This window comes from Hyla sarda, chromosome 8, assembly GCF_029499605.1.
Source record: "Hyla sarda isolate aHylSar1 chromosome 8, aHylSar1.hap1, whole genome shotgun sequence".
NCBI lineage: Eukaryota > Metazoa > Chordata > Amphibia > Anura > Hylidae > Hyla > Hyla sarda.
In genome coordinates this window covers 181842829-181914917 of record NC_079196.1, presented here as the reverse complement: position 1 = coordinate 181914917, position 72089 = coordinate 181842829, and the positions used below count along the sequence as shown (strand labels likewise).

The following is a 72089-nucleotide window of genomic DNA, read 5'->3' as shown; positions in this document are numbered from 1 at the left end:
AAATCTGTAAAGCGGCTACCTGGTCATTGCCACACCCTTTTTTTCGTCACTACAGTGATTTTTCTTCTGGACGTAAGGTCCTTTAGGCGGGGGTCCCACCATAATTCTGGTACTCTGATATTCTCTCTGGTGGTGCTGTCGTGATGGGGTGGAAAGATGGTAATTACTCATCGTAATTCTGTTTCCTCGTAGTCACGACAGCACCACGGCTTTCCCACCTCTTTTGTTTCTGTGCACTGGGTTCTTCTTTGCACGGGTGAGAGAATAAAACGAATTGTGGGTGTATATACATTGTTGTATTTTATGTAGAGCGAAATAAGTCATTTTCTTCTACCATTATTCAATTTTGTAGATTTACCTTATAACTACATAGTGTCATTTATTTTAGTAGTTCAGTTTATTTGTAGGAAGTCAATTTATTTTGTAGGCTCTTATTGGGTCTCTGTAATTCAGGCTTTGTAGGTTGTGCTTCCTTTTATGCTCTAGGTTTCCTGTCCCTGGGGGAGGAGTCCATCTCTCTGGTTGTGCTGTTGTGACTACAAGGAAACAGAATTACCGGGGAGTAATTACCGGCTATTTTTTAAATCAACTTGTGCCAGAAAGTTAAACAGATTTGTATATTACTTCTATTAAAATGTTAATCCTTCCAGTTCTTATCAGCTGCTGTATGCTCCAGAGGAAGTAGTGTAGATCTTTTCTGTCTGACCACAGTGCTCTCTGCTGCTACCTATGTCTGTGTCAGGAACTGTCCGGAGCAGGAGAGGTTTGCTATGGGGAGTTGCTCCTAGTCTGGACAGTTCCTGACACGGACAGAGGTGTCAGCAGAGAGCACTGTGGTCAGACTGAAAAGAACAACTCAACCTAAGCTGGAGCATACAGCAGCTGATAAGTACTGGAAGGATTAAGATTTTTTAATAGAAGTAATTTACAAATCTAGAAGAAGAATTGGTATTGTGCAGCTCACAAAAATGTATTAGTCGAGGCTAAATGGAAAAAGTACTTACACCTAAAAAAAAGTACAAGGAGTTAAAAACTATAAAAAAAGAGAAGGTAACCATAAGCCTCTAGACTAATACCATAAATGGTACATGATGAATGAATTTAATAGAACTGTGCTTCACTTTTGATAATGAGAAATGTTATTTCTAAAATATTATGAACAAAATGAATTAATAACAACCTCCTTACACAGGGCTCTTGTGGGGAGGTGATATAAAATATAAGATAAACAGAATAATAAACAGTAATATTTAAAAATACAGATAAAACCGCTATAATCCGCGAGTCCGACATTTGTTACACCGGCATAGTTTGCTTCTTGTGCTGCATTAGTTATAGTCCGTATCAATGTATAATATAGAGTTCAAACAATATTGGAGGACACCATTTATAGTTACCAGCTCCTGCAGGGAGATGATTCGTGGTGTGATGCCGTGTTACTGGACGTCCGGGAGGTAGATGGTATATACCATAGGGGCTGTGTTACAGTGCTGGAGTGCAGACATGTCTAGATGAGCGAAATAACCGCACAATAATCGCTCGACTATCGCAGTCCAGCAACCACAGCTTCATCACCGTAAAGGACAGAAATAATTTGATGCTATACCTTCAAGGGCTGCAATTCTGCATATACCTTCAAGTGCTGCAAACCCTGCAAATTCAGTTCCCCATTTGCCGAATCTTACTTACTTACCTGACTGACGTCAGGCGCCGAGGGGCTCTCCACGAGGCTGCTTTCCGTCATCGGAGCAGGTGCATCTATCTCTGAGACAAGCGACTTTCCATCAGCCTGTGGCAGTCGCTGCAGTGCACGCCAACACTGTAACACAGCCCCTATGGTATATACCATCTACCTCCCGGACGTCCAGTAACACGGCATCACACCACGAATCATCTCCCTGCAGGAGCTGGTAACTATAAATGGTGTCCTCCAATATTGTTTGAACTCTATATTATACATTGATACGGACTATAACTAATGCAGCACAAGAAGCAAACTATGTCGGTGTAACAAATGTCGGACTCGCGGATTATAGCGGTTTTATCTGTATCTCTGTATTTTTAATATTACTGTTTATTATTCTGTTTATCTTATATTTTATATCACCTCCCCACAAGAGCCCTGTGTAAGGAGGTTGTTATTAATTATTTTTGTTCATAATATTTTAGAAATAAAATTTCTCATTATCAAGTGAAGCACAGTCCTATTAAATTCATTCATCATGTACCATTTATGGTATTAGTCTAGAGGCTTATGGTTACCTTCTCTTTTTTATCATTTACAAATCTGTTTAACTTTCTAGAACCAATTGATTTGGAAAAAATTATAATAATAATAATCCTCCCCTGTACCCCTTTAATCCATCTTGCCAGTGAATCTTTTGTTGCATACTAGATACATTTTCTGCTTTTCAGAATGATGTAACGATAGCTCTTTACATCCAGTACATTCTCTGTTAATAACCTCTGAAGTCATATTAGGATGGAAAGTGGGTAATGTTCTCAACCAAATGCAATCTGAAATGATCTTCAGATCCAGAGCTTTTGAGGAGAGAACCTGTAGTTCCAAGTTACTGCCATAAAAAAATTAACACTTTATATGATGATCATTTTATATCCACTGACTCCTGAGATTCATATGGTGCAGATTCCTTTATCAATTAGAAACATTTCCTGACCTGTCAATTGCTTCTTGTGGCCATGATGTCCCACTGTGGACACCCCATCTGTGGACTAGAAGCCTGAAATACTTGTGGTTTAGAGACCATTCTCCAGGTTTTAATAGTATTCTCTATCTTCCTATCAGCAGCACAATAGCCCTGTGAACAACAAGACCATTGGAATCATTTAAATGATCAATCAGTCATAAAAATGCCCCCCTTCCCCCTAGGAATATAAACCCCCAGGTACCAGCTTACCACTGAGTTTTCTTTGTCTTGTGAGAAGGATCAACATGTATTCTTTTTCTGCAGGTTCATGGGGTTATGCAGACCAGATTGTGGAGTCCTCCCAGGCTTTTTGGCCCAAGGAATAGCTTCTGTGCAGTCAGAGGTCCCATAATGACTTAATAAATCTCCATCTTGACAGCTTTTTTTTTTTCGGGGAGAAACACCTTTAGTTGCAGTGTATCGATGATCAACCCTAAAAACTGGATTCTGGTTGTAGGAATCAGTTCTGACTTCTGTGGGTTGATAAAATATCCCCTTCTGAATCAGACCCATAGCTATCTGAAAATGTGCTTGTAGCATAGGATATGACTTGTCCTTGTATGGTATCACTTTTACAACTTGAAGCCTTAAAAAGGCACTCTGGTGAAAAACAAGTGGAAAACAAATGTTTCCAAGTCAACTAGTGCCAGAAAGTTAAACAGATTTGTACATTTTTTTTCTGTTTAAAAATCTTAATCCTTCCAGTACTTACCAGCTGCTGTATGCTCCAGAGGAAGTTGTGTAGTTCTTTCCAGTCTGACCACAGTGCTCTCTGCTGACACTTCTGCCCATGTCAGGAACTGTCCAGAGCAAGACAAGTTTGCTATGGGGATTTGCTACTACTACTCTGGACAGTTCCTGACGTGGACAGAGGTGGCAGCAGAGAGCACTGTGGTCAGACTGGAAAGAACTACACAACTTCCTCTGGAGCATACAGCAGCAAAGTACTGGAAGGTGTCATGAACCGAGACGTGCGGGTGGTAGGGTTATCTATAAAATCACTATTTGTCTACACTAGACAAAAAATAATGATTAAAAAAATTCCTCTTACCCCATCTAATTGAACAGGTATCGCTGCCACCACCTGTCAATTTCAAGCCGACAGGAAGCTATCGATCCAATCTGGATATGCTACTAGTCCCAAATATAGTCTACTATCCCCAGTAGTATATAAAAACAGGAAAAAGATTAATTCAAATCTATACTGTAGCCGAACAGGTACGTAAATTTAAGACTAAATCTTAGCTCTTTTCAAGGACAATGTACATCCGTTTTACCAGACATAAGACGGTACTTAATAAATTAATGATTTATTATGAAAGAAAAATATTCACAGTACATGTAAAAATAGATGTTAACAAGACAAAGTTTCACCATACAGAAAATAAAATAAATGTGAAAAACATAGAATCCTTACTTACAAAAAGTTACAGAGAGTTCTATCCCATGGGGTCTGCTAGGAAATGGCGTCTGGCATCCAAAATTAGATCTTGTCCCCCATGCAAGTGCCCCTTAGTCCCCCCAGGTCTGTAGATTTATACCCGGCTATGGACAGGTGATCCCTCTATGTTCAGCCCCAGGGCGGGACAAGGAGGAGAGATAGATAGAGCCCACTTGCACATGATCGCTTTATGCCCAAAGAATATGAGATGTCCTCTATCTTCTATCATGGGTCAGGAAACCACATAATTTTCTTATATTTCGGTTCTCCATCAAATCCTCTTTCTAGGTGACCTCCTTATTGTGTATGATTTACCCAGTGCATACAGTTCGGGCAGGGATCAATACACAAGGGTCATGTGAGGACTCATTTTAAAGGTAGTATGATAGAGAATCTAACCGTATAATCTAGGGGCTGCATACATACTACCCTGACCCCCATATTTCATATTTGGAAGTTATGGCATTTACAGGGGGGTACGTCCCAAACATTTCTTTTGATCTACTTGGAGTCTATTTGCCTGGTGAAGGCGTCAAATTTACCATCTAGGCAAGCAGTGTCCAGTAATTAGCACAGTTATGTTAATTGCCCCCAAATGGCCTGGAAGTTATAGCTTAGACGGTCGTCTCCTGGCAGGGTGACCAAACAGGAGGGATTCTTTGAAATGTTAAACTAACAGAGATGAGGATAATGGGATTAAAAAGTGTGCATACTGATGGGCATTTGGCAGGACATATATTACAAGTAATGAATGACAAGCAGTCACAATGCAACATGGATACATATTTTAGCCATTGTATATGACAGAAGGATTAAGATTTTTAAATAGAAAATGCATTTGTCAAATTCAGAGATGCCATGATGTCCCCAGTCTGAATGATAGTCAGGGTTAACCTTATACACTGCTCAAAAAAACACTAAGATAACACATCCTAGATCTGAATGAATGAACCAATCGTATGAAATACTTTAGTCTTTACATAGTTGAATGTGCTGACAACAAAATCACACAAAAATTATCAATGGAAATCAAATTTATCAACCCATGGAGGTCTGGATATGGAGTCACACTCAAAATCAAAGTGGAAAACCACATTACAGGCTGATTCAACTTTGATGTAATGTCCTTAAAAAAAGTCAAAATTAGGCTCAGTAGTGTGTGTGGCCTTCACATGCCTGTATGACCACCCTACAATGCCTGGGCATGCTCCTGATGAGGTGGCGTATGGTCTCCTGAGTGATGTCTTCCCAGACCTGGACTAAAGCATCCGCCAACTCCTGGACAGTCTGTGGTGCAACGTGGCATTGGTGGATGGAGCGAGACAGGATGTACCAGATGTGCTCAATCGGATTCAGGTCTGGGAAATGGGCGGGCCAGTCCATAGCATCAATGCCTTTCTCTTGCATGAACTGCTGACACACTCCAGCTAAATGTGGTCTAGCATTGTCTTGCATTAGGAGGAACCCAGGGCCAACCGCACCAGCATATGGTCTCAGGAGGTCTGAGGATCTCATCTCGGTACCTAATGGCAGTCAGGCTACCTTTGGCAAGCACATGGAGCGCTGTGTGGCCCCCCAAAGAAATGCCATTGTACACCATTACTGACCCACTGCCAAACCGGTCATGCTGGAGGATGTTGCAGGCAGCTGAACGTTCTCCATGGGGTCTTCAGACTCTGTCACAGTGTGAACCTGCTTTCATCTGTGAAGAGCACAGGGTGCCAGTGGCGAATTTGCCGATCTTGATGTTCTCTGGCAAATGCCAAACGTCCTGCACGGTGTTCGGCTGTAAGCACAACCCCCACCTGTTGACGTCGGCCCTCATACCACCCTCATGGATTCAGTTTTTGACCACTTGAGTGGACACACTCACATTGGTGGCCTGCTGGAGTTCATTTTGCAGGGCTCTGGCAGTTCTTCTCCTTGAACAAAGGCGGAGGTAGCGGTCCTGCTGCTGGGCTGTTGACCTCCTACCGCCACATCTCCTGATGTACAGGCCTGTCTTCTGGTAGCGCCTCCATGCTCTGGACACTACGCTGACAGACACATAATACCTTCTTGCCACAGCTCGCATTGATGTGCCATCCTGGATGAGCTGCGCTACCTGAGCCGCTTGTGTGGGTTGTAAACTCCGTCTCATGCTACCACTAGAGTGAAAGCACTGCCAGCATTCAACTGCAGAACCACGTGTCTTGCTAATTGCCTATAATTTCCACCCGTTTGTTCCATTTGCACAACAGCATGTGAAATTGATTGTCAATCAGTATTGCTTCCTGAGTGGACAGTGTGATTTCACAGAAGTGTGATTGACTTTGAGTTTCATTGTGTTGTTTGTGTTCCCTTTATTTAACTTTATTTTTATTTTTTACCAGTGTAGTATCCATCTTAATTTTTTTTTTAATTATTATTATTTTTTATTACAGATTTAAATTTAAAGGGGAACTCCAGTGGGAAAAATGTTTTCAAATCAACTGGTGCAAGAAAGTTAAACAGATATGTAAATCTTTAAACATACAAATTTTTATACAAAAAGTAGTGAAATAAAACAAAACCTGTATAAGTTTTATATCGTTCTAATCATAGGGACCTACAGAATAAAGATATGGTTTCATTTTTACCGAAAAGTGCACTGCGTAGAAAAGGAAGCCCCTAAAATTAGCTAAATTGCTTCTTTTTTATTTTATTTTTATTTTTTTATTTCTTCACACAAATATATATATTTTTATTTCACTGTAGATTTAGTGGTAAAATGAAAGGTGTCAATACAAAGTACAGTTGTTGGCGTAAAAAATAAGCCTCATGGGTCTGTAGGTGGAAAATGTAAAGCTTTATGGCTTTTAGAAGACCAAGAGAAAAAAAACTCATGTCCTTAAGGGGTTAATAGTATCCCTGGCATACAATGTACAAATTTTAAGTAAGAAACAAAAACGTTAGAAAATTACCCAAAAATATTTCCTGCTACAAAAATATTACACCACTTGTATAAGGAGATTTTTTTTTTTTGTACTTACCGTAAAATCTCTTTCTCGTAGCCTTCATTGGGGGACACAGAGACCATGGGTGTATGCTCTTGCCACTAGGAGGCGCTGACACTAGGAAAAAAAAAGTCTGCTCCTCCCTGGCAGGATGTACCCACCCACTGGGACCCGATGGGCCGAACCAACCTGGAAGGAGGTAGGAAACAACTCCAAGAAGCACAGAACCAGACAATTGGGAACAGAAAAGGAAAAGGGAACCACAAGAGAACCCCATACAGAGGACCAACCGAAACCAGAGAACCTGGCGAGAAAACGCCAGGGAGAGCCAAAGGCGAGTCAGTCAAGATGAAGACCAGAAACTTCTGAAAAAAAGAGACTGGAACTGTCTCCGGGTGGCATGGTGCAGAAGATCCGAACCAAAAAGCTTTAGGTGCAAAAAAACCCTGTCCCAGGGGCACAGCTTGAGCACACAGGGAGAAGAGCGGACTCTGAGAGGACACCACACAGGCTGAACAGTGGGTAGAACCACAGCCATGCTGCAGCCGAAAAATGACCCGACAGGAACAACCCAGTAGACAGGCTTGCTGTCCAACCTGGAGTAAATGGAAAGTAAGGAGTAACCCCGAAGCACGGAACGGCGACATGGAACTGGAGACTCTTGAGTCACCGGGAGGTGCCCCACCAGTAGGGGGAGCAAACCCAACAACCGCAAAACTCTCCGGGAGACATACTGCTATGTTGGGACAAGAAGAAGAAGAGTGGTACAGAAAGACCATCTCACAAAGGGATCTCGTAGAAGCCTGGGCAGGGGCACTACACGTGCCCGAGACTGCGATCCTCGCAAAGTACCAGGAGGACCGATCCAGAAAATAAGGTACACCACAGCAGTCTATAAGAGAGCCCAAAACAAGGATTAATTGGTCTTGGACCTAGCAGTCGGAGCGAACCAGAGCACTCCCAGCAATGTCTTGTCAAGATGGGAAGGGAGGGAAAATCAAAAGGGAACCCAGCTGTGACTCCCAGCAGTGAGGTACTGGAAAACCCAGCTATGCAGGCTGCAGCTAAGGGATGGGAGAACGACTGCGTCGAAAACCATGCAGACAACAGTCTGGCTGAACGAGTACACCTCCAGGTGCTGGCGAAAAAGGAACAACAGTCATAACGCCGATCATTGGGCCCCCTTGGTCGCAGGTGGGAGGCCTAGGAGCCATGGATAGAATCCTCGCCACCCTGGGAGATCGGGGGAGGCTGAGGAGCCATGCATAGTATCCCGTCGCCCTGTATAGGGTCTATAGGACACGTCAGGGCACTTCTTCTGACACCGCACACTGGTAGTGAGGTACCGGAACTCCAGCCGTAGAGACATCAGACATGTGAGAAATGACAGGTGGCGAAGGAACCACGCAGACCACTGTCTGGCTCACTGGTATGGGTCCATAGTATGCAACAGGTCACTCCGTCGGACACCTCCACTGGCCGAGGGGTACCGGAATGTCAACCGCGGATGCGGCAGATATGAGATCGGTGACTTGTGGATGAGGGAATCATAGTGTATGCAAATGCCAAGAACTGTCCCCTGATGGATGACCATGGGAGGAAGAACTCAGAAAAGGCCCTGGGTGTCCGCCAGTAATGCAAAAGCCCTGTAAGGGCATCAGACCGGAGACATGCCCCGAAACAGAGGGACTAGGACAGCTGTGGGCACAGTAAACCTGGCATGGTACGCAGCATAAGGGAAAATCAGGCACGGAATGTAACCCCGGAATCTCCAGGGATTGCGCAATGGCCTGCCACCGTGGTTCACATATGCTCCCTCACAGAGTGAGAACTAGCAGAATTAGTTATGGCAGAGGCATAGGGAAAAAAACATTGTGCCAATAGCGCTATCTGGAAAAAAAAAAGGCGGACTCCATGTACAGTACCATAAAAGGAGCCAGCAGATATTCATCTGATAAAAACAGATATTATGGGCAAAAACTGTAATAGCTATAAGCTGCCACAAAGGGAGCCACAAAAAACACAATATCATTAACAGTCGCTAGAGGGCGTTTTCCAGTCAAAGACCAGGGGAACACAATTTATTTATTTATTTTTTAATTCTCAGCATTAACCCCTGAGCCCAAGCCTGGACGCGCTACGGGGGAAGGAGAGGGGCACAAATTGCGCCGATCCTTGCCCGTCAGGACGGGAGAAGAGAGGAACTGCAAGTGTCCTGTGAGACACCCTAGGAAAAGGGCCCACCCTCCAGGAAAGTGATTATCGTCACTGCTGGAGCGGAGGGGGTCACAGCTGGGGAAAGGATCCGCAGGCTGCGACAAGCACCACCGACACTGGCCGGTGCCTAAGGAGTAAATCGCACGCCCTGGCAAGTTTCCGCACAGCTGCACTAAGCCAGCAGCTGTGTACAGCCAGCGGTGACTGTGAGCGTAGGGAGCTGCAAACTAAACTGGAGCTGTGATGCAATGCGCTGTAGGAGCGCTTGCCACTCCGAAGGCGGGGGGTGGGTATGTTCACAGCGGTGCCCGGCTAGACAAGCTCCCACTGAGCTGGAGGAGAAATGGCCCTGAACCAGGGAGTCAGAGGAGGGAGACAGCCTCTGACATCCCTGGTAGCGTGAACAACTACTGCAGAGCCCTAAGCCTGGAAGGCTCGGAAGGAGGGGTGGAGCTAAGCTCCATTTATGAGAGGCGTGCAAAAAGATGCTGGGCTCTTCTTGTCCAGCACTCCCAAGAAAGCACCAGAGGGGGGAGAGAGTCTTCCCTTAGTTAGTCTCCAAAATCCTGCATGGGGAGAAGGGGGGCAGAGCTATTACTGGCCAGCAAGTGCCGAAGTAGATCCGTCCAGCTGAAGTAAAGAAAATCAGCGGCCACAGAAAGTACAAGGAGCCGCTGTAAAAGCCGGTGGCTGCCCTGAGACAGAAATAGCTGCTGTAACTGTGAGTCCACTGGCGGTTGGAGGGGGAGGGGATGATATAGTCACCCACGTCTTCATATACTCACCCGTGGTCTTCTTATACTCGCCCAGACGGCTTCAACCAGCTTATGGCCACGCTGCATCATACTGGGCTAAGTTGGTGGGGCAAGCAGGGGCAGTGGAGGAACCGGACTCGGTACAACCTCCAGGCACTGGCCGTTGGCAAGAAGGGGTTAACAGTACATACTCTGTCTGTACCCCTTTGTCGCATATGGGGGAACAGGTACTGCCATGCTCCTGAACCCCCACCTGTAAATAAGAAACAAAAGGGAGGAAAAAGGCTAACTAAACAGTCCTTACTAGAAAATAATAAATAAAAAAAAGACAAGGTCTGGGGAGCTCCCAGACCTGTATCTTGCCTCCTACTGACACTAGCTAAGACTGATTACCTCACTTCCAGTGGACGGGTATATCCTGCCAGGGAGGAGCCGACCTTTTTTTTTCCCATAGTATCAGCGCCTCCTAGTGGCAAGAGCATATACCCAAATACTGAGCCGCAGGATGGAATAAAAAATACTACATTACATCTGACAGGATTAGAATGAAAATTACTACATTACATTAATACATGATTAGCACCATAAAATTGCACTTGGCCCTAGAAATAATTGAAAAACTATGTATTGCACTAACCCATATAATTACAGAATAGTTCTCATGCACAAAAATGCCAGCATAGTGCTCTAGATATGGTACATCTCAAAATTTTATGTCACAACTGTCAGTGGCTAAAACCATATTAAAGTGCTGCTGCCTACAGTTGTACATATACTATAATTATATCTACCCAGCATCTGGTGCCTTGATCTATATGAATAGCTATAGCAATAATACTACACAAGTGTGAGCCAAAGGAATACAATAATACTATAAAGTAATGTCACCTAAGACGTAGTCCTCAGCGTCCTCCTGTGAGGTGTGGGAACTTATACACTAACAGCATATAAAATGCATATAATATATCTATATGTATGTGGTGGATAACAAACCATGCATAGCGGCATGCTGAAAAATAAAGCAGGAAATAAAAGAGAAGCTCAATCTCCGTAATCCATAGGTCAGCGCCATATGAGGTAGCGTTACCTGACAGAGCAGCTACAAGTAGAAGGGAAACCCCAATCTATCACCAATGCTGCAGTAACCCCCAACTGAACTGAAGCACACCATGGTCCTCTCCATGCCAATGTAATGAAGAAAACTTTGGCATTACTCCGGCTTAAGTTTGCCCACAGAGACGCCAAATGGTGCACCCAGTGATGGAGGCTTCTTGAAGTGTATGGGTCCTGATGACATCAGCTTGGCCAAATCCCAGGAGCATTGTACACGACAAGCACAGACGCAGTCGAGCCAGGCAGACCGGGTACTCCATCTAATCAGCTGTGCTTGTATCAGTGGTTCAGATAACAGACATGCTCTGACCAAATGGAACCTCAGCACACTGTGAGAGTGAGGGGAATCCTAATAATTTGTAGGGCTCCCAACATGCAAACCGAGAAAAAAAAAAAAACTTTTAGTTGCTCATAGCCTCTTATGCTGGGTCACTCACTCATTGGTCTTTGGTTAACTATACTAATTGCTTTGCTTATTGCTAGACAAATCCTCATCTGTCTGGCGATACTGGTTTCAGGAATGATGCAATGAACTCACATCGGATACGATTTTTTGAGCTTAACTAAAGAATGGCATCACTTAACAGCATGCAGATACTAATTCTTCCCAGAAAGGAGGCACGCCCTTGATTGGCACTGAACTGGACTGACATTATCTCTTAAAGGGTTATTCCAACCCCTGAACAAATTCTTTAAGAAAGTCACTGCTCTAAAAAAAAAAATTATTACCTGCCCTGATCTCTGCTACTGCTCTAATGGCTCATTTGACCTAATAAGACCAACTTATTCATCTGGCTAGACTTCAGCAACCAGGAACTTAAACAGCTGAGACTCATATGTTGGTTGGTTGGTGTCAGTACACATTATGTGCAGTCTTGATGTTTTTTTAATTTTTATTTAAAGTGCATTAAAAGTAATGCTATGAGGAGAAAGTGATTTGACCTATAATCACAATTAAGGTATTTTATGAACATTTGAAGTCTTTAGGCTTTAGTCACATTGAATTTCTACAGCTCTTTTTACAATTTTTTTTCAGCCTTTTGGATGTTTCTGCTATGATATTCCAAAATCGATATTAGGAAAATCACAGCCAAAATATAAAAAAAACATAACAAGAAATGCAATAGGTGAACACAGCCTAAGGAGAGGTGTATGTCTATTATGTATATAGATATACAGTATATATTTATACAGTGGATTTAAAATAATCTACACATCCTTATGAAATGCCAGATTCTTGTAATCTAATTGTTATTTCTGGCTTACATTTTCTTTCTCCTCACCTTCTAAGACCTATAACTTTTTCCACCAACAAAGTGGTATTAGAGCTAATTTTTTGTGGGACAAGTTGAACTTTTCATTGCCTCACCTTATTTTATCGCATAATGTATTACGAAGCCAGAAGAAAACTATTTCACAAGACCTTGCAACTGATATACTAACTTTATTCTTGGGTCAGTATGACTCCAATGATACCAAAATTGGATAAGTTTTGTTTTGTTTTATGGTTCAAAAAATTTAAAACTTAAAAAAAAAGGGAAAATAAAAACTGTTTATTGCAATATTCTGACCCTTAAAAGTTTTTTTTATATTTCCACCTACAGAGCTGTTTTTTGTTTCATGAGCTGTAGTTTTTAACAGCACTTCTTTTGTGTAGTTTAGCCCCCTTGGGAACTTGTTATAGGCCATTGGTCAATGGCTTACATAGATCAATGTAATCAGCTCTCTATTGCTGCCGAAGGCAAGTGTCATGTCGGAAAGGGAATGGTGAGGGCCACTGTCCTTGCATGCTACCATTTTCTTCCTAGACAGCGGATCCACAACTGGGCACCGATCCACAACTGGGCTAAAGTGCATCACAAGTTAAAACAACTAACAAAACACAGTACAGATGACAGGGCCCAATGGGTTAACCAAAACACAAACCAAGGGGCACAATACAGCAAGTAGACAAAGCGGAATCAAACAGGGTGGAGTCAAAACCAGAAAGTTATGCTATACCAAAACACTAAGCAAAAGAGAAGTCAAATGCAAGCAAGGGTCAGACGAGACGAACAATAAAGCACAGAACAGCAGGCAAAAGACTGGTTAATAAATAGGCAGGAGGTTAAAGGAAACTGTCAGCCTGTTCACCCACAATACCCAATACACTGGGTTATAGAGTGGGTGAACCGGAGTCCAATGTCCTGAGATATGTCCCACAGAAGATTCTCTATTCATTGTCTGTGACTCTACAGTGTTAACTTCCTAGTTATGTGGAGTCACAGACAATTAATATGTAAATTGAGCAGGCAAAGCCCCGCCCCCTGTACGCAATTCACTGAATTCAGCAGAGAATCTTCTGGTGAACATATCTCAGGACCTATTGCACATATTTAAGTGACCCACTTGTTGGACTCCTGCTCACCCACACTATAACTCAGTGTATTGGGTTTAGTATGGGTGAACAGGCTGACAGTTTCCTTTTAAAGGTGTAGTCAATTTAACGTCTTATGGACTCAGGGCGTACCTGTACGCCCTGAGCCCGGTCCCGGTGTTTAAAATGGGGTCACGCCGTGACCCCGCATCACACCCGGTCGGTCCCGGCTGCCATTCATAGCCAGGACCCTAGGCTAACAGCGTGCGGCACTGATCATTGTGCCACGTGCTATTAACCCTTCAGACGCGGCGATCAAAGTTGACCGCCGTGTCTGAAAGTGAAAGTGAACGCTTCCTGGCAGCTCAGTCGGGCTTATCGGGACATCGCGATAAAATCGCGATGTTCCGATCAACTAGAACGCAAGCGGAGGTCTCCTTACCTGTCTCCGCTGCGTCCGATCGGGGTTTGATTGCTCCAAGCCTGAGTTACAGGCTCGAGCAATCGAGCCCCTATCTCGCTGATCCATGCAAACCTATGGCTTTTCAGGGATCAGCATAAGAGATCAGTGTGTGCAGTGCTATAGGTCCCTATGGGAGCTATAGCACTGCAAAAAAAAAGTGGAAAAAAAGTTAACAAAGGTAATTTAACCCCTTCCCTAATAAAAGTTTGAATCACCCCCCTTTTCCCATAAATAAACCTGTGTAAATAAAATTAAACATATGTGCTATTGCCGCGTGCGTAAATGTCCGAACTATAAAAATATATCGTTAATTAAATCGCACGGTCAATGGCGTACGCGCAAAAAAATTCAATAGTCCAAAATTGCGTATTTTTGGTCACTTTTTATATCATGAAGAAATTAATAAAAAGCGATCAAAAAGTCAGATCAATACAAAAATGATACCGATAAAAACTTCAGAACACGGCGCAAAAAATTAGTCCTCATACCGGCCCATACGCAGAAAAATAAAAAAAGTTATATGGGTTAGAATGAGAATTTTTGACATATACATTTTCCTGCATGTAGTTATGATTTTTTTCTGAAGTAAGACAATATCCAACCTATACAAGTAGGGCATCATTTTAACCGTATGGACTTACAGAATAAAGATAAGGTGTTATTTTTACCAAAAATTGCACTGCGTAGAAACGGAAGCCCCCAAAATTTACAAAATGAAATTTTTTCTAAAATTTTGTCGCACAATGAATTTGTTTTCCGTTTTGCCGTGGATTTTTGGGTAAAATGACGTCACTGCAAAGTAGAATTGGTGGCGCAAAAAATAAGCCATCATATGGAATTTTATGTGCAAAATTGAAAGCGTTATGATTTTTAGAAGGTGATGAGGAAAAAATGGAAGTGGAAAAACACTTAAGTCCTTAAGGGGTTAAAGGTGTAGTCAATTTAAAGATGGAATTTTTTTTTTCTTCAAATCAACTGGTGCCAGAAAGTTAAACAGATTTGCAAATTATGGTATCCGTGAAGAGAAATGAAAATATCGGCACTCACCAGTGTGGCTGCAGGGTCTTCTTTATTGAGACATACTCACATGCGGGGTACAGAAGAGAGGGGAGTGGGGGGACAAGTGGTGGCACTCCCCTCTCTTCTGTACCCCGCATGTGAGTATGTCTCAATAAAGAAGACCCTGCAGCCACACTGGTGAGTGCCGATATTTTCATTTCTCTTCACGGATACCATGAACTTTGCTTGTATTATCTGAGCACCACCAGAGGCATTACAGCTACACCAACTCCCACCTGCCATTCCTAATCCAGCACACTCACGCAGTGCCGCACTACCTCCTTTGTGAAAAGATTTGCAAATTACTTCTATTTAAAAATCGTAATCCTTCCAGTACTTATCAGCTGCTGTATGCTCCACAGTAAGTTGAGTACTGTATGAAGGAAAAAAGACAGACAAAGTTGCACAGCAATGTGCCGTTATTCTGGTGGGATGGAGGAGCAATGAGAGTGAGAGTGCAACTGAGAGTGCAACACCTTTAATAGCTTCTCGCCCGTTATCAGGGTAGTTAGCCGGGGTGCAGCCAGGCGCTCTCCCGTCCGGAGTACGTCTCTGGTCGGTCTGGTAGAATGCACAAAGATCCACAGCTGTGGATAAAAAAGGCTCCAATCGGCGCTTCTCCCGAGGTTTCCAGGAATATCAATTGTAGCAGAGTACTCGAATAATCGAGTGGTGAAAAGACAATAAGATGTATTCACATAAAAAGTGCTAGGACTACGCGTTTCGAGGGGAGAGACCCCCTCTTCGTCAGGTCCAGTGATAGGTCAGTACATCACAGCGTCATATTTATATCTAAAAAGACTGCGTACGTGGGGCGTACGACCCAGAGACATCACTACCGCCTTAATCAACACCGTTGTAATATTAAAAAACGATTTATGAAACATAGCCTGTCAAGACACATCGCCCTAGTCCATCCAAACGAAAATATAAACCATATTATATCCATTTTACATATTGATTTTATTCCTCCATGTACTAACAATCACAACAGGTTTGAAAAACTATGCAAAAAGGAGATGTTTTGGATATATACCCTTCACTCATTAACACCTCATGGCTTAAACGAAGCCACTGAATTAATCTATTAATGTCAATCTAACACCCCCCCCTCCCCATTTTTGTTGAAATAAAAAAAAAAAATATATATATATATATATATATATATATATATATATATGTATATATACTTTTAACTATTCAAGTTTTAACCCCTTCAGGACCAAGCCCATTTTGGCCTTAAGGACCGGAGTGTTTTTTGCACATCTGACCACTGTCACTTTAAACATTAATAACTCTGGAATGCTTTTAGTTATCATTCTGATTCCGAGATTGTTTTTTCGTGACATATTCTACTTTAACATAGTGGTAAATTTTTGTCGATACTTGCATCCTTTCTTGGTGAAAAATCCGTAAATTTGATGAAAAATTAGAAAATTTTGCATTTTTCTAACTTTGAAGCTCTCTGCTTGTAAGGAAAATGTATATTACAAATTAAAAAATTTTTTATTCACATATACAATATGTCTACTTTATATTTGCATCATAAAAGTGACGAGTTTTTACTTTTGGAAGACACCAGAGGGCTTCAAAGTTCAGCAGCAATTTTCCAATTTTTCACAAAATTTTCAAACTCACTATTTTTCAGGGACCAGTTCAGGTTTGAAGTGGATTTGAAGGGTCTTCATATTAGAAATACCCCACAAAAGACCCCATTATAAAAACTGCACCCCCCAAAGTATTCAAAATGACATTCAGTCATCATTTTAACCCTTTAGGTGTTTCACAGGAATAGAAGCAAAGTGAAAGAGAAAATTCACAATCTTCATTTTTTACACTCGCATGTTCTTGTAGACCCAATTTTTGAATTTTTACAAGGGGTAAAAGGAGAAAATGTATACTTATATTTGTAGCCCAATTTCTCTCGAGTAAGCACATACCTCATATGTCTATGTTCAGCGGGCGCAGTAGAGGGCTCAGAAGGGAAAGAGCGACAAGGGGATTTTGGAGAGTACGTTTTTCTGAAATGGTTTTTGGGGGGCATGTTGCATTTAGGAAGCCCCTATGGTGCCAGAACAGCAAAAACCCCTCACATGGCATACCATTTTGGAAACTAGACCCCTTGAGGAACATAACAAGGAATAAAGTGAGCCTTAATACCCCACAGGTGTTTCACGACTTTGGCATATGTAAAAAAAAAAATTTTTTTTTTCACTAAAATGTGTGTTTCCCCCCAAATTTCACATTTTTGCAAGGGTTAATAGCAGGAAATACTCCCCAATATTTGTAACCCCTTCTCTTCTGAGTATGAAGGTACCCCATAAGTGGACCTGAAGTGCACTATGGGCGAATTACAATGCTCAGAAGAGAAGGAGTCATATTTGGCTTTTTGAGAGCAAATTTTGCTCGGGGGGCATATCGCATTTAGGAAGCCCCTATGGTGCCAGAACAGCAAAAAAAAAACACATGGCATACCATTTTGGAAACGAGACCCCTTGAGGAACGTAACAAGGGATACAGTGAGCATTTGCCCCCCACTGGTGTCTGACAGATCTTTGGAACAGTGGGCTGTACAAGTTTTCATTTTCACGGACCACTGTTCCAAAGATCCGTCAGACACCAGTGGGGTGTAAATTCTCACTGCACTGTGAGGGGTGTCGTTTCCGAAATGGGGTCACATGTGGGGTTTTGTTTTTTTTGCGTTTGTCAAAACCGCTGTAACAATCAGCCACCCCTGTGCAAATCACCTCAAATGTACATGGCGCACTCTCCCTTCTGGGCCTTGTTGTGCGCCCCCAGAGCACTTTGCGTCCACATATGGGGTATCTCTGTAGTCGGGAGAAATTGCGTTACAAATTTTGGGGGGCTTTTTTCCCTTTTACCTCTTGTGAAAATGTAAAGTATAGGGCAACATCAGCATGTTAGTGTAAAAAATTTAATTTTTTTACACTAACATTCTGGTGTAGACCCCAACATTTCCTTTTCATGAAGGGTTAAAGAAGAAAAAGCCCCCCAAACCTTGTAACGCAATTTCTCCCGAGTACGGCGATACCCCATATGTCGCCCTAAACTGTTGCCTTGAAATACGACAGGGCTCCAAAGTGAGAGCACCATGCGCATTTGAGGCCTAAATTAGGGATTTGCATAGGGGTGGACATAGGGGTATTCTACGCCAGTGATTCCCAAAAAGGGTGCCTCCAGCTGTTGCAAAACTCCCAGCATGCGTGGACAGTCAACGGCTGTCCGGCAATACTGGGAGTTGTTGTTTTTCAACAGCTGGAGGCTCTGCTTTGGAAACAGTGGTGTACCGGACATTCTTATTGGGGGAGGGGGGCTGTGAAGGGGTATGTGTATATGTAGTGTTTTCAACTTTTTATTTTATTTTGTGGTAGTGTAGTGTAGTGTTTTTAGGGTACAGTCACATGGGAGGGGATTACAGCGAGTTTCCCAGCGCAAAATTTGCTGCATCTCAAGATGCGAGAAACCCACTGTAAAAGCCTCGCCCATGTGAATGTACCCTGTACATTCACGGGGGGGGGGGGGGGGTGCACCAGCTGTTGCAAAACCACAACTCCCAGCATGCGTGGTCTGTTAGTGCATGCTTGGAGTTATAGTTTTGCAACAGCTGGAGGCACACAGGTTAGGAAACACGGAGTTAGAAACAGACAATGTTTCCCAACCAGTGTGTCTCCAGTTGTTGCAAAACTACAACTCCCAGCATGCCCAGACAGCTAAAGGGCATGCTGGGAGTTGTAGTTCGGCAACATCTGAAGGGCCAGATGTTGCTGAACTAAAACTCCCAGCATGCCTGGACAGTCAGTGCATACTGGGAGTTGTAGTTTTGCAACAGCTGGAAGAGCACAGATTGGAGACCATTATACAATGGTCTCCAAACTGGGGCCCTCCAGATGTTGCAAAACTACAACTCCCAGCATGCATGGTCTGTTAGTGCATGCTGGGAGTTATAGTTTTGCAACAGCTGGAGGCACACAGGTTAGGAAACACTGAGTTAGAAACAGACAATGTTTCCCAACCAGTGTGTCTCCAGCTGTTGCAAAACTACAACTCCCAGCATGCCCAGACAGCTGAAGGGCATGCTGGGAGTTGTAGTTCGGCAACATCTGAAGGGCCAGATGTTGCTGAACTAAAACTCCCAGCATGCCTGGACAGTCAGTGCATGCTGGGAGTTGTAGTTTTGCAACAGCTGGAAGAGCACAGATTGGAGACCATTATACAATGGTCTCCAAACGGGGGCCCTCCAGATGTTGCAAAACTACAACTCCCAGCATGCCCAGACAGCCAAAGGCTGTCTAGGCATGCTGGGAGTTGTAGTTTTCAGACTCCTAGAAGCAGCAGTGAAGATCTTCACTGCTGCCTCTGAGGACCACATACTTACCCGTCGCTGCTCGTCCACGTGGCCGGTCCCGCGCTGCTCCTCGGTCCCGCCGCTGGATCAGGTAAGTCCGCTGGTCCCCACGTGTTCCCCCCGAATGCCGCAGGTCCCCGCGAGCCCCTGCAGCCTTCGTCCCCCGTTCTGCCCGACTTCCAGGGGCGGGCAGTGCGGGGGATCTGAACTTTCACCCCAGATCACTGTGATTGGTCCACAGGGACCAATCACAGTGATCGCTGACCAGGACCATCAATGGATGGTCCTGGGGGTGAAGCAGAAGTTGTCCCCTGCTGGAAACAGCGGGACTTCTGCCAGTTAACCCGTGCGATGCTGCGCATCGCCTGGTTAACTGAATGTCATTTATAAACGCCGGGATGCGCGAACGCACTGCACAACCCGGCGTTTATATATGCCATTCTGCGGGAAGGGGTTAATTTGTTTATCTATTAATATTACTTTCACTATCTGTTCTCTAAATATTATTTTTATATTATTACCATCTTAAATATTATATTATTACCATCTCGACCCAGGGGAGTACCGCTGCGTCTTACTTCCCGGCCCGGTGCCCTAGTGAAGTGAACCCTTACGAGTGCACACCAAACAGCGATGCTTCACATTAGGTAACATTGAAACAGGTGCAGCAGATAACACACTATTACAGACACTTTTCTGTCTTTTATATGAATATTTTAAGGATTGCTCGAAATTATGTATTATTTATATATTATCTATGTTTGTATGTATCGGACGGAGAATTATTATATATTTTTGTAAATTGTGATACTTAATTATACCGCTACTTTTCGCGGTCTTTTTAGATATAAATATGACGCTGTGATGTACTGACCTATCACTGGACCTGACGAAGAGGGGGGTCACTCCCCTCAAAACACGTAGTCCTAGTGCTTTTTATGTGAATACATTTTATTGTCTCTTCACCACTTGATTATTCGAGTACTCTTTGCTACAATTGATATTCCTGGAAACCTCGGGAGAAGCGCCGATTGGAGCCTTTTTTATCCACAGCTGTGGATCTTTGTGCATTCCACAGTAAGTTGAGTTCTTTCCAGTCTGACCACAGTGCTCTCTGCTGACACCTCTGTCTGTGTCAGGAACTGTCTAAAGTAGGAGCAATTCCCCATAGCAAACCTCTCATGTTCTGGACAGTTCCTGACATGGACAGAGGTGTCAGCAGAGAGCACTGTGGTCAGTCTGGAAAGAACTCAACTTCCTCTGAAGCATACAGCAGCTGATAAGTACTGGAAGGGTTAATATTTTTTAATAGAAGTAATTTACAAACCTGTTTAACAATCTGGAGCCAGTTGACTTGAAAAAAAGAAAAAAATGGTTTTCCACTGGAGTACCCCTTTAAAGACAGGTATAAGGCAAAGCAGACAGAATGCTAGAGACACAGGTTGGAGCTGTAATCACATGCAATTGACAGAAGCTGACTAAATCCTTATAAAGACCAGCCCAGGAGGGTGCAGTCACTAAAGCCGGAGCAGATTTGCCCTGCACCTTCAGCTTCTGAGTGGACAGAGTGCAGCACTAGAAACCTGGCCAGGTGTGATCTATACAGCAGGCTTTAACCACTTAAGGACCCAGGGCGTACCGGTAGTAGTGCTGGGTGGTATACCCAGTATGAACCGGATACCGTTTTTTTTTTTTTTTCTCCCACGGTATGGATTTTTGGCCATACCGCTATACCGGTCGGGCCCCTCCCCCACCCTCCGGATGAATTGTAGAGCCCAGCTTGGCGCCCTCACTTGTCCCGGTGTGCTTCTCTGGCCCGATTCCGAGAGCAGAATCGGGCCACAGAAGCTAATCCATTTACTGTATCCCCGCTAATCCATTACACCTGTCAGCCAGTGTCCCCGCGAGCACGATCAATCCCCACCGCTAGTGGGATCCAGGTGGTAATACCGTGATACCGCGATAATAAAAAAAAAATACCGTGATATTAATTTTAGGCCATACCGCCCAGCACTAACCGGTAGGCCCATGCGAATTCCGGTCCTCGCCACTCGCCGGGTCCTCGTCATTCAGCAGGCATCCCGTGACAATGCCTGGGGGGTCCTGAGACCGCCTGGGGGGTAAATTCAGACCGGCAACCTGCGGCGATACCGGGTCATTCAGGCCTCTGGTGACCCAGAAAATAAGGGAGATCGTGGCTGTCCAAGACACCCCCGATCCCCCTGAAGGGATAGGAGTGAGGTGGCCTCCCCGCCTACCCCTGCTATTGGTCAGTCAGAAGCGACTGACCAATAGCAGATCGGGGGGGGGGGGTTAATGTTCGGCTGGGCGTGCTGGGATTTGTAGTTTTGCAACATCTGGAGGGCCACAGCTTGGAGATCACTGTGCGGTAGTCTCTAAACTGTGGCCCTCTAAACTCCCAGCATGCACGAACAGTAAATGGCTGTCTCGGCATGCTGGGAGTTGTAGTTGCGTGTCTATACTGCGTGGCTACACTACACCTACACAAAATAAAGAGTAAAACACTTCTTATACACAAACTGACCCCCCTAACCCCCCCCCCCCTCCCCCCAATAAAAATGAAAAATGTCTCCAACGGCAGTGTTTCCAAAAGGGATCCTCAGCTGTTGCAAAACAACAACTCCCAGCATTTCCGAACACCCACTGACTGTCCAGGCATGCTGGGAGTTTAGCAACAGCTGGAGGCACCCTGTTTGGGAGTCACTGGCATAGAATATTTTTAGTAGCTGAGGCAAACCCAAATTTAGGCCTCAAATGAGCATGGTGCTCTCTCACTTCGAAGCCCTGTCATATTTCAAGGAAACAGTTTATGGCCACATATGGGGTATTTCCGTACTCGGGAGAAATTGCGTTACAAATTTTGGGGGGCTTTTTCTCCTTTTACCCCTTATAAAAAGGAAAAGTTGGGGTTTATACCAGCCTGTAAGTGTAAAAAAAAGTAAAAATTGTGTTGCCCCACACTTTTTATTTTCACAAGAGGTAAAAGGAAAAAATTTGTAACGCAATTTCTCCTGAGTACGGAAATACCCCATATGTGGACGTAAAATGCTCTGCGGGCGCACAACAGGGCTCCGGAGTGAGAGCGCACATTTGAGAGCGTACATTTGAGGCTTAAATTGGTGATTTGCACATGGGTGGCTGATTTTACAGTGGTTCTGACATAAATGCAAAAAAAAAATACCCACATGTGACCCCATTTTGGAAACTACACCCCTTACGGAACGTAACAAGGGGTATATAGTGAGCCTTAACACCCCATAGGTGGTTGAGGAATGTTCGTTAAAGTTGGATGGGAAAATGAAAAAAAAAAATATTTTCACTAAACTGCTGGTGTTACCCTAAATTTTTCATTTTCACAAGGGAAATTAGGAAAAAAGCCCCCCAAAATTTGTAACCCCATTTCTTCTGAGTAAGAACATACCCCATATGTGGATGTAAAGTGCTCTGCTGGCGCACTACAATGCTCAGAAGAGAAGGAGCACCATTGGGCTTTTGAAGAGAAAATTTGTCTGGAATTGAAGGCCACGTGTGTTTACAAAGCCCCCATGGTGCCAGAACAGTGCACATGTGACCCCATTTTGGAAACTACACCCCTCACGTAATGTAATAAGGGGTGCAGTGAGCATTTACGCCCCACAGGTGTCTGACAGATTTTTGTAACAGTGGTGAGTGAAAATGAAAAAAATTATTTTTCATTTGCACAGCCCACTGTTCCAAAGATCTGTCAAACGCCAGTGGGGTGTAAATGCTCACTGCACCCCTTGTTAAATTCTGTGAGGGGTGTAGTTTCCAAAATGGGGTCAGATGTGGGGGGGGTCTACTGTTCTGGCACCACAGGGGGCTTTGTAAACGCACATGGCCCCCAACTTCCATTCCAAACAAATTCTCTCTACAACAGCTCAATGGCGATCCTTCTCTTCAGAGCATTGTAGTTCGCCCGCAGAGCACTTTACATCCACATATGGGGTATTTCCATACATACGTTTTGGGAGGCTTTTTCTCCTATTACCCCTTGTAAAAATGTAAAATTTGGGCAAAAAAACTGCATTTTTGTGCAATTTTTTTTTTCGATTGATACATCCGAAAAGTCGTTAAACACCTTTAGGGTGTTAAGGCTCACTGTACCCCTTGTTACGTACCTTGAGGGGTGTAGTTTCCAAAATAGTATGCCATGTGCTTGTTTTTTTGTTTTTGCTGTTATGGTACCATAGGGGCTTCCTAAATGTAAAAAAATTTAAATCATAAAATCATTTTGAATACTTTGAGGGGTGCAGTTTCTATAATGGGGTAATTTATGGGGTATTTCTATGGCCCTTAAAATCCACTTCAAATCTGAACTGGTCCCTGAAAAACTATGATTTTGAATATTTGGTGAAAAATTAGAAAATTGCTGCGGAATTTGAAGTCCTCTGATGTCTTTCAAAAGTAAAAACATGTCAACTTTATGATGCCAACAAAAAGTAGACATATTTTATATGTGAATCATTAAATCATTTATTTGGAATGTCTATTTTCCTTACAAGCAGAGAGCTTCAAAGTTAGAAAAATGTTCACATTTTTCATGAAATTTTTTAATTTTTCACCAAGAAAGGATGCAAGTATCAACGAAAATGTACCACTAACATAAAGTTGAATGTCACAAAAAAAACTATCTCGGAATCAGAATGATTGTGACAGTGGTCAGATGTGCAAAAAATGCTCTGGTCCTTAAAGGGGTATTCCCATGGAAAACTTTTTTTTTTTTAAATCAACTGGTGCCAGAAAGTTAAACAGATTACTTCTATTAAAAAATCTTAATTGTTCCAGCACTTTTTAGGGGTTATATACTACAAAGGAAATGCTTATCTTTTTAGATTTCTCTGATGTCATGACCACAGTGCTCTCTTCTGACCTCTGCTGTCCATTTTAGGAACTGTCCAGAGCAGCATATGTTTGCTATGGGGATTTTCTCCTGCTCTGGACAGTTCCTAAAATGGATAGCAGGGGTCAGCAGAGAGCACTGTGGTCATGACATCAGAGAAATCTAAAAAGATAAGCATTTCCTCTGTAGGACTCTGTACACCGAGGACGAGCAGGGCTCTGTGCACCGAGGACGAGCAGGGATCTGTGCAGTGAGGCTCTGACTTGCTACGGACTCACACATGAGGATGATTGACAAGCCAGGAGCCTGCACAGATCCCTACTTGTCCTGTCCTCACTTCCTGTATTTGGACTTCTCACAGACAATAGCTGCAGGGACAGCATTTTTTCACCAATAAATAAACACATTTTTTAGCCAATGTATATTACAAATATACATATAATGGTATTATCTACATTATATAAAAAGTTTTTGTTGACTACAGGTACACTTTAACATGGTAGTATAAGTATGATGGATGCCAAAAAGGGAGCTGTCATAACTAGATGGCAGAGGTATCGTGAAGTATACCGCCACTAAACACCACATAAATGTTATGTGAATAGAGCCTGTTACTCCCTACACAATTTTGCCTGGTATACACATTCAGTACTAACTTGTACTTCTTAGCACTTAGCACATTTTGGCTTACTCAAGTTCATTTTGGCAAAATGTAGTCTTGCTTTTTTATGTCTCTGTGTCAGCAGTGGGGTCCTCCTGGGTCTTCTGCCATAGCGTTTCATTTCATTTAAATGTTGATGGATAGTTTGTGCTGACACTGATGCTCCCTGAGCCTGCAGGACAGCTTGAATATCTTTGGAACTTGTTTGGGGCTACTTATCCACCATCCGGACTATCCTACATTGACACCTTTCATCAATTTTTCTCTTCCATCTACGCCTAGGGAGATTAGCTACAGTGCCATGGGTTGCAAACTTCTTGATAATGTTGCACACTATGGACAAAGGAAAATCTTGATCTCTGGAGATGGACTTGTAACCTTGAGAATGTTGATATTTTTCCACAATTTTGGCTCTCAAGTCATCAGACAGTTCTTTTCTCCTCTTCCTGTTGTCCATGCTTTGTGTGGCACACACAATGCAAAGACTAAGTGAACTTCTCTCCTTTTTATCTGCTTTCAGGTGTGATTTTTATATAGCCCACACCTGTTACTTGCCCCAGGTGAGTTTAAAGGAGCATCACATGCTTGAAACAATATTATTTTTCCACAATTTTGAAAGGGTGCCAATAATTTTGTCCAGCCCATTTTTGGAGTTTGGTGACATTATGTCCAATTTGCTTTTTTTCCTCCCTTTTTTGGTTTAGTTCCAATGCACACAAAGGGAATAAACATGTGTATAGCAAAACATGTGTTACTGCAATCCTTTTCTGTGAGAAATACTTCATTTTTTAAAGAAAAATTTCAGGGGTGCCAACATTTACGGCCATGACTGTATACATCTTTATTGGGACATATAGGAACGAATACAGTGTGTTTACAGCATGCTGTTTTGTGCTGAACAAAGCCACAGATGCTGCAACCTCACTGATTGTATAATAGACTGCTGTGAAACGAGATGTTCTGCAACAGATCTGAGCAGGGAACCATCAGGAGAGCTGTGGGGGGGAGGTATGAAGGATGGGAGGACTGGGATGAAAAGCTGAGGGAAAGCAAGGCATTTTGGGAATTGTAGTGCTGCTCAACCAGGAGGAATAGGAATAGGACTAGTGATTAGCGGCATTGCCTATATTCGAATTCACAATATTTTGCAAATATATAGACGAATATTCGTCCTATATTCGCAAATATCGTGTATTCGTTATATTTGCATATTCGCAAATTCGAGGAAGAAAACTGTGAGGGGATGGGCAACTATTGGTTGCTAGGGATGTTGTTGATAACCTCTGACAAGTGTATTTGCATCATTCTAATTGGCCCACAAGTGAAAAGAAGGAATATGCGAATATTCGCATATGCGGAAAAAAGTGAGTATTTGTAATTTCGAATATATAGCGAATATATTCACAATATTCACGAATTTGCAATATTCGCAATAAAAATTTGAAATGCGAATATTTGCGCCCAACACTAAATAAGATCCCCCCCCCCCCAAAGAATCGAATTTTTAGTGGTTTCATAACTGGGGCAGACAGATAAGTCATGGTGGGTTTAAGGGTATGTTCACACTACAGATAATGAACGGAATCTCCGCTCGCAGAAATCCGCGAGCGGAGATTCCATTCTGGCGGCCGCCGCAATATTTCGGTGGTAGGACCGCGCGGTACTGTGCCGTCACCATTGATGGCTATGCAGTGTTCGCGGACTTCCGCGCAAAAAATGAACATGTTCTTTCTTTGCGCAGAACAATTTCAGTGGCGGAATTGTCCACCGCTGAAATTCTGCAGTGTGAACAGGTCTTGCGGAAACCCATTCACACTGATGTTTATGTTCACAGCACGTAATTCTGTTAGCGGCATTCGGCGGGAATTACGTAGTGTGAACATACCCTATTAGGTACAGACACTGGTCAGGTAGGGACAGAATCGATTATGTCCCAGAGTTATCAAACTGTGTGAGAGAAAAAATGGAGTGACTTTCCCACATCAGCCAATCGCAGCTCAGATTTCACTGTTTTGAAATCTGTGATTGGTTGCTGTGGGAAAATCTCTCCATTTTTTTTTCTCTCACACAGTTTGATAAATCTGGGCCTATATGACTCCATAAAATATTGTGTGGATTTATTGCAATCTAATTTATTTTAAAATATAGGGCATACATCAGTGTTTCCCAACCAGGGTGCCTCCAGGTGTTGCAAAACTACAACTCCCAGCATGCCCTGACAGCCTTTGTATATAAGTAGAGACAAAAAAAAAAAAGACAACCTGGAGGCAGCGCCTCGTGTATTACCCTTGGTTGATGAGGAATCCACTAAACTTACTGGGTAAGTACACCCGGGCTTTAGTTAAGATGGCTGCTCACCTTAGAATGGAGAGAATGTGCATATCACCCCTCATCCGGGGTATCAAGTGGTTAGGATAAGCTGCCAAGTCTGATGGTCACAGGAGGACGTGAATCTTCCTGTAGGAACTAAAGCAATTATATAGAAGAAGACCACTAGAATCCAGGAGCTGCTTTATCCAAAAGGATCATCTGCTAACTTGTATGCTATAATATAAATAAAAGTATCTGGTTAACAATACCTACCTGCATCCTTGCATCTTTGGATAAAGCAGCGCCTGGATTCTAGTGGTCTTCTTCTATATAATTGCTTCTGACAGCCTTTGGGCATGCGGGGAGTTGTAGATTTGCAACAGCTGGAGGCACACTGGTGTAACATGATGTGTATGCTGAATAGGCTAGAACAGTGTTTCCCAACCAGTGTGCCTCCAGCTGTTGCAAATCTACAACTCCTAGCATGCCCAAAGTCTGTCAGGGCATGCTGGGAGTTGTATTTTTGCAACAGCTGGAGCCACACTGGTTTGTAAACACTAGCATACACACACACAACAGGGACTACAACTCCCAGCATGTGTCATTCAGGAGTCCCCCCTCCCCCTTCACATATAGAGATCATTCCCAGTATGAGATTTATTCCCCTGCAGTCCATACATCCCCAGCCCGTGCACCTTCTCATCCTCCCCTTCATATAACACTTATCTTCTCTGTGTTCTTTCTCCTGTGCAGACCTGCGTCCTTAGAATACAGAGCAGGGGGAGGGGAGGTGAGGAGCTGTGTACTCAGCTGGATGAGATGAAGGGGCGTGGCTTATTTCTCATGCAGACAGAGAGAGAGAGAGAGAGAGAGAGAGAGAAGAAAAAAAAGAAGCTGTGACATCTTGTCCACAACAGACTGTGAACTGTGGACAACAGTAAAAGAAAACACTCTGAACTACAGAACTTCCTGCCCAACAAACAGAAAAAGACATACATGCTGCCAAAACATCTCACACGTGTACAAAGAAGATGTCACATAGTCAAAAAATTTTACCACTGGAGTACCCCTTTAACCCCTTAACCCCTTAAGGACCGGGGTTTTTTCCGTTTTTGCATTTTTGTTTTTTGCTCCTTGCCTTTAAAAAATCATAACTCTTTCAATTTTAAAAATCCATATGATGGCTTATTTTTTGCACCACCAATTCTACTTTGTAATTACGTCAGTCATTTTGGCCAAAAGTCTACGGTGAAACGGTTAAAAAAAATCATTGTGCGACAAAATTGAAAAAAATCCTGCAGTTTTGTAACTTTTGGGGGCTTCCGTTTCTACGTAGTTCATTTTTCGGTAAAAATGACACCTTATCTTTATTCTGTAGGTCCATACGATTAAAATGATACCCTACTTATATAGGTTTGGTTTTGTAGTACTTCTGGAAAAAATCATAACTACATGCAGGAAAATTAATACGTTTAAAATTGTCATCTTCTGACCCCTATAACTTTTTTATTTTTATATTTTTGTATGGGGCGGTATGAGGGCTCATCTTTTGCGCCGTGATCTGAAGTTTGTAACGGTACCATTTTTGCATTAATAGGACTTATTGATCGCACTATTGAAAATGCACTATTTTGGACTTTGGAATTTTTTTGCGTGTACGCCATTGCCCGTGCGGTTTAATAACAATATATTTTTATAATTCGGACATTTTGTCGATACTTGCATCAGTTCTTGGTGAAAAATTCCAAAATTTGATGAAAAAATGTAAAATTTAGCATTTTTCTAACTTTGAAGCTCTCTGCTTGTAAGGAAAATAAACATTCTAAATAAATAATATTTTGATTCACATATTTGAAGGGCCTTCATATTAGAAATACCCCACAAATGACCCCATTAGAAAAACGGCACCCCTCAAAGTATTCAAAATGACATTCAGTAAGTGTGTTAACCATTTAGGTATTTCACAGGAATAGCAGCAAAGTGAAGGAGAAAAGGATTTTGGAGAGTGAGTTTTTCTGAAATGGTTTTTGGAGGTGCATGTCACATTTAGGAAGCCCCTATGGTGCCAGAACAGCAAAAAAAAAAAACACCTGGCATACTATTTTGGAAATTACACAGCTGAAGGAATGTAACGAGGGGTACAGGGAGCCTTAACACCTTACAGGTATTTCACGACTTTTTGTTAAAGTCGGATGTGTAAATGAAAAAAAAAAATGTTTTTCACTAAAATGCAGGTTTTTCCCCAAATTTTAAATTTTTACAAGGAGTAATAGGAGAAAATTACCCCCAAAATTTGTAACCCCATTTCTTCTGAGTATGGAAATACCCCATGTGTGGATGTCAAGTGCCCTGCGGTCGAACTACAATGCTCAGAAGAGAAGGAGCGCCATTAAGCTTTTGAAAAGGGAATTTGTTTGGAATGGAAGTCAGGGGCCATGTGCGTTTACAAAGCCCCCCGTGGTGCCAGAACAGTGGACCCCCCCACATGTGACCCCATTTTGGAAACTACACCCCTCACAGAATTTAATAAGGGGTGCAGTGAGCATTTACACCCCACTGACAGATCTTTGGAACAGTGGGCTGTGCAGCAGAAAAATTACAATTTTCATTTTCACGGACCACTGTTCCAAAAATCTGTCAGACCCCTGTGGGGCATAAATGCTCACTGTACCCCTTATTACATTACGTGAGGGGTGTTGTTTCCAAAATAGGGTCACATGTGGGTATTTATTTTTTTGCATTTATGTCAGAACCGCTGTAAAATCAGCCACCCCTGTGCAAATCACCAATTTAGGCCTCAAATGTACATAGTGCGCTCTCACTCCTGAGCCTTGTTGTGCCCGCCGAGCATTTTGCGCCCACATATGGGGTATTTTCGTAGTCAGGAGAAATTGTGTTACAAATTTTTTTATTTTTTTTCCCTTTTACCTCTTGTGAAAATAAAAACACCAGCATTTGGTCGCCTGTTCATAAAAGGGACACTGCGGAGTTGGAAAGGGTGCAGAGACGCGCGACTAAACTAATATGGGGCATGGAACATCTTAGCTATGAGGAACGATTAAAGGAGTTACAATTGTTTAGTCTTGAGAAGAGACGTTTAAGGGGGGATATGATAAATGTATATAAGTATATAAATGGCCCATACAAAAAATATGGATAAAAACTGTTCCAGGTTAAACCCCCCCAAAGGACGAGGGGGCACTCCCTCCGTCTGGAGAAGAAAAGGTTTAGTCTAAAGGGGCGACACGCCTTCTTTACCGTGAGGACTGTGAATTTATGGAACGGTCTACCTCAGGAACTGGTCACAGCAGGAACAATTAACAGCTTTAAAACAGGGTTAGATACATTCCTGGAACAAAATAACATTAATGCTTATGCAGAATTATAAAACTACATCCCTTTCCCTTATCTCCTTACACCCTTCCCTTCAATTCCCTGGTTGGACTTGATGGACGTATGTCTTTTTTCAACCATACTAACTATGTAACTATGTAATTTATTTATTTGTTTACACTAACAGGCTGGTGTAGACCCCAACTTTTCTTTTTCATAAGGGGTAAAAGGAGAAAAAGCCCCCCAAAATTTGAAGTGCAATTTCTCCTGAGTACAGAAATACCCCATATGTGGCCCTACCATACCTCCAGCTGTTTCAAAACTATAACTCCCTGCATGCTGGGAGTTGTACTTTTGCAACAGCTGGAGGCACACTGGTTGGAAAACCTTCAGTTAGGTTCTGTTACCTAACTCAGTATTTACCAACCAGTGTGCCTCCAGCTGTTGCAAAACTACAACTCCCAGCATGTACTGATCGCCGAAGGGCATGCTGGGAGATGTAGTTATGCAACAGCTGGAGGTACACAACTACAACTCCCAGCATGCCGAGACAGCTGTTTGCTATTAGGGTATGCAGGGATTAGCAGTTTTGCAACATCTGGAGGACTACAATTTAGAGATCTCCAAACTGTAGACCTCCAGCTGTTGCAAAACTACAAATCCCAGCATGCCCTGACAGCAAACTGCTGTTTGGGCATGCTGGGAGTTGCAGTTTTGCAACATCTGGAGGGCCACAGTTAGAGATCACTGCCAGTGATCTCCAAACTGGGGCCCTCCAGCTGTTGCAAAACTACAAATCCCTGCATGCCTTAACAGCTGTCTGGGCATGCTGGGAGTTGTAGCTTTGCAACATCTGGAGGGTTACAGTTTAGAGACCACTGTATAGTGGTCTGAAACTGTACCCTCCAGATGTTGCTAGCAACTTACCGGCTTCCGTCGGATCCACGACATCGCCGGACTACGATCTTCTCCACCGATGGTCGCCCGCAGCCTCGCCCGCGGGGTAAGTGGACGTCGGTGGCGGTCCTCTGTCGGTTCCCCGTTCTGCCCCGCCTATTGTGGGTGGGCAGAACGGGGAAACCGAAAGTAAAGCCCCCTGCCCCCGATCTGCTATTGGTGGTCGCGTCTAGACCACCAATAGCAGGGATAGGAGGGGTGGCACCCCTGCCCCCTCACTCCTATGCCTTCAGGGGGATCGTGGGTGTCTTGGACAACCGCGATCCCTGTTATATTCCGGGTCACCATAGACCCGTATGACCCGGAATAGCCGCAAATCGCAAGTGTGAATTCAACATGGGGGGGTCTGATAACCCCCCTGGGCATTTGCGCGGGGTGCCTGCTGATAGATATCAGCAGTCACCCCCGTCCGGTCCCCGCCCGGCGCGCGGCAGGGATTGAAATTCCCACGGGCGTACAGGTACGCCCTTGGTCCTTAAGTACCAGGGAGCAAAGGTGTACCTGTATGCCCTTGGTCCTTAAGGGGTTAAGGACGCAGGGCATACCTGTACACCCTGCGCCCGGTCCTGGTGTTTAAAATGGGGGCACACCATGACCCTGCATCACACTGGCGTCGGTCCCGGCTGCTATTGATAGCTGCATCGAAAACAAAGTAAAAGCTTCCCGGCAGCTCAGTCGGGCTGATCGGGACTATCGCGATAAAATCAGCTAGGACACGACCGGAGGTCCCCTTACCTTTCTCCGTCGTGTCCGATCGGCGTTTGATTGCTCCAAGCCTGAGCTACAGGCTTGAGCAATCGACCCCTATTACGCTGATCCATGCAAAGCTATGTCTTTGCAGGGATCAGGGTAAAAGATCAGTGTGTGCAGTGTTATATGGGAGCTATAACACTGCAAAAAAAAAGTGGAAAAAAAAGTTAATATAGGGCATTTAACCCCTTCCCTAATAAAAGTTTGAATCACCCCCCTTTTCCCATAAAAAAAAAACTGTAAATAAAAATAAACATATGTGGTATCGCATGCGTCAATGTCTGAACTATAAAAATATATAATTAATTAAACCGCACGGTCAATGGCGTACACACAAAAAATTCCAAAGTCCAAAATAGTGCATTTTTTGTCACTTTTTCTATCATAAAAAAATGAATAAAAAGCAATCAAAAAGTCCGATCAATGTAAAAATGGCACCGATAAAAACTTCAGAACACGGCGCAAAAAATGAGCCCTCGAACCAGCCCGTACGCGGAAAAATAAAAAAAGTTATAGGGGTCAGAAGATGACAATTTTATCCCCTTAAGGACCCAGGGTTTTTCTGTTTTTGCACTTTTGTTTTTTCCTCATTACCTTTAAAAAATCATAACTCTTTTTTGCACCTAAAAATCCATATGATGGCTTATTTTTTGCGCCACCAATTATACTTTGTAATGACGTCATCATTTTACCCAAAAATTTACGGTGAAACGGAAAAAAAATCATTGTGAGACAAAATTGAAAAAAAAAAACCCATTTTTTTTTACTTTTGGGGGCTTCCGTTTCTACGCAGTACATTCTTCTGTAAGAATGACACCTCTTTATTTTGTAAGTCTATACGATTAAAATGATACCCTACTTATATAGATTTGATTTTGTCATACTTCTGGAAAAAATCATAACTACATGCAGGAAAATTTATACGTTTAACCCCTTAAGGACCGGTGTTTTTTCCGTTTTGCATTTTCGTTTTTTGCTCCTTGCCTTTAAAAAATCATAACTCTTTCAATTTTGCACCTAAAAATCCATATGATGGCTTATTTTTTGCGCCACCAATTCTACTTTGTAATGACGTCAGTCATTTTGCCCAAAAATCTACGGTGAAACAGAAAAAAAAATCATTGTGCGACAAAATTGAAAAAAAAAACCCTGTTTTGTAAATTTTGGGGGCTTCCGTTTCCACGTAGTACATTTTTCGGTAAAAATGACACCTTATCTTTATTCTGTAGGTCCATACGATTAAAATGATACCCTACTTATATAGGTTTGTGTTACGCCTAGCGCTCCGGGTCCCCGCTCCTCCCCGGAGCGCTCACGGCGTCTTTCTCCCTGCAGCTCCCCGGTCAGCGCTGACCGGGAGCGCTGCTCTGCCATGGCCGTTGGGGATGCGATTCGCACAGCGGGACGCGCCCGCTCGCGAATCGCATCCCAGGTCACTTACCCGTTCCCGTCTCCTGCAGTCATGTGCTGGCGCGCGCGGCTCCGCTCTCTAGGGCGCGCGCGCGCCAGCTCCCTGAGACTTAAAGGGCCAGTGCACCAATGATTGGTGCCTGGCCCAATTAGCTTAATTGGTTCCCACCTGTTCCCTGGCTATATCTAGTCTCCTCCCTTGCACTCCCTTGCCGGATCTTGTTGCCTTAGTGCCAGTGAAAGCGTTCCTTGTGTGTTTAATAGCCTGTGTACCAGTACCTTTGCTATCTCCCCTGACTACGAACCTTGCCGCCTGCCCCCGACCTTCTGCTACGTCCGACCTTGCTACTGCCTACTCCCTTGTACCTCGCCTTTCTTCAGTATCTTCAGCAGCCAGAGAGGTGAGCCGTTGCTAGTGGATACGACCTGGTCACTACCGCCGCAGCAAGACCATCCCGCTTTGCGGCGGGCTCTGGTGAAAACCTGTAGTGGCTTAGAACCGGTCCACTAGCGCGGTCCTCGCCAATCCCTCTCTGGCACAGAGGATCCACCTCCTGCCAGCCGGCATCGTGACAGTAGATCCGGCCATGGATCCCGCTGAAGTTCCTCTGCCAGCTGCCGCCGACCTCCCTACATTGGTCGCCCGACAAGAGCACCAGCTGTCGTACTTGACCACCATGCTACAGCAACTCCAGTCACAGCAACAGCAGCAACAGTCACAGCTACAGCAAGTCCAGTCTCAGCTACAGCAGCAACAACCATCTCCTCCGCCAGCTCCTGCACCCCTTCCGCAGCGACTGGCCACTCCTAGCCTCCGCCTGTCTTTGCCAGACAAATTTAATGGGGACTCTAAGTTTTGCCGTGGCTTCCTTTCGCAATGTTCTCTGCACTTGGAGATGATGTCGGACCTGTTTCCTACTGAAAGGTCTAAGGTGGCTTTCGTAGTCAGCCTTCTCTCTGGAAAAGCCCTGTCATGGGCCACACCGCTCTGGGACCGCAATGACCCCGTCACTGCCTCTGTTCACTCCTTCTTCTCGGAAATTCGAAATGTCTTTGAGGAACCTGCCCGAGCCTCTTCTGCTGAGACTGCCCTGCTGAACCTGGTCCAGGGTAATTCCTCCGTTGGCGAGTACGCCATACAATTCCGTACTCTTGCTTCTGAACTATCCTGGAATAATGAGGCTCTCTGCGCGACCTTTAAAAAAGGCCTATCCAGCAACATTAAAGATGTTCTGGCCGCACGAGAGACTCCTGCTAGCCTGCATGAACTCATTCATCTAGCCACTCGCATTGACATGCGTTTTTCTGAGAGGCATCAAGAGCTCCGCCAGGAAAAAGACTTAGATCTCTGGCCACCTCTCCCACAGTCTCCACTGCAATCTGCGCCTAGGCCTCCCGCCGAGGAGGCCATGCAAGTGGATCGGTCTCGCCTGACCCTGGAAGAGAGGAATCGCCGTAAGGAAGAGAATCTTTGTCTGTACTGTGCCAGTACTGAACATTTTCTGGTGGATTGCCCAATCCGTCCTCCACGTCTGGGAAACGCACGCTCGCACTCTGCTCTCGTGGGTGTGGCGTCTCTTGATGCCAAGTCGGCTTCTCCACGTCTCACGGTACCTGTTCGGATTTCCACTTCAGCCAGCTCTCCCCTCTCAGCCGTGGCCTGCCTGGACTCTGGAGCTTCTGGGAATTTTATTCGGGACTCCTTTGTGAATAAATTCCGTATTCCGGTGACCCGTCTTGTCAAGCCACTCCGCATTTCCGCGGTCAACGGAGCCAGGTTGGACTGTACCATACGTTTCCGCACGGAGCCCCTTCTTATGAGCATCGGATCTCATCACGAGAGGATTGAACTTTTGGTCCTCCCCAATTGCACCTCGGAGATTCTCCTTGGACTTCCCTGGCTTCAACTTCATTCCCCAACCCTGGATTGGTCCACTGGGGAGATCAAGAGTTGGGGGTCCTCTTGTTCCAAGAACTGTCTAAAACCGGTTCCCAGTAACCCTTGCCGTAACTCTGTGGTTCCTCCTGTATCCGGTCCCCCTAAGGTCATTAAGGACTCTGCCTGCCACAGGAAATGCCCTTCCCCCCCTCCCAGTTCCATCAGGCAAGCTTCTGTGTCCCCTCATGGCCCTCGTCCTGGTGTCACACTGCCCCGTGCCAGGTCTCGCCCTCTGCCCTCTCTCCCCATTCCTACTCCTGCGGTTCTGCCTGCCGTTGAGGAATCCCTCCATCCTTTCCCGGTGTCCTCATCCCAGGGGAGGCAGTTACCCGATAAAGAGAAGGGGAGACCTAAGGGGGGGGGTACTGTTACGCCTAGCGCTCCGGGTCCCCGCTCCTCCCCGGAGCGCTCACGGCGTCTTTCTCCCTGCAGCTCCCCGGTCAGCGCTGACCGGGAGCGCTGCTCTGCCATGGCCGTTGGGGATGCGATTCGCACAGCGGGACGCGCCCGCTCGCGAATCGCATCCCAGGTCACTTACCCGTTCCCGTCTCCTGCAGTCATGTGCTGGCGCGCGCGGCTCCGCTCTCTAGGGCGCGCGCGCGCCAGCTCCCTGAGACTTAAAGGGCCAGTGCACCAATGATTGGTGCCTGGCCCAATTAGCTTAATTGGTTCCCACCTGTTCCCTGGCTATATCTAGTCTCCTCCCTTGCACTCCCTTGCCGGATCTTGTTGCCTTAGTGCCAGTGAAAGCGTTCCTTGTGTGTTTAATAGCCTGTGTACCAGTACCTTTGCTATCTCCCCTGACTACGAACCTTGCCGCCTGCCCCCGACCTTCTGCTACGTCCGACCTTGCTACTGCCTACTCCCTTGTACCTCGCCTTTCTTCAGTATCTTCAGCAGCCAGAGAGGTGAGCCGTTGCTAGTGGATACGACCTGGTCACTACCGCCGCAGCAAGACCATCCCGCTTTGCGGCGGGCTCTGGTGAAAACCTGTAGTGGCTTAGAACCGGTCCACTAGCGCGGTCCTCGCCAATCCCTCTCTGGCACAGAGGATCCACCTCCTGCCAGCCGGCATCGTGACAGTTTGATTTTGTCGGACTTCTGGAAAAAATCATAACTACATGCAGGAAAATGTATACGTTTAAAATTGTCATCTTCTGACCCCTATAACTTTTTTATTTTTCCGTGTATGGGGCGGTATGAGGGCTCATTTTTTGCGCCGTGATCTGAAGTTTTTAACGGTACCATTTTTGCATTGATAGGACAATAAGATCAATAAGATCATTTTTAAATGATATAAAAAGTGACCAAAAATGCACTATTTTGGACTTTGGAATTTTTTTGCGCGCACGCCATTGACCGAGCGGTTTAATTAATGATATATTTTTATAATTCGGACATTTCCGCGGCTATCCCGAACAGCCCTGACTGAGCTAGCCGGCCACTTTCACTTTCACTTTTAGCCGTGCGGCTCAGCTCTGAGCGCGCGGCTAAAGGGTTAATAGCGCGCGGCGGGTCCCGGCTTCACTATGACGCCGGGCCCGCCGTGATATGACGCGGGGTTACTGTGTAACCCGCGTTATATCGGGAGAGCAGGACCAAGGACGTACCGGTATGTCCTTGGTCCTTAAGGGGTTAAAATTGTCATCTTCTGACCCCTATAACTTTTTTATTTTTCCGCGTATGGGGCGGTATGAGGGCTAATTTTTTTGCGCCGTGATCTGAAGTTTTTAGCGGTACCATTTTTGCATTGATAGGACTTATTAAATAAAAATGCACTATTTTGGACTTTGGAATTTTTTTGCGCATATGCCATTGACCATGCGGTTGAATTAACGATATATTTCATAATTCGGACATTTCCACACGCGGCGATACCAGGATATGTTTATTTTTATTACACAGGTTTTTTTTTTTTCATGGGAAAAGGGGGGTGATTCAAACTTTTATTAGAAACGGTGTTAAATGATCTTTATTCCCTTCTTTTTTTTTTTTCACTTTTTTTGCAGTGTTATAGCTCTGCACACACTGATCTTTTACATTGATCACTGGTTAGACTGGTTGATTACATTGATCAGAGGTTAGACTGGTGGTGGGGTCCTGTACTGAGCTTTGCTCCAGGACCCCCTTTATGTTTGACAGCCTGGAGCTTAGGGTTTTTTCCTAGCCTCTTTTTTTCTCTTTTGGGCAGACGTTTTTCTGCCTATCTTATTCCGGTTCTGAGCGCCGCATTTCTTCTGTGACGGCCTCCGTCACTATCAGCGGGGTGCTTGACTTAATAACGCCGTCTCTCCTTCCCCTGGGCGCATTTCCTGCACGCGTCGCTCAGGGAGGAGGCGGGTCGGAGGTGATGTCTGGTGTCACCTCTGTCTGTGAAAGGAATTTCCCCCTTCCTCTGTGCGCGCTCTGCTCATGGAGGGGGCGGGTCGGAGGTGGCGTCTGACGTCACCTCCGGCCCTTTTGTCTCTTATTCTTATTTTAAAAGTACTGCCTTAAAATATTTGAAATTTTTTAATGTGGAGTTTTAACCCCTTCATGTCTACTGGGGCTAGTAAGCCTCTTTTATTATTTTATCTTGGCATTAGAAATTTATATTGAATCCTCCCACATTGGGAGGGACTTATGTCCCAATTAGTTCTGAGCCCTATATAAACCCGCTCAGAAGGCCCAGGTGGCCTCCTGGAGCGGTAGTGCTTGCTTGTTTTCAACAGCCTACTATATCTTTAGAATTACTATAAAGCTTTGCGGCTTCTTAGCTTGGTACCTGCAATTTCTTTTGCTGCTTTCTTGTCCTTTCCTTCTGATTAAAGCTTTGTGTTACTGGATTAACATAGTTTCTCCTCTTTTCCCTTCCCATTTTTTTACTTACAGAGCATGTCGTCGGCTGACGGTTCCCGGGAGGTTTCTTCAAAGAAAACATCCTCCAAGAGGAAGCACTTGCAGTGCTACGACTGTCAGACCTTGCTAAAGGACAACTATCAGTTTTCTCGCTGACCCAGCAAGAACCCATTATCCAGGACATGGTGGTCTGGGTCAAAGATTTTGTGTCCTCCAACATGAACATCATGGGAGCTTCAATTGACGAATTAAAGCAGATGATGTCCGCGAAGCGATCAAGACTATCTTCGCCTCCAAGATCAATAGAAGTGTCTGGGGATGCAGCCCGTGATGACTCCCAGTCCTCTTCATCTGAGGAAGAAGACAAGTTCCAGTACTTCTTCTTCAGAAGAAAACATAGCGGCTGCTAAGGTCTATCAGGTCGGGGGACCGTGATACCAAAGGGGGTGAAGCCTCTACATCCGCATTTAAGGGGCCTAGGGCCTTTAAAGCGGATGAGTCCCTGCTGTCTTTAATAAAGACAGAATGGAAAAAGCCAGAGAAGGGTCCCATGCTTACCAATCGCTTTAACCCCTTAAGGACGCAGGACGTACTCAAACGGACCCTTTTCCGAGTCCTTAAGGACTCAGGACGTTTGAGTACGTCCTGTCAAATCCCGGCCCCCCGCCGCTAGCTGGAGGGGAACCGGTGCCCGATGCCTGCTGAAATCATTCAGCAGGCATCGGGGCATATCGCCCAGGGGGGTCATTATGCCCCGCCCATGTCGGCGATGCCCGCAGATCGCTGGACAATTCAGTCCAGCGATCTGCGGCAGATTCCGGGTCAATCGGCTCTCCAGTGACCCGATGACCCGGAATTACGGCCCCGAACAGCCAGAGCCTGCAGGGGTGAGGTGGCACTGGTGCCACCTCACGATCGCCCTGATTCGTCGGCCGGATTACCGGCCGACCAATCAGGGCGCCTGCTGCGGGTGTCACTCCCGCAACCCGCTCCGCCCCTCTTCCGGAGGACGTGAGCGGGTGCGGGACATGCACCCCAGGTGCTGGGGACCCCGATCCCCGGCGTCAATGTTGGGATCGGGCCCCAGGAGCGACGGCCGCGGCGGCGACGACGAGGGACGGACCTGTGCGGCGAGCATCGTTGGAGGTGAGTGACAGCCTCCTGCTGTTGCTTAGCAACAGCTCCCAGCATGCAAAAAGGGCATGCTGGGAGCTGTAGTTATGCAACAGCAGGAGGCAGACCACCACAACTCCCAGCATGCCCTTATGGGCATGCTGGGACTTGTAGTTTTGCAACAGCTGGAGGCACATTTTTTCTATGGAAAAGTGTACCTTCAGCTGTTGTGTAACTACAACTCCCAGCTTGCACAAACAGCTAAAGTGCATGCTGGGAGTTGTAGTAGTGCATCTGCTGGTTGCATAACTACAACTCCCAGCATGCCCGTTGGCTGTCGGTGACTGCTGGGAGTTGTAGTTTTGCAACAGCTAAAGGCACACTGAGTTATGTAGCAAACCAGTGTGTCTCCAGCTGTTGCATAACTACAGTCCCCAGCATCCCCAGCCAAAGTAGTATGCCTCCAGCTGTTGCATAACTACAAGACCCAGCATGCCCTTCCGCTGTCCGTACATGCTGGGGGTTGTAGCTTTTGCAACAGCTGAAGGCACACTGGTTGCAAAACACTGAGTTTGTTACCAAACTCGGTGTTTCACAACCAGTGTGCCTCCAGCTGTTGCAAAACTACAACTCCCAGCATGCACTGATAGACCGTACATGCTGGGAGTTGTAGTTTTGCAACAGCTGGATGTTATTTCCCCCCCCCCCAAATTTGAACGTACAGGGTACACTCACATGGGCGGAGGATTACAGCAAGTATCCGGCTGCAAGTTTGAGCTGCGGCAAATTTTCTGCCGCAGCTCAAACTGCCAGCGAGAAACTACTGTGAACCCCCGCCCGTGCGACTGTACCCTAAAAACACTACACTAACACACAATAAAAATTAAAAAACACTAAGTATACACATACCCCTATACAACCCCCCTCCCCTCCCCAATAAAAATGAAAAACGTCTGGTACGCCACTGTTTCCAAAACGGAGCCTCCAACGGTTGCAAAACTACAACTCCCAGAATGCACTGATAGACCGTACATGCTGGGAGTTGTAGTTTTGCAACAGCTGGATGTTCCCCCCCCCCCACCCAATGTGAACGTACAGGGTACACTCACATGGGCGGAGGATTACAGTAAGTATCCGGCTGCAAGTTTGAGCTGCGGCAAATTTTCTGCCGCAGCTCAAACTGCCAGCGAGAAACTACTGTGAACCCCCGCCCGTGTGACTGTACCCTAAAAACACTACACTACACTAACACACAATAAAATAAAAAGTAAAAAACACTACATATACACATACCCCTACACAGCCCCCCTCCCCAATAAAAATGAAAAACGTCTGGTACGCCACTGTTTCCAAAACGGAGCCTCCAGCTGTTGCAAAACAACTACTCCCAGTATTGCCAGATAGCCACTGACTGTCTAGGCATGCTGGGAGTTTTACAACAGCTGGAGGCACCCTGTTTGGGAATCACTGGCGTAGAATACCCCTATGTCCACCCCTATGCAAGTCCCTAATTTAGGCCTCAAATGCGCATGGCGCTCTCACTTTGGAGCCCTGTCGTATTTCAAGGCAACAGTTTAGGGTCACATATGGGGTATCGCCGTACTCGGGAGAAATTGTGTTACAAATTTTGGGGGGTATTTTCTGCTTTTACCCTTTTTAAAAATGTAAAATTTTTGGGAAAAGAGGCATTTTAGGTAAAAAAAAAAAATTTTTTTTACATATGCAAAAGTCGTGAAACACCTGTGGGGTATTAAGGTCCACTTAACCCCTTGTTACGTTCCCCGAGGGGTCTAGTTTCCAAAATGTGATGCCATGTGTTTTTTTTTTTTTTGCTGTCCTGGCACCATAGGGGCTTCCTAAATGCGGCATGCCCCCAGAGCAAAATTTGCTTTCAAAAAGCCAAATGTGACTCCTTATCTTCTGAGACCTGTAGTGCGCCAGCAGAGCACTTTTCACCCCCATATGGGGCGTTTTCTGAATCGGGAGAAATTGGGCTTCAAATTTTGGGGGGTATTTTCTGCTTTAACCCTTTGTAAAAATGTAAATTTTTTGGGAAACCAAGCATTTTAGGGAAATTTTTTTTTTTTTTTACATATGCAAAAGTCGTGAATCACCTGTGTGTGGGGTATTAAGGTTTACTTTACCCCTTGTTATGTTCCCCAAGGGGTCTAGTTTCCAAAACGGTATGCCATGTGGGGTTTTTTGCTGTCCTGGCACCATAGGGGCTTCCTAAATGCGGCATGCCCCCAGAGCAAAATTTCCTTCAAAAAAGCCAAATGTGACTCCTTCTCTTCTGAGACCTGTAGTGCGCCAGCAGAGCACTTTTCACCCCCATATGGGGTGTTTTCTGAATCGGGAGAAATTGGGCTTCAAATTTTGGGGGGTATTTTCTGCTTTAACCCTTTGTAAAAATGTTAATTTTTTGGAAAACCAAGCATTTTAGGGAAATTTTTTTTTTTTTTTACATATGCAAAAGTCGTGAATCACCTGTGTGTGGGGTATTAAGGTTTACTTTACCCCTTGTTATGTTCCCTGAGGGGTCTAGTTTCCAAAATGGTATGCCATGTGGGTTTTTTTTTTGCTGTTCTGGCACCATAGGGGCTTCCTAAATGTGACATGCCCCCCAAAAACCATTTGTCGCTCCTTCCCTTCTGAGCCCTCTACTGCGCCCGCCGAACAATTACTCGAGAAAAATTGGGTTTCAAATACAAGTAAAAATTTTCTCCTTTTTACCCCTAGCAAAAATTCAAAAATTGGGTCTACAAAAACATGCGAGTGTAAAAAATGAAGATTGTGAATTTTCTCCTTCACTTTGCTGCTATTCCTGTGAAACACCTAAAGGGTTAAAACGCTGACTGAATGTCATTTTGAATACTTTGGGGGGTGCAGTTTTTATAATGGGGTCTTTTATGGGGTATTTCTAATATGAAGACCCTTCAAATCCACTTCAAACCTGAACTGGTCCCTGAAAAAAAGCGAGTTTCAAAATTTTGTGAAAAATTGGAAAATTGCTGCTGAACTTTGAAGCCCTCTGGTGTCTTCCAAAAGTAAAAACTCATAAATTTTATGATGCAAACATAAAGTAGACATATTGCATATGTGAATAAAAAAAAATTATTTTGAATATCCATTTTCCTTACAAGCAGAGAGCTTCAAAGTTAGAAAAATGCAACATTTTCAAATTTTTCATCAAATTTTGGGATTTTTCACCAAGAAAGGATGCAAGTTGCCACAAAATTTTACCACTATGTTAAAGTAGAATATGTCACGAAAAAACAATCTCGGAATCAGATTGATAACTAAAAGCATTCCAGAGTTATTAATGTTTAAAGTGACAGTGGTCTGAATTGCAAAAAATGGGTCCTTAAGGTGAAAAAGGGCTCAGTCCTTAAGGGGTTAAGAGCATATTCCCTATGCAGGAAGACCAGGTATCTTCCTGGGGACCTGTGCCCAAGGTGGATCTGGCCATCTCCAAATTATCCAAACGGACCTTGGTACCCTCTGATGATGGCTCTAGCCTCCAGGATGCCTTGGACCATAAGGCCGATTGCGCCTTACGGCGCTCTTACTCCTCCGCCTCAGCGTCCGCCCCTGGCGATAGCCTCTTCTGAGGTGGCTAAGTTTCTGAGAAATAGGTTTTCTCAGATTCAGTCTGACCTAGACCAGGGGGTCTCTAGGCCTCTAGCCATCGACTTTCTCTGTGATGCCGCCCCTCAACAGCTTAAGTTGGTCTCTAAAACTATGGCCCTTTCCTCTGCGGTAGACGCTCCAGGGGTGGAGGATCCTTGGCGCCCTGACTACAGGCCTCCTCGAGGGTCTTGGATTCCAGCCAGTGCTCCCATTCTTTCCCCACTTCCCTTCCCGTCTCTTCCTGTAGGTGGTCGTCTCCACCATTTCTTAGATGCGTGGAGGACCCATATCCAAGATCCCTGGGTCCTTCGAATTATTTCGGAAGGGTACAAGATGGAACTGAAGGATACTCCTCCAGACAAATTTGTAAGAACCAGACTTCTACCTTCCAGCAAACAAAAGATTTTGGAAACCTATATTCTGGAATATCTCCAGAAGGGTGCCTTTGAGGAAGTTCCCTCTCAAGAGCAAGGGGCGGACATCTATTCTCCAGTGTTACTGGTTCCCAAAGCCACAGGAGATTTGAGGATGATCATAGACTTAGGCTAAGTTTCCACTTGGTTTTTTTTCTGGCAGTTTTTGGAAAACTGCCACTGCAGTTTTTGAGCCAAAGCCAGAAGTGTATTCAAAAGGAATAGGACACATAAAGGAAGAACTTATACTTATCCTCCCTTATGGATCCACTTCAGACTTTGGCTCAAAAACTGCAGTGGCAGTATTCCAAAAACTGGCAGAAAAAAAACCAAGTGGAAACTTAGCCTTAATGTTCTTCAACCAGTCTATCAGATGAAAGTGTTTCCGAATTGAAACCATTCAGTCAGTTATCAATCTTCTTACACCAGGGGACTTCCTGGCAACCTTGGACCTCAAGGATGCTTATCTTCATATCCCCATCCATCCTGGGTCCAGAAGATTCTTAAGGATCGCTGTGAAAATTCAGGGAGTTCTAAGACACTATCAGTTTGTCGCCCTCCCATTTGGGATCTCTTCGGCACCTCATACCTTTACCAAAGTAGTAGTTTCTGTGGTAGTCGCTCTAAGACTTCAGGGACTGTGTATAGTCCCTTACCTAGACGACTGGCTTCTCAAAGCCTCCTCCCAAGCGATCCTTTCCCAACACATTCAAACTGATGTGTCCTTTCTCCATCAACTAGGCTGGATAATCAAGTGGAACAAATCCAATCTCCAACCAGCCACTTCCGTGAGATTCCTAGGTTTTATGATAGATTCCGTAGCAATGACTATTCATCTAACTCCCGAAAGGAAGCTACGAGTACAGGACACAGCCCAATCTCTCTTAGTCCCCAAGCGAGTAATTCTCCGCTTTCTAATGAAGATGTTGGGACTAATGTCTGCAACCGCGGAAGCAGTAGCCTGAGCTTTGTGGCACCTACGTCCGCTTCAGTCGGAAGTACTAGCCAAGTGGGATCACAGTCCAAGGGGACTAAATTCTGTGCACTCCCTGTCTCCTCAAGTCCGGTCCTCTCTACGTTGGTGGGCTCACCTCCAGGATGGAAAATCTCTGATCCAACCTGTTTGGATCATACTTACCACAGACGCGTCCCTTGTAGGTTGGGGAGCGCATCTTCTGGACATGACGGTCCAAGGGACTTGGTCCCTTCAGGAGAGGTTATTATCCTCGAATCTCCTAGAGATCCAGGCCATCAGACTAGCCCTCTTTCACTTTGTTCCTAACATTCAGGACCAGGCTGTGAGAGTCCAGTCAGACAGCATGACGGCTGTCCTATATATCAACAAACAGGGAGGCACAAAGTCTCCTGAGAGAGATAGGTGTGATTCTGGATTGGGCAGGATTGAACCTCACCCACTTATCGGCTGTTCATATCCAGGGTACTCACAATGTAATAGCAGATCGCCTGAGCAGAGGCCTTCCAATCGGAGAGTGGTCTCTCCATCCAGAGATCTTTTATTAGATCACACTCAGGTGGGGCATGCCAGAGATCGATTTGATGGCAACGAGGTTCAACACCAAGGTGGACAAATTCTGTTCCCTCTACAGAGAGGACAATCCCTTGGCGGTAGACGCTCTGTCAATCCCTTGGAGGTTCAGGCTGGCCTACATCTTCCCTCCTATTTCCTTGATCCCGAGGGTATTGATGAAAATCAGGCAGGACCAAGCCTCTGTTATAGCCATCATTCCATATTGGCCCAAAAGAGCTTGGTTCACCCAACTCATTCAGATGAGTCAGGGTAAATTTTGGAGGCTTCCCCCAGAGCAAGCAATAGTGTCAGGGGACACTCACAGCTGCTCCAACATACAAATGTTCAACCTGACAGCCTGGAGGTTGATCGGTCCCTTCCAGTAGTAGAAGGGCTCTCAGGGTTGGTCTTGAGAACATTGTCGCACTCCAGATCTGAGGCTACATCTAGATCTTATGGAAGAATATGGAGCACATTCTCATCCTGTTGTCGACTATGCCAACGGTCTCCAAAGGATCCTACCATTCCTGCTGTTCTGCAATTCCTGCAAGATGGATTAGACAAAGGACTATGTCCTTCCACCCTACGAGTGCAAGTATCAGCTATCTCGGCTTTGCTCAATAAGTCTCTTTCTCAAGACCCCCTAATTAGAAGGTTCCTGAAAGGAGCCTCTAGAATTAAACCTACTATAATTCGACCCATCCCTGCTTGGGATTTATCGGTCGTGCTCAGGGGGTTATCATCTCCCCCCTTTGAGCCTTTAGAGGAGGTGGATTTAAAATTCCTTATACTCAAGGTTACCTTTTTTTTGGCCATCACTTCTGCAAAACGAGTCGGTGAACTCCAGGCTTTTTCTGCCTTTGAGCCTTATATTCAGCTCCTCGCGGATAGGGTTCTTCTTAAGTTTTTGCCCACTTTTATTCCCAAAGTGCCAACATTTACTAATATCAACCAGGTTATTTCTCTTCCTGTGTTAGCTCCGCTCCACTCCTCAGAAGATACCAGAGGCCTTCGCACCCTCGACCTGTCGAGATTTCTCAGGATCTACCTGGATCGATCCAAGGAATTCCATAAGGATGAAAACCTTCTAATCCTTTTTTCCAGTGCCCGTAAGGGACACAGGGCTTCCAAACCAACTATTAGTCACTGGATTAAGGAAGCCATTCGGGAGTCTAATGTTTCCCAGGGTCTGGAGCCCCCTGAATTTGTTAAAGCTCACTCTACTAGAGCAGTAGCTACCTCTTTTGCAGAAAGAAGCTCGATTCCTTTGGAACTCATCTGTAGATCTGCTTCTTGGAGTTCACACTCCACTTTCATCTCTCACTACAGAGTAGATTCCAGAATAGCTAGCTATTCCTCATTTGGGTGGTCGGTATTATCCTCCGCCAGGCATGAGTGGCCTCCCATGGGGGTATCTACTTTCTAAATCCCCATCTGTGCCACTGGTTAGGACGTAAGGGAACCGTTAATTTATAACGATAATTTGTTTTCCCTTGGTCCTAACAGTGGCACAACAATCCCTCCCTTACTGACTATTCTTTCTTCTTCTACTTGTAATTACACAAGGGGGTGGGGTTCTTTCCCCCTACTTATAGGGGGGGGGGTGCGAGGTTCTATTGCTTTGATTTCTTAGGTTGTCAATAAATTTTCACCAGTCCTAACCAGTCCACGGGGGGCGGAATACCCCATCTGTGCCACTGTTAGGACCAAGGGAAAACAAATTATCGTTAGAAATTAACGATTCTCATAAGAAACCACTGATCGATGGTTCTACCGCTTGACTGCTCATGCCTGGATCTCAGGCACTGAGCAGTCATTCGGCGATCGGACAGCATGGAGGCAGGTAGGGGCCCTCCGATTGTCATGTAAGCTGTTCGGGATGCCACGATTTCGCCGCGGCGATCCCGAAGAGCTCCCTGAGCTAACCGTCATGGTTTTACTTTCACTTTAGACACAGCATTCAACTTTGAACGCCACGTCTAAAGGGTTAATAGCGTGCGGCACCGCAATCAGTGCTGCATGCTATTAGCCACGGGTCCCGCCGTGGCCCCGCGTTATAGAACGGGAGCGGACTCATGACGTACCGGTATGTCATGGGTCCTTAACCCCTTAAGGACCGGGGGGTTTTCTGTTTTTGCATTTTCGTTTTTTGCTCCTTGCCTTTAAAAAATCATAACTCTTTCAATTTTGCACCTAAAAATCCATATGATGGCTTATTTTTTGCACCACCAATTCTACTTTGTAATGACTTCAGTCATTTTGCCCAAAAATCTACGGTGAAATGGGAAAAAAAACATTTTGCGACAAAATTGAAAAAAAACCCGCTGTTTTGTAAATTTTGGGGGCTTCCGTTTCTACATAGTACATTTTTCGGTAAAAATGACACCTTATCTTTATTCTGTAGGTCCATATGATTAAAATGATACCCTACTTATATAGGTTTGATTTTGTCTGACTTCTGGAAAAAATCATAACTACATGCAGGAAAATTAATACGTTTAAAATTGTCATCTTCTGACCCCTATAACTTTTTTTATTTTTCCGTGTATGGGGCGGTATGAGGGCTCATCTTTTGCGCCGTGATCTGAAGTTTTTAACGGTACCATTTTTGCATTGATAGGACTTATTGATCGCTTTTTATTCATTTTTAAATGATATAAAAAGTGACCAAAAATGCACTATTTTGGACTTTGGAATTTTTTTGCGCGCACGCCATTGACCGAGCGGTTTAATTAATGATATATTTTTATAATTCAGACATTTCCGCACGCGGTGATACCATATATGTTTATTTTTATTTACACTGTGTTTTTTTTTTATTGGAAAAGGGGGGTGATTCAAGCTTTCAATAGGGGAGGAGTTAAATGATCTTTATTCACTTTTTTTTCTCACTTTTTTTTTGCAGTGTTATAGGTCCCATAGGGACCTATAACACTGCACACACTGATCTTCATCATTGATCACTGGTTTCTCAAAAGAAACCAGTGATCAACGATTCTGCCACATGACTGCTCATGCCTGGATCTCAGGCACTGAGCAGTCATTCGGCGATCGGACAGCGAGGAGGCAGGTAGGGGCCCTCCCGCTGTCCTGTCAGCTGTTCGGGATGCTGCGATTAGCCGCGGCTATCCCGAACAGCCCGACTGAGCTAGCCGGGAACTTTCACTTTCACTTTTAGCCGCGCGGCTCAGCTCTGAGCGCGCGGCTAAAGGGTTAATAGCGCGCGGCGCTGCGCGATATTAGAGGCAGGTCCCGGCTTCACTATGACGCCGGGCCCGCCGTAATATGACGCGGGGTTACTGTGTAACCTCGTGTTATATCAGAAGAGCAGGACCAAGGACGTACCGGTACGTCCTTGGTCCTTAAGGGGTTAAAGGAGAACTCCGATGCTCTAAATGGATACTATAATGTAGCCTAGACTCCTACCTTTCCAAAGATGTCATTTCCACGCGAATCGGTCTAGCTGTTTGTCCGCTATGCCCATCCGAAAATCCTGTCACTTCCGGGTACAGTGCATATGGAGTGTAGCGTAAAAGACTACATCTCCCATAATGCATTAGTCTAATTTCCTGTTTGCTCCTGCCCTCCCTCTGATTTATCGGCCAGCGGCAATAACGATGTGCGCATGCGCACATCTATAATGTAGATTAGCCAGCGGCGTTTGCTGAGCTAAGACTATGGCAGCTCAGCAAACCCGAATAAATGAATAGATTAGCGAGGGGGGAGTAGCCGACTCCGGGCTAGGAGGCCAGCAGAGCCCGCGCTGACTCATGGGAGGTATGAGTCACCGGGCTAAGATGGCGGCGGAGCAATGAAAAAAGAAGTCGAGCGTCATCAGAAAACTGAAAAGTACAGAGCTTCCGGTGAGCGACAGAAAGAAGAGGAGGACCGGGATCCTTACCATATGGACAGCGTAAGTACATTATAATGTTATATAACTTTCTTTAATGCTTTTTTTTTCCACAGGTAAAATTTTTCACCGGAGTAGTCCTTTAAGGACGCAGGACGTAAATGTACGTCCTGGTGCGGTGGTACTTAACGCACCAGGGCGTACATTTACGTCCTGTGCATAACCTCGGGCATCGGAGCGATGCCTGTGTCATGCACGGCTGATCCCGGCTGCTGATCGCAGCCAGGGACCCGCCGGCAATGGCCGACACCCGCGATCTCGCGGGCGTCCGCCATTAACCGCTCAGGTGCCGGGATCAATACAGATCCCGGCATCTGCGGCAGTGCGCGATTTCAATGAATGATTGGATCGCCCGCAGCGCTGCTGCGGGGATCCGATCATTCAGAGCACCGCATGGAGGTCCCCTCACCTTCCGGCTCCCGGCATCTTCTGCTCTGCTCTGTGATCGAGCAGACCAGAACAGAAGATAGCCGATAACACTGATCTGTTCTATGTCCTATACATAGAACAGATCAGTATTAGCAATCATGGTATTGCTATGAATAGTCCCCTATGGGGACTATTCAAGTGTAAGAAAAAAAAAAAAAAAAGTCAAAGTAAAAGTAAAAAAAAAGTGAAAAATCCCCTCCCCCAATAAAAAGTAAAACGGCCGTTTTTTTCCTATTTTACCCCCAAAAAGCATAAAAATAAATTTAATAGACATATTTGATATCGCCGCGTGCGTAAATGTCCGAACTATTGAAATAAAATGTTAATGATCCCGTACGGCGAACGTCGTGAATGTAAAAAAAAAATATAAAAGTCCAAAATTGCTACTTTTTTTAATACATTTTATTAAAAAAAATATAAAAAATGTTTTAAGTTTTTTTGATGCAAATGTGGTATAAAAAAAGTACAGATCATGGCGCAAAAAATTAGCCCTCATACCGCCGCTTATATGGAAAAATAAAAAAGTTAGAGGTCATCAAAATAAAGGGATTATAAACGTACTAATTTGGTTAAAAAGTTTGTGATTTTTTTTAAGCGCAACAATAATAGAAAAGTATGTAATAATGGGTATCATTTTAATCGTGTTGACCCTCAGAATAAAGAACACATGTCATTTTTACCGTAAATTGTACGGCATGAAAATAAAACCTTCCAAAATTAGCAAAATTGCGTTTTTCTTTTTAATTTCCCAGCAAAAATAGTGTTTTTTGGTTGCGCCATACATTTTATGATATAATGAGTGATGTCATTACAAAGGACAACTGGTCGCGCAAAAAACAAGCCCTCATACTAGTCTGTGGATGAAAATATAAAAGAGTTATGATTTTTAGAAGGCGAGGAGGAAAAAGCGAAAACGTAAAAAATTAATTGTCTGAGTCCTTAAGGCCAAAATGGGCTGAGACCTTAAGGGGTTAAGAGGTTAAACGTATACATTTTCCTGCATGTAGTTATGATTTTTTCCAGAAGTACGGCAAAATCCAACCTATGTAAGTAGGGAATCATTTTAACCGTATGGACCTAAGAATAATGATAAGGTGTCATTTTTACCAAAAATGCACTGCGTAGAAACGGAAGTCCCCAAAAGTTACAAAATGAAATTTTTTCTTCAATTTTGGCGCACAATGAATTTTTTCTGTTTTGCGGTGGATTTTTGGGTAAAATGACTGATGTCACTGCAAAGTAGAATTGGTGAGGCAAAAAATAAGTTATCATATGGAATTTTATGTGCAAAATTGAAAGCGTTATGATTTTTAGAAGGTGATGAGGAAGAAATGAAAATGCAAAAAAAAACTAAAAACGCTGAGTCCTTAAGGGGTTAATGTACCATGCAGTTAAAACAGGGTATTATTTCTACCCAAAATCTTTCTAGTTTTAGTATTGTCCATAGTGACCTGCCTGTCATAAGCACACCGGCCATGTATGACTGTTGATATCACGTGATGTAGGTCTCCTCTGAACAATGCCATCTGCCCTCGTTGTGCCTCTTTCAAATAATGCACATTCTTACTATGGGGGATGCCAGGATGACGTCATGCGGTTAATAGAGAGCGCACAATTCGGGCAGGGCGATAATGACGTAGTAACGAGAATTTAAATTCGACAGTTTTTGTGTTGGTTTTTTTTCGAACGGGGCTCGCTGATTGGCTGTCATGGCGACGTTTATCCTCGAGCCGGCCAATCACAGCGCGCATGCGCCCGAGCTTTCTGCCGGAAGCTGCTATTTATATGTCCGGGCTGTGGTGAAAGAAAACGCAGGTTGTGAGCTCGGTGTGACTGGGGCGGACGGCTGCGCTGAACACAATGGCGGAGCCGGGGGATAACAGGAGCGTGAACCAGCTGGTGAGTGAGTGAGTGCGGGCCGGGGCGGAGAGGCCTGTCATGGCTGCGGTTATTATTCCGCCCTCATCCTAATCGATTTTATGGCATCCGTGTAACGAGGCAAATGGGCAGCCATGGTGGATTCTAGTAGTGTTCTGCAGTAAACGTGGTGCCCAGCAGCTGTAGCCATGAGGCCTGGCACAGGTGGGGTTACCTGCAGTGCCCTCTATGGGGGGGGGGGGGGGGGGGGGTTCAATAGGTGCAGACATTGGTCAGGTAAGGACAGAATCAATTCTAGGTTTCCATGAAATATTGAGTTCATTGCATTGTTTCCCTAACAGGGTGCCCCCAGCTGTTGCAAAACTACAACTCCCAGCATGCCCGGACAGCTGTTGGCTGTCCGGGCATGCTGGGAGTTGTAGTTTTGCAACAGCTGGAGGTCCACAGGTTTGAGACCACTGCTGTACTTATGTACTGCTGTCGTTTTGCAACAGCTGGAGCCACCCTGTAAGGGAAAGGCTGGCTTAATAGGATCCTGTCCAGACCAGAAGCTTCTCTAGAACCATTTGGTTATATTTAGATGTAGTCGCAATCCACAGCGCATCTGTGATGTGTGAATGAACCTTAAGGGTTAATTAGAGCAGGATGGGAAAGCTTTGTGGCGGTCAAATTCACAGTGGGGGGGGGGGGGGGGGGGGGGGGGGGGAATGAGATTCCCAATTTTCAGTCACGTCTTCAGAAATTGGGTGAAGGTGCAGATTTTTAAGGCTCTGTACACATCTGACGTGCGACGCAAGTTTTGACACACGCACACAAAAAGAAAGTCTTGTCCAGATACATTGGCAGAAAACTGACGGACCACGTCATAGAGGCAATAGGGTATTTTACAGCCTGTCTCTACCTACTAGGGATCCGTGCCCCCCCCCCCCCCCCCCCTCCTCTGTCACATGATCAGTCTGCAAATAGCGGGGACACTTGTGTAGAGCTACACAGGATCCTGGGAAAGGCTTGAGATGACAGTACGGTAAAATCTCCCATAGAGGACAGTTTTTTAATTCCCCGGCAGAGTCCCATAGGACTTAAAGAATTGCTCCCACCATCCATTTTTTTTCCTTTCTGTCCCTGCCTATTGCCCATCTATCCCTAACCCCCTCCCTGCCTTTACATTTTTATTTTTACTATATTAAAATGGCTTTTTGTCTGCCTGGTAGTGTGTTCACTACCAGGCAGACTTCCCCAGCAGGCGTGACGTCACTGATGCCTGCTGGGGCCGACACTTCCGCCCTTAGTTCACTACACAGGGTTCCTCCATCTACTGGCTGTCAGGGCATTTTGGGAGTTGTAGTGGTGAAACAGCTGGAGGCACCCTGTGGTGAAAATAATAACTTTGTTAGCGCAGGGGATGAAATGATACAGGGGGATAGGGGAAGATTAAACGGCACTGGGAGATTCTAGTGTAATATTGCTTTTATCATGTGTTATAGGTAATTACACTCTGGCATGAGTACAGTACAGTATTCAGACATTTAGGAAGAATTTTGAGCCTTTTTCCCAATAAGGGGCATTTCTCTATAAGGCCCCTTTCCCAATAAAAACCTTATATTATCACCCCCCCCCCCCCCAAAAAAAAAAAAGCCCAAACCTATACATAGTAGATATTGCCATGTCCGTAATTACTTGTACAATAAAACGATAATGGTATTTATCCTGCACAGCGAGCAGCATATAAAAATGCAAATTTTGGACCAAAATGTGGAATGATAAAGATCAAAAGGTAGCATGAAGCACAAAGATGATACCAATAAAAAAAAGTACAGTTTGTCCCACAGAAAATAAGCCCTCACACAATGGCTTTGGCTGAAAAATAAAGTTATGGCTGTCAGAACATGACAACACAAAAAAGGTAACATCGCTTGTCAGGTGTTCAGAGGGAGCCTGTCTTTGTGTCACTGGGTGGGAGGTAGACCAGCTGGAGGCACCCTGGTTAGAAAACACTGGTCTGTTGCATAGAAGGCAGCACAGGTGTGTTTCAATCAGTGGGGTTGCTGATGTGTGGGAGGAAGAAAAATTAGCTCATGTTTACAAACAAGGAATTATGTGATATGTAGTTCAAGGGAGGGAACTCCAACAGGAAATAGCCAGTTCACAATAGAGCCACAGCGTTATGGTATTATCACAACACAGCCGTTTAGCCCCATGACAAGCGCAGATCCTTCCTAAGAATGTCCATTAATGTCTGGCTGGTAATAAATGTGGTGTGAACCCAGCGGTACAGATCTTTCCTATTGGGAGGTCCAAACCCACAGTGAAATCCAAAAGCTGTGCATTGCTGGAGATATTGCTGTTACCTGTGGATCCGCTGTAAGGGTAGGGTCACACGTGCCATATTTTGCTGCATGTTTTCCTATCCGTTGAAGTCAATGGGTAGCAAAGTCAACTGCAGAAAATACGCAGCATGTGGCACGTGTGACCTGACCCCAAGGGCTCTGGCAGGAGAATTGTAAAACTGCTGCCCGACCCAATTAATTTCAGTGAGCCGACTGGGGTCAGCTAGTGACCCCATCCAGTTTTTGGACCGGAATGAAAACTGCAGCAGATGACGGTTTTCAGTCCAGTCCAAAAACCGACTAAGGTTGGAAAACGACCTTGACCTAACTCGCTCCGCTTTTTGATATGAATGGGGTTCAGCGGGGATACGGATGCACAAAAGTAGAAGTCTGATATCTGAATTTCAGAACCATTAATTTTTGTGTGTGTGATCTCTAGGAGAATCCAGAGGACTTGCTACCAGATTGTGTCGCCAATTGTTTGCATATTTCCTCAGAAAATCTCACCCATGTGACTTTACCCTCGTTCTACGGGGAATGTAGGCATGACGAATCCACGGGATGTGGTCAGATGTGACACTTAAACACAGAGGGCCACGCAACGATGTATGTGTCCCATTCAGACTTTGCAGCAGATTTCACCCTTTATACCCTGGATGAAATTTGCACCATTTCTGGAACAGATTTGAAAAATTTGCAGCATGCTGGTTCTCTGTGTGCGGAATATGTCCCCCCCCCCCCCCCCCCCCAATCCACATCTATTGTATTGTAACATGTCCTTATAGTGTGGGGGTAGGGAAACAAACTATGGACCCCTTTTGCTTTATATCCTGACATCTTGTAACAATGCTTCTGTTAGTGTATCCAGGCTTGCCCTTACAATGGGAAGGAATTGTGTACTGTTCTGTAGCTCTGGTAACTCTCCACCGCTGGCACTGACTGCTCGGAGGGGAAGGGAGGTGTCTGATGGGTCCTGTCATCGAAGGAAGTTGCATGTATATAATGGTGTTGTGTAGTCCTATTATAGCTTGCAGTGTTTTCCAACCAGGGTGCCTCCAGCTGTTAAAAATCTACAACTCCCAGCGTGCCTGGACAGGCTTCGGCTGTTCGGGCACGCTGGGAGCTGTAGTTTTACAACAGCTGGATGCACCCTGGTTTGGAAACACTGGTGTGAGGATGAATCTGAGGCATTTTGCTTGTTTCAATAGTTAACATTGTAACTGCTATGGGAACAATGGCTTCACATAGCTCACTATAGTGCAGCTACTTGGCTGCCTCCATTCCCCCCCTCCTCCTCCCCCCCCCCCCCCCCCTAATGAATAAAACTAAAACCCCGCATGACAGGACAGAGTGGGCACCTCCTAGTGTTCAATGAAAAATCTAGTCTATATCGAGGATGCTCTTCTGGAGTGGTTTTATAGCAATATTCCATTGAGGGTGCACATCATTGGGTAGCTATAAAGGATTGGTGTGCAATGAGGTTATAAATGCTGCCAACCAGCCGATGTGGTTATCTATTAGGGCTAGGCTGACTAAGAGTCTACACCAGCATTTCCTAGCCAGCATGCCAAAGGCTTTAAGGCATGCTGGGAGTTGTAGTTTTGGACCAGCTGGAGGCTCTCCGGTTGGAAAACACTGGTCTAGATTCTCAGAGCCTTTAGACTCTATTCACATCTATGTTTGGAGTCTTTATTGCAGATTCTGTTATTAGAGAAGGTGAAACAAATGCAGCACTATTCTAAGTGGACAGACCCCATTAGAAGTCATTAGGGTATGATGTGAGCAGTGCAGTAAATGGTTCTGGAGTGCTCATCCAGTATTGTTAGGCCATGTTCACATGGTGGAATTTCCGAGCCGAATCCGGCAGGAAAAATTCCAAGAAATTTGGTTGCAGCAAATTCCCATTGTTTTGAATGGGATTCTGCTGCACTGTAAACATGATGGAAACCTCTGCCATGGAAATTCTGATTTCAACCTCCACAATGGACATGTCAATTATTTTTGTGCATTCCGCTAGGAAATGCATTTCTGATCGGTCCTAGTGCCGGTATGTTTCTTCTGGTATGCTGTCTGCAGAATGTCTGCCTGGATATTTTGCAAAGTGAACATAGCCTTACAGGAATTAAAGGAAAATGGTCATCACGTTCTCCACACTAAACCCAATACACCGGGTTATAGTGCAGGTGACTGATGCGGGGTCTCTGACTAATATACATAATTTTTTTTTTTTTTTTAGTCTGGTGCCCGGTGCCTCTGAAGATCCTCTCTCTGCTCTGAATTGCATGCAGGAGGCTGGCCCTGCCGGGGGAATTTCAATATTCATGGTTGCTTGTGCCTAGAGATGAGCGAACTTACAGTAAATTTGATTCGTCACGAACTTCTCGGCTCGGCAGTTGCTGACTTTTCCTGCATAAATTAGTTCAGCTTTCAGGTGCTCCCGTGGGCTGGAAAAGGTGGATGCAGTCCTAGGAGACTATTTCCTAGGACTGTATCCACCTTTTCCAGCCCACCGGAGCACCGGAAAGCTGAACTAATTTATGCAGGAAAAGTCAGCAACCGCTGAGCCGAGAAGTTCGTGACGAATCGAATTTACTGTAAGTTCGCTCATCTCTACTTGTGCCTACTGAGCGCTCACGGGACCAGCAACCATGAATATTCCAATCCACCCGGTGGGTCTGCCTTCAGCACGCAATTCAGTGCAGATAGAAGAGGATATTTAGAGGGACGGGGTGCCAGACTGAAGGTAGGCATTAGGGCTGCACAATATGGGGAAAATGTGCTATTGCGATTATGGGCCTAAATATTGCAATTTTGATATGTGATGTGATACAATAAATAAATGGTGAAATTCTGCCATTTCATGTCCAATCTCCTCCATTTTACAACTAGCCACTCATTTTATGCCCATTTCACATCTCCCCATTTAATTTCTATCTCCCCCCTGTCACATTCTCCCCTCGTGGTCACCTCTTCTCCAATCACATTTCCCCCCCCCCCCCCTTCCCCTGCCACATTCTCCCCCCATATCACATCTCACCCCCCTGTCAAATTCCTCCCTCCCCCAGTAGGTAGCTTTTTGTACTGCAGCAATTCACTGGGTTTCCCGGGCCATTTTCAAATCTCCCACTGGATCTGGGAAACCCAGTGTGTTTGCAGCCAAAAACGACCTTTCCCTATCAGCCAATCATTGGTGTGACATGGCTGTGGCCAGTGATTGGCTGAAAAGTGAAAGGTCCTACTACTTGATGGTAAAGAGGAGACGCCAAACCGGAGATGAACGGCATCTGCAGGGACTGGGAGTAGGTGAGCAGAAGGCTTTTTTATTTTTCTCCCTGCGCACTTTTACTTAGCTCAGGTTTTCTACCAGGGTGCCTCCAGCTGTTGTGAAACTACTACTACCAGCATGCCCGGTCAGCCTTTGCTGGTCCAGGCATGCTGGGAGTTGTAGTTTTGCAACAACTGGAGGCACCCTGGTTAGCAAACACTAACTTTTAGTATTTACATTTTTTACCTTCTCTGGCCAGCCCCCAGCTGCAGAAGCACACGAGAGCCGGCCCAAGCAGATAATCGCAAGTTTTCCCATGGGGCTATATCGCCAAAAGCAAAAATCGTGATTCGTTTGCTTTTGCAATACATCGTGCAGCCCTAGTAGGCATATAAGTCAGAGACCACGCATCGGTCTCCTGTTCCCCTGCACTATAACCCGGTGTATTGGGTTAGTGTGGGTGAAGGGGATGACAGTCTTCCTTTAATGTGCCGGCTGTCCAGATACTATCCCAATCATTCATCACACACGGCATATGCTGAACAGTACAGGGAGTACATTCCAGAGGTTACACTGGGTAGAAATAGTATGATGGATGGTCTTTCACAGGCATCTGAATGGGCCTTGGATGTTTGATGCTTAAACAACCATTGGAAGATATGGAATAGGTTTTCGCTCACAAGCCTTTGTGATGAATCTGCTGCATGTCAACGTCCCCTTTTTAAAAAAAATTTTTTTATTAAGAGGGTATTACAATGTCTGCAAATACGGGTAAAGTCTGTGCACTGACACGGGTGAGCTGTATGCTCCTCATATACTATGGGGGTATTCTTTGGATAATTTCTGTATCATTAAGATAGGAGACTAGAACACAGTTCACAAATTCTGGTCTAAAATACTTGTACAATAGACTCACACAATGACTACAGAAGTTAGCCTCTCTATAGTGTATTACTGTGTATTATGCCCTCAGCAACCAATCACGACTCAGCTTTTACTTTACCAGAGCTTGTTAATATAGAAAAGCTGAGCTGTGATTGGTTCTCATGGGCAAAATCTCTCCAGTCTCTAATTTTGATAAATCTGTCCCTATTCTAGGGTATCTGGGTTTCGGGGCACATGGATCCCATGGTTGAGATGGCTCTGACATGGCCACCTGGCTGCCCTCGGGATAAGGGTTTTATTAATTTCCTTCTCTGACAGGAGGTTTATACTGTGTGTCCTTGGGTCATTTTGCAGATCCTTTCCTACACTCCCTCCCTTTTATCCTTTCCTCCCCAGATGTGCAGGTATAGGTTTTCTGTAGCTCGTAGAAGCGCACTAGTAATCCATTGCCCTCTACTGAAGGTTAAGTGACTGGAATCTCCATATTGGGGGTTACTCTATCTCTTCTTATAGTCTGCACTAATGTATAATGATTTTCCTAACCTTCTCCTATAATGTGATACACTTCCTGGCATGATCCGTCAGACTCCTTCATGTTATGAGATATTTTCTACAGCCGTACAGAAAGCTGTGAGTAGTGCATTTTATATTTATACTATTAGGGCGTATTGTAGTAAAGAATTAAAGGGTACCTCTCATCAAATAAACTTTTGATATATTTTAGATTAATGAATGTTGAATAACTTTCCAATAGCATGTTAATGAAAAATATGCTTCTTTCTATTGTATTTTTCCCGATCAGTCCTGTCAGCAAGCATTTCTGACTCATGCTGGAGTCCTAAACACTCAGAGCTGCCAGCCTGCTTTGTTCACAGTTATATATGTTATGTATATGTGTTTCTTTATGTCCCATGCATTATGTGTGCCTTGTCCTTTCCCTATTTTTCATTATCCCCCCCTCTTTATTATAATTCTTGCTTTTATTAGTGTTTTGTTTTACTAATTGTTTATTCATTATATCTTCTTGATGCATTTTATGAGCATATATGCTTATCTTAAGTATTTAAATGTAGTTTATGAGTGTATATATATATTTTGTGAAAATCTAGGGTAGGGGTTAATACCTGCGTGTATATAAATCCCTCCCTGAGAAGTGTTTGTTATGCCTGATGAAACCGCGCAAGTGCGGTGAAACGCGTCGCATTGGATTAAATCTGTTAGCTACACACCTGGCTCTATTGTCCTCTCCTTGGTCAGCGCCGATATTCCCATCTCTTCTGAAGTTCACCTTACATCCCTGCTGCCAGGACTGGTAGGGAGACCCCTGGTGGTCATTTCTTCAAAGTGGAAAATTAAATAGAAAGAAGCATATTTTTTAATAACATGCAATTGTAAAGTTATTCTGCATACATTAATCTATAATATATCAAAAGTTTTTTTGATGAGAGGTACCCTTTAATGGTTTAGTAGGCCCCGTCATGTGATGCAGCTTGACAGGTGATCTCTGAAGTGAATAGTGTATAGGATAGAATTACTGGCGGAGATTTATCAACACCTGTCCAGAGGAAAAGTTGCTGAGTTGCCCATAGCAACCAATCAGATCGCTTCATTCATTTTAAAAGAGGTCTGTGAAAAATGAAAGCAGCGATCTGATTGGTTGCTATGGGCAACTCAGCAACTTTTCCTCTGGACAGGTGTTGATGAATCTCCCCACTGTCTTTAATCTTCAATGTAGCTTCTATTTCTTATGATTATGATGTCTTATTTTCAGGCCGCAGAGACTGCAAGTCTTGAGGAGCACTTCCAAGGATGGGGTGAGGTGGTCCTGCTTGCTGACCGTACCCTTCGCTGGGAGAAGCCTTGGTTTCCAGCAGCTGTAATGGGAGCAGTGTCTTTTATATTTCTGTAAGTAAATGTAATAGGGTTTTCTAGGACTCTTTTTAAATGAATGATTGAAATAGAGAAATTAAAAATAAAATTCACCTTTTTAGCCCAAACTATTGGGTATCTTGATGATTTCAGACACCGATTGATCCCTCTCAGTAGAGAGGAAGCTGTACCCATCTTGCTGACATGCATTTCTTTCTTGTGCAGGATGATCTATTACCTGGACCCTTCGGTGCTCTCTGGTGTTTCCTGTTTCATCATGTGTCTATGCCTGGCTGACTATCTAGTTCCCACACTGGCTCCTAGAATCTTTGGTTCAAACACATGGTTAGTGCCATCTTATTATAGAATATGTTCTATGCCATATGGGGAATATCAGATGTCACCTCAAAATACCAGCCTGCAAGTGTAAAGACCTGTCTGTATTTCAAGTTGCTGTATTAGACAACTGCTCTTAAAGGGGTGTTCCAGGATTTTTTTTTATTTGACTATACTACAGGGGCTGTAAAGTTAGTGCAGTTCATAATATAGTGTCTTTACCTGTGTGTGACGGTTTTCTCACAATTCTTCTGTGATGATCGCCCCAATATTTACGCACGACGAAATTGAAGAAAAAAAAAATTTTGTAACTTTTGGGGGCTTCCGTTTCTACGCAGTGCATTTTTCAGTAAAAATGACATCTTCTCTTTATTCTGTAGGTCAATATGATTAAAATGATATCTTACTTATATAGGTTTGATTTTGTCGGACTTCTGTAAAAAATCATAACAACATGCAGGCAAATGTATACGTTTAAAATTGTCATCTTCTGACCCCTATAACTTTTATTTTTCTGTGTATGGGGCGGTATAAGGGCTCATTTTTTTTGCGCCGTGATCTGAATTTTTTTAACGGTACCATTCTTGTATTGATCAGACTTTTTGATTGCTTTTTATTCATTTTTTCATGCTATAAAGTGACCAAAAATATGTTGTTTTGGACTTTGGAATTTTTTTGCGCGTATGCCATTGACTGTGCGGTTTAATTATACATTTTTATAGTTCGGATATCTACGCATGCGGCGATACCACATATGTAAATAAAAAAAAAAATATATAAAACCTTTTTTCTTTTTTTTTTAATTGGGGGGGGGGGGTGATTTGAACTTTTATTAAGGAAAGGGTTAAATAACATAAAACTTTTTTTTTTTTTTTTGCAGTGTTATAGCTCCCATAGGGGGCTATAACACTGCACACACTGATCTTATACACTGTTCACTGCAAAGCCATAGCTTTGCATTGATCAGTATTATTGGCGGTCGATTGCTCAAGCCTGCATCTCAGGCTTGGAGCAATCAATCGCCGAAGGGACACACCGGAGGAAGGTAAGAGGACCTCTGCCCGTGTCCCAGCTGATCAAGACACCGCATTTTCACTGCGTTGGTCCCGATCAGCCCCACTGAGCAGTCGGGAAGGTTTAGCTGTGCGCTATTAGCCCCGGGTCCCTGCTTCAGATACATGCCGGGACCGACCCGATATGAGGGGATCACGGGAGCTGGCCAAGGATGTAAATATATGTCCTTGGTCGTTAAGGGGTAAAGAACTCCGGCCCAAATTAACTTATCTCCTATCCTGGGGATAAGGGATAAGTAGCTGATCACAGGGGTCCAACTACTGGGACCCCCACGGTCTCCATAATGGGATCCCAGCTCTCTGTGAGGAGCGTGTTTTGTCTTGGTAGATGGCATGTGCTCCATTCATTTCAATGGGAGCGCTGATGATGCCTGAGTGCTGTACTCAGTTCTCTTCGTGCTCCCATAGAAATGAATGGAGCTTACGCACACGCTCCTGACTGTAGTCCCATTCTGGAGATTCAGCAGTCAGCACCCTCCGTTGATCTAAGAAGTTTTAATTGCAGTTTGTCACTTTGCAATTCAGTGGGGAGCATTCACAATATATCAGCATTATAGATTGACATCCATAATGCACAGTTTTTACCTGCAAAATCCAGACAGGCCACACAGCATATTTGCCTTGTGTGAACTTCCTGCTTTGGGACCCCCTTCCTCAGTGGGGAAGGGGGATGTTAGGAGAGAGAGCAGCATATATCCCTCCAGCATAGGTTGCTGTGTGCTATAATTTCCATTAAGGAGTCCTCTATGACAGACTGTTCAGCAGTTTTGTGAATAAACTTATCCCTTTCCCTGTACAGGACCACTGAGCAGCAGCAGAGGCTGCATGAGATCTGCAGTAACCTTGTAAAGACCCGCAGGAGGATCATTGGATGGTGGAGACGCCTCTTTGTCCTAAAAGAGGAGAAGCCCAAGATGGTAGGTCCATATCTTACACTTTATTAATCAGATGCTGTATTGCAGTGGTCTCTAAACTGTGGACCTCCAGCTGTTGCAAAACTACAACTCCCAGCTTGCCCGGACAGCTAAAGGTTGTCTGGTCATGCTGGGAGTTGTAGTTTTGCATCAGCTGGACGTGCGTAGTTTGGAGAACACTGCTACAAGGAGGCAACTGGTTGTGTGAAAGCTGCATGTTACTATATCCTTGTCTGGTGTTTGCCCTGTTTAGAGGTAAATGTTCTCTGAGGCTCGCTAATATGGTAACGTCCTTTCTCTCCGTCTAGTACTTCATGTCGATGATCACAGCTCTTGCCATCGTGGCTTGGATCGGACAGCAGGTTCACAACCTCTTCCTCACATACATTATCGGTAAGTGTTCTTATAAATGGAAAAGGTTAAGTACCAAAGGATTAGACCTGCCACTACAGTATATCGCATAATGCTTTCAACTTTTCCCACATCACATACTATTTTAACCATATACATTTTGCCAGGGCTTAAATTATAAATTGGTAGTTTTTCTAACCGCTTGGTCACTGTCCAGCATACAAGCATTATTTACGAAGAAATGTATTCAAATATACCCTTAGAAATCCCATGTAGACAAAAGATTTTTTTCTGTTTTAAAGGGGCTGTTCTCTTAGGATGTGTTCACACTGCATTGGTAGTGTCTGTGTGCCAAGACAGCTCCTGCTGCACACATTGAAAGGAGAACTGCGGCGTAAATTGAAGTCCCCCCTGTGCTCGGGCTGCAAAAACTAAACCATATCGGCGTCTCATTCCTCTGGTGCTTTGGCTTCTTACGATGTTCCACCTCGGCCGGTGATAGGCTGAACGCACTGTCATGTAAGGAGCCCAGGCCCCGCCTTCTCACTGCCGCCCGGGCTCCTTACATGAAAGTCCGCTCATATGTTATTTGAGGGTAGAGAATTTTTTTTTTAATTTCTTTCTGAAATAGTGCCACACATGCCTATAGGCTGTGTGTGGTATTGCAGCTGTGCCTCATTATAGTGAATTTGACTAAGCTGCAATTCCAGACAACATGGTCCATGGACAAGTGGGGTCCGGTTTGAAGGTAGCTGAGCAGCCAGTAATTTTAAAGGCTTATTCCGTTGCTAGACATCCAAAGGATAGGGATGAGGTGTCTGAACACAGGGTCCGACTTCTGGGACCCCCATGATCTCCGGCCCGGCACGCCGACGTTCTAAACATTTATGTTCACAACACCGGTTGTGCTAGGCTTTGGAGCGGCCGTGGTCTTAACGCCCCCTCTGAAGTCTATGGGAGAGACTGAGATACAGCGTTAATTTATCTTTCATGCAGATATATGAAGGGAGTGTGACGGCCACAGCTTCAGGCTGTGGTCCCTAGATTGCTCCATACATGTGGATAACTGGTGCCCAGTGCAGGGGGGTGGGGGGGAGGGAACCACCCAGCAGCCGGAACCACTGTGATCAGAGTTATCTCCTATCCTGTGAATAGGGGTTAAGATGCTTAGGGGCGTAGTACCCCTTGAAAATGGCTGTTAAATAGTGTTTGAGTTGTGTGTGGTTTTTTTTTTTTTTTCAAAAAGATCTTTATGAAATTTGTCTAATTGTCCTATTTCAGTGAGCTTTGTCTTGTTAATTCCTGGCCTCAACAAACACGGGATCATCACGAAATTTGTTGGAATGGGGAAGCGTGAGGTGAACAAACTGCTGAAGCAAAAAGAGAAGAAGAATGAGTAATGTTCTGCAAGATTGTAAAGGAAAACTTCCATGGGAGCATTTTATTGTTTTTGGGGGCTAAAAGACTTGTCTGACCTTAACGTTCCTGTTATGTTCCCCAATAACTGCCAATGCTGTATCTGTGTTGCACTGAAATTCAAACCTCTTAAGTATGAAAAGTCTTCGCCCCTGAATGCTGTCCTCGTCTCTTGTGTTTCTTTACCACTTTAAGTGTTTTCCACTCTTGTAAATATTCTTTATTTTGATGTGTCTTGTGATATTGTGTTTTTGCTTTCTGTACCTTGCAAAGTAAATGTATGTCTTCCTGTAAATGGATGAAATAAAATGTAGAATAACCAGAATCAGAAGGTGGTTGGGAGTTTTACTGATGCTAGATCGGGTTATTCTGTTCCCCTTCCAAGCTCCACTGCACTTGTGTCTGAGCAGTTGCCCTTACAGTGCTTACTGGTGGCTCCATGTACATAACCACACACACTCTCTCTGCTGCAGATTTTACAAGGCAATTATGTATTTTTGATTGACATGTCTGTTAAGTGATTGCCTTGTGATATCTGCAAATTTAAAAACTTCAAATCTGCAGCAGATCCAGTCTGTGTGAATACAGCCAAAGGGTACTTTCACATGTGTGTACAGGGGTGTGGGGGAAAAAAAAAAACTACTTGTCTAAGGGACTAAAGCGGAACACAATCTACTTGTCCCTCAAGAATATCCACTTGTCCTGGTAGATTCCTTTAGACACTGCTGACAGCGGTGATCTAATGGTTTAATAGGTGATCGCAGCATGCCAGACTATTAGCGGCGGGAGAGCTGTAGCTCCTTTTATGCCCGAGACAAGCTCAGAAAAGTCTAGATATAACTTTTTGATCACCTTATAAAAAAAATTCTAAAATGAAGTGACCGAAAATGAGCAATTCTGGACTATTTTTTACATTTACACCGTTCACCGTACGGTTTAATTAGCATATTTTAATAGCCTGGACATTTCCACATGCAGCGATGCCACTTATGTTTATTTTTGTACATTATTTTTATTTAAAGAAAATTGGAAACTTTTTTTATTAGGAAAGGGGCTTATTCACATATATACGCACTTTTTAAAATATTTTAATCACTATTTTTTCAGTCTCAATAGGGACTTATGTGTTACTGGGGGGGGGGGTGTTCTGCTTCTCCAGTTTATGTGGTGCATTTTGTCAGAAAATGCTGGAAGTTGCATTTAGTTACTAGATAACTACAACTCCCAGCATGCCCTGATACAGCCTTTGGTTGTGTGGGTGTTGCAGCATGTTTCACTGTATAGTAGTACAGTTAAGGTTATTGTGTAACATGCTGGGAGTTGTAGTTTTGGTCCGTGTCAGCTGCAGAGACATAGGATGTGTCAAGGAATACTGGGAATTACAGTTAGTAACTACAACACCCAGCATGCCCTGATGCAGCCTATGGCTCTGCAGCTGACCCGAACCAAAACTACAACTCCCAGCATGTTGCACTTTATAGTTCTACAGTTTTTAGGTTATGGTGTAACATGCTGGAAGTTTGTAGTTTCGGTTCGGGCGTGTTTTTGTGCATCCGTGGGGCTCTTGGTTGGCGGGTGAGTATGAAGGGTGGGATTATGGGGGTGCAATTTAGTGCGGGTGCCACTAAAAAGAAATAAAATTTAGATGGCACAACTGCCCTAATGCCCGACGTGACAGTCCGCTCCTATACAAAACATTCACGCATACACATATCACACATACACACTCCCCTGCCACTGCCCCCCCACATCATACATTACATACACACATATACACCATACATACACCCGCCGCTGCCCCCCACATCATACATTACACACACACCCACCACACTTAGACATCATACATTACATACATACACACATCATACATTACATCACACATACACAGACAGACCTCATACAGACATCATACACACATACACTCACACCATACATATACACATACACATACATATGCACACATCATACATACACCCGCCGCTGCCCACCCCACATCATACATCACACACATCACCCTTAGACATCATACATTACATACACATCCCACACAGACATCACACACAGACATCATACACACATCATACATTACATACACATCACACATAGACAGACATCATACACACATTACATACACATCACACCATACATATACACCAGTGTTTCCCAACCAGGGTGCCTCCAGCTGTTGCAAAACTACAACTCCCAGTATGCCCAGGGCATGCTGGGAGTTGTAGTTTTGCAACAGCTGGAGGCACCCTGGTTGGGAAACACGGATATACATCATACATACACCTGCCGCTGCCCCCCCATCATACATTACATACACACATCACACATACTCACACCATACATATACAACCACCCTTTCTGCCGCCGCCTGCATTCTCGGCCTCCTCACCTGAGCCGGCCATGAGTGGACATCAGAGCTGTAGTCACCACCGGTGTGAGGTGAGATTTCCGTACTCCCCCTCACCCCCCCTGCTCTGTGTTTTCACCGTGCAAACAAGCAACCTCCCCGTGGTGGATTAGGTCCTGGGGAGACAGAGCAGGGGGAGGGGAGGGATAGAGCTGTGTGCGGGGGATGGAGCTGTGCACGGAGCGGTCTACGTCCTTTCTGTCACCCTGCTGTGTCTTCTGAGCTGCGCCCTCCATCCTCCGGGAGGGGAGATAAGGGGACTCGGCGGTCACCTGGAGGCCGCCGCCCCCTCCATACACTCTGAGCGCCGGTGTGAGGTGCAGACTTCCATCAGCTTCTGCGCCTCACATCGGCATTAAAGAAAAAGGGGGAAGTCAGTCTGTCCCTGCTAGCCCAATACAGAGCTAAATCTATGAACAATTCACCTGCCCAGCGCCCAAAACTACTTGTCCCGGGCGTCAGGCGATAGGATTTCCACATCCCTGTGTGTATTTTACTGCAGATGTTCTGCAGCTGATTTTATTTCCTATTGATGTCACTGGATAGCAGAAGTCGCTGTGAAAAATTCTACAAAATATGCTCATGTAAACGTACCCAAAAAGATTTCAAGATTAAAAAAAAATAATAAATTCTTGCAGAAGTATAAAGCCATGATTTTTCTACCAACAACCCTCTTAAAGGGAAACTGACAGGTTGTTCATCCACACTAAACCGAATATACTGGGTGATGGTGCAGGGGAAGCTGGAGGCTTTGGCACAGACATGCAACACTCATGATGGGAGTTGTAGTTTTGCAACAGCTGGGGGTACAATCTTTGTTAAACTCTGTTTTGGAGTGGTGTATTCTCCATCTTTTGCAAAACAAAGTATGTGTTGGCATGCTGGGAGTTGTAGTTTTGCAACAGCTAAAGGCAACACTGCTCTAACACAGTGCTTTACAAACATTGCAGCTCCAGCTGTTGCAAAACTAAAACTCCCAGCATGCTTGAACAGCCAAAGCTTTCTCTGACTCCTGAATGACCAAGAAGCTGATCAGACATTCAGGAGTCTGTGAAAGCTGGCACACATAGGGACTGCCATGTTGATTAGCATCCAGATTTACTAGGAATAGATAGAAAATATATGCATAAAAACTTCTGTGTAGTGATTTCAGACTGCCAGCTGGTCCCAGACTCAGAGCAGATGAGTCATCCACAGTGAGGGAGAGAGATGGACACGCCCCCTCCACAAGGCAAGAACAAAAAGCAAGTGAGCAAGATATAAATGCTATTTCTTAGGGATATATAGGTCCTAGATACATAAAAATTAGATGTACATGATCAGGATTAGGTACTGAGGAACATCACTTTTTGGTACTATGACAGATATGCTTTATTAGAACAAAGATTGTATGGGGAGGGCTCACTTATGCTGTATGCAATTACCCTGAGCAAGCCAAATAAACACCCACACCTAAGGTGTGAAAACAAGCAATTCAAGTGATGCAAGATTTTTGGCGCTCAAGGGTAGGTATGCTTTATTGTTGATAAATGTAAGGTTATGCACTTGGTCCGTAAAAACAAATTGTGCTAAATAATAAAACTTCCACAAAAAAAGGATTTGGGGGTACTGGTGGAAAGTTAACTCAACTTAAGCGATCATTACCAGGCAGCGGCTGCCAAGGCTAACAAATTCATGTGATGTAGAAAGAGAGGCATTGAAGCTTGAAACAAGAACATAGTTTTGCCTCTGTATGAATCACTAGTCAGACTACATATGAAGTATTGTGTCCAATTTTGGGCCCCTTTATATAAGAAGGACATGGCTGAACTGCAAAGGGCACCAAAGGTAATTAATGGTAAAGGAGGATTCCTGTTACAGGTTATCAAGCTTGGGGTTATTTAGTTTCGAGAAAAAAACTTCTTAGGGGCAATCTGATCACAATGTACAAATATATGCATGGACATTACAGAGATCTTTCTAGTGATCTTTTTAATAATAGGCCGGTAACCATGACAAGGGGGCATCCTCTAGATCTAGAGGAAAGATTTTGCCATCACAGACAGATTCTTTACTGTAAGAGCAGTGAGACTATTGAACGCTTTGCCTCGTTATGTAGTGATGACTGATTCGATAAACAAGGGGGGCTGGATGTTTTTTGAAAAAAATCTAATATTTTAGGTTATGGATACAAAATTTATGTGAATAGAACATAAATCCAGGGATTCATTCTCATTACCATATTGGAGTCTGGAAGGAATTTTTCATTGGCCATGGGGCCAGGGTTGTGTTTTTTATTTTTTCTGTCTCTCCAACCTTACAAACTGTTACTGGCTGAACAGAATTAAAAACATTAGCCCTGATTTACTAAGAGTGGAGTGGAGTTTTTTTTTGTAGGTTTAGATTTTTAAGTATTTTTCCACTGTATTTACTAATTTTTCTCTACATTTTGCACTTTTCCCAAAGTTTTGCTTTTTTACACATACTCTGAGCTGTAGGGTCTCTCGGCTCAAACCCACCACATTTTCTGTTGAAACTTTAGTAAATAAGTTGGGATTTTTAGAAAATGTCAGACATGCTCGTTTTTGATGGCCACGTCCCCTTTCCCGATGGCCATGCCTTTTTTTATTTTTTTCAGGTTTTCTCAGTAAAATGGAGAGTTGGTCGTTTTTTTTTATTTTTTTATTATTATTATTATTCTGGCGCAGACAGAATTTCTGGTGCAATGTGCCAGAACAGGCAGGTGTACAATAGTAAATCAGGGCCACTGTGGTCTCATACTTTTTATTTTATTGAAAGATAAACCATCGGCATTACAAGCTAGAAAGACAGGCAAAGGTACAATATCACATCAGAAAACAAAAGAAATGTACTAGATAGTACCAGTTGAACTAGCATCAGTGTAAGCATACTATCAAAATCTAGCAGATAATAGAAACATTACCAAAGAACACGCACCCTGAGGTGCCAAAGAACAGGAAAATAGGCCTGCCAGCCTGTCATATCTGTATCGAGCAAACACTATCACTGAGTAAAATGAAAGACTAGTAATAAAATATGGATTGTGATGTCGCCACCGCCGCATAAACAATCTCATGTCTGCATAGTCACAAGAACAGGGACATATTAGGTACCATTTGTCACCATTCAGGAATCGTATAAACTACGGACAGAAGCTAGGGAACAACACCAGGGCATTTCCGGTTTTTGTACATCATCTTAGAAAACGTAAAAATAGAGTTTACCAATTTATTCCATTTAGTACATGTAGGGGGTCTAGGACCCATCCTCCGTAAGGCTATCACCTTCCTGACCAAAAACAGAGTTTTCCTAAGAAAGGTACGGACATGATGGGGCCACACCTCCTCATCCAGTATAGCAAATAAACATATGAGAGGGTCAATCGGGAGAGTCAGGGGCCACAAGGGAATTTAGTAGGTGTAAGACTTCTCCCCCCAAAAGGACAGTCCCATATAAGGTGCCAGAAGTCCGCCTTAGGGGCAAAACATCTGTGGCAAGCATCTGAGGATACACGCCCCTGACAAAGTCAAAGCGGCGTAATGTAGCAATAATGAATGATATAGAGCTGAAAAAGCTTAATATTAGCAGTTGGAGAGACCAGTAAGTGGGAGGATTGTATGTCCTCCCAATTCCCATCAGTCAGGGAATATGAGATCTCCAGTGCAGTTCAGCCGGGAGAGGAACTTTAGAGATTTTAGCCTGGATGAGGTGAGTGTATAAAAATGAAACCAGACCTCTCGGCCCTTGTGAGTGCAATACCCCTATCCATATTCTATACATCCTTATAGTCCATAGAGCCCAGCAGATGTGAGAAATGAGGATTGTGCAACAGCTATAGATCAGATGGGACATCGGTGAAAGAGTAGGTCTGTTTGGCAACCCTTCTACACCTGAATAGCCAATTTATGAAGTGGGAGCAAGTCCCCCACGGGGGGTTCCTCCAACAAAGGTCTAAGGGATGGAAGATGGACATAAAGGGCAAGTGTACGCTCTGCATTCTGCATAGGGTCAGAAATGTCTTAAATATCTAAGTTGACCAGCTAAATAGTAAAGATGAATATCTGGCAAGGTCACCCCTGCCGCCAACTTTGGTCGTTGCAAAGTGGATAATTTGATTTTGTGTCTATTAAGGACCCATATAAATGGGGAAAACAGGGACTGCAGAGTAGTAAAAAAGGACTTGGGAACCGGTACAGCTGAGTGTTCCAATATATACCCTGTTCCAAATTATTATGCAAATTCTATTTAAGTATCACAAAGATTAAATATTTAAGGGCTCTTTTGATCACTGAAAACAATCTCGGACAGCTGTGATAATTAGATTGCCAGGTGAGCCCAATTTAAGGAAAAACTACTAAAGGTGGGTGTTCCACATTATTAAGCAGAGCACCATTTTCAAGCAATATGGGGAACAAAATGGATCTCTCTGCTGCCGAAGAGTGAAATAGTTCATGAAAACTTAAGCGTGATCATTGCACTATTAAGAGATTTGTGGCTGATTCAGAGCACAGACGGGTTCGTGCAGATAAAGGCACATTGAGGAAGATCCATGCATCGGATCAAGAGAGCAGCTGCTAAAATACCATTACATAGCAGCAAACAGATATTTGAAGCTGCTGTTGCCTCTGGAGTCTCACGGACATGAAGGTGTAGAGTCCTACAGAGTCTTGCAACTCTGCATAAACCTTCTATTCGGCCACCACTAACCAATGCACACAAGCTGAAACGGCTGCATTGACAGATAAATACATGAAGACTAATTTTCAAACAGTCCTGTTCACTGATGAGTGCCGTGCAACCCTGAATGATCCAGATAGATGGAGTAGTGGATGGTTGGTGGACGGCCACCCTGTTGCAACCAGGCTGTGACATCAGCAAGGCGGTGGTGGAGTCATGTTTTGGGACGGAATCATGGGAAGAATGCTGGTTGGCCCCTTTAGGGTCCCCAAGGAGTAAAGATGACCTCTGCAAAGTATGTGGAGTTTCTGACTGACCACGTTCTTCCCTGGTACAGAAGGAAGAATTATGCTTTCCGTAATAAAATCATCTTCATGCTTGAGAATGCACCATCTCATGCTGAAAAGAATACCTCTGCATGAATGGCTGCTATGGGGTTAAAAGGAGAGAAAGTCATGGTGTGGTTTGTTTGTTCAATAAAATTTGGGAAGTATACTCTTAATAGTTGATAACATGAGAATTATGCTGACTGTTATTTACATCAATTATTTAGGTAAATGAGAAAAATATAATTTGCATAATAATTTGGAACAGGGTGTATATAGACACTTGGGAAGTATAATCAACTTAATTGAATTAATACGGCCCGCCACCGCCAAGGGAAGGGATCTACCGGCAAGCCACACATCACCGATGTCCAAGGTCTGTGTAATAAAGGCGGACCTTGACCAATTAATGCATAGGCCAGAAAATGTACCAAATCTATCAAGTATCTGAATGGCGTAGGGAAGCATCACTTCAGGGAGGGACATAAATAACACCATATCATCTGCACAAAGACCTACAGTATGCACTCTTCCTCACCCCCCAGGGACATTCCCTTGTAGAACTTATCCTGTTGGATGAGCAGCGCCAGGGGCTTCACCGCCACCCCTGTCGTGTGCCACGCCCCAAGGTTCGCACTTGCGCCCTAGGATCCCATTATAGGATAGAGACCCAGCGCCTGAAATTAGGACCATAACCAACCTATTAAGTACTTCTGACATATACCCACACTCAACCGAATCAAAAGCCATGTCCGCATCTAGTGCCATGGCTTAATCACCATGAAGTACTACACCCA

The 72089-nt window shown here is 44.4% G+C and overlaps 1 protein-coding gene and 1 long non-coding RNA gene across 2 annotated transcripts; one reads left to right on the top strand and one right to left on the bottom strand.

Moving 5' to 3' along the window:
- The first annotated feature begins 51297 nt into the window (after positions 1-51297).
- ARL6IP1 (ADP ribosylation factor like GTPase 6 interacting protein 1) lies at positions 51298-64195 on the top strand. The gene is made up of 6 exons (XM_056534590.1): positions 51298-51455; positions 59683-59816; positions 60006-60125; positions 61989-62106; positions 62412-62496; positions 63736-64195. Exons 1-6 carry the CDS (start codon positions 51417-51419, stop codon positions 63852-63854), a joined length of 615 nt encoding a protein of 204 aa, XP_056390565.1. The 5' UTR covers positions 51298-51416; the 3' UTR covers positions 63855-64195.
- On the bottom strand, positions 57171-59482 carry LOC130284337 (uncharacterized). Its single transcript, XR_008846986.1, has 3 exons — positions 59364-59482; positions 59141-59248; positions 57171-57743 (listed from the first exon to the last, which is right to left on the bottom strand). It is a non-coding gene; the product is annotated as an uncharacterized LOC130284337 (long non-coding RNA).
- Positions 64196-72089: the final 7894 nt, after the last annotated feature.

Excerpts from the sequence above, each read along its gene's own strand:
- ARL6IP1 (XM_056534590.1), top strand. The coding sequence starts at position 51,417 with ATGGCGGAGCCGGGGGATAACAGGAGCGTGAACCAGCTG. Across the intron at positions 51,456-59,682 it reads ACAGGAGCGTGAACCAGCTG|GCCGCAGAGACTGCAAGTCT; the intron begins GTGAGTGAGTGA and ends TCTTATTTTCAG. Across the intron at positions 62,107-62,411 it reads AAGAGGAGAAGCCCAAGATG|TACTTCATGTCGATGATCAC; the intron begins GTAGGTCCATAT and ends CTCTCCGTCTAG.